Here is a 72,089-nt window from a genome sequence, read left to right as displayed (position 1 = left end):
TAATTTGCTTCATTTAAATGACCAGTAGTGCTGCACTCTGATTGGTGGAAATTAAATTTAGCTTCTGGACATCACAAAAAGCAGGAGATGTCCAGTTTTTTACCTCCTGACCCTTCAGTCTTGTATATTATCCACCGTCCTGCTCCTTAACTTTAACTTTTCTTAGTAAAACAAAAGCTATAACTGGACACCAGAATTCACAAAAATCCTATAAATCAAACTAGAGCCGCCACGTACAATCGGATATGGATCTCTATTCAAATCCAAACCAGTAAATACAAAGTGTTTTACCTCATGGGATTCAGACACATTCAGTATCAAGAATACAGAGACAGGAATGGGGATAAATAAGAAAATATACATCACATTGTCCTGCAGTCTTCTTGATTTCTATAAATGGAGACATTTATCTCTTTCCCTCCATGTCCCTCACTATCATGGTTTCATGGGCGCGATGAGGCCTCAGCAGACTGACCGATTTACCATAATTTATGACTGAAATTCACGCAAATTATAGTGCAACGTAACACCTGCTATTACACCACTTATTGTGCAAAAGTATAAAAAAAAATCCCCAAACGAAACGACCCATATAATAATGTTAACGTGTTATTGATACCGCATGGTGACAAGTAAACGGTGCAAATTATGGGTGAATGGGAAAAAAAAGCAGTTCCAAAAAAACTATTCTGCCGTTTATTTTTTACCGTGCGGCATGAATAACATGTTAACTTCATTATATGGTTGTTACGATTGTGTATTTTTGTAATACTTTTGCACAATAGGGGACTTCACAATGTGATCTATTGATCTCGTCCGTAATGCTTTGGCATACCTAATAGGCATATAGTCATGGCAGGCCTGGGGGCCATTGTTAGAGCTCCGGCTGCATGGAACCAAGGGAGTGACAGAGGGAGCCCCAGTCACTATTGAAAATGGCAGGAATCAGAACTCTCTCTATTTTACAGCCAACACACTGCAATATGGATTAATAATACGTCCAAGTGCAGGAAGGGGTTAAATAGACTTATAAGCTCTCCTGACATGTCTGTTTTGACACACTTCAATGGCAAGGGGAATCAAAATACCCAGTTTTCAATTATTCGTACTTTTCCAGGAAGAATTACAGAGGCACAGTACAGAATTCTAAGCAAAGATGCTCCAGAATTGTAATTTTATTGCTAATGCCAGTATTTACTAAAACAAACACAGAGCTCCGTAGATATGGATTTAAAGGGATTGTGTCGCTAGAAATTTATTTTTATTTTTTCAGTGAAACAGTTAGTATTTAAGTGATTAAACATTGTTTTAATTTTTTTAATTATAAATTAGATTCTAATTAATAACATTTCCATGTGCTGGTCACTAGAGGGAGCAATTCCCAAAATTGCAGCATTGCAATGTGGTAAAGCAACCTCATTACTTTATGCTGCAAATTTGGTGTAGACACACACGCTCTAGGGAGCTCACACAATCCCCCCTCCCTTATCCTGGTTAGGGCCAGGAGAAGGAGGTAGTTGAATCTTCTAATCCTCCTACACCGTGCATTCGCTCAGAAAATGGCGGCACACAGTGTAGGAGGATTAGATACAGTCGTAATCAGACAGTATAACACGAACATAATACACACATCACATACACAAACATAACTTACCTGCTCCTGCCGCCGCTGCTGCCTCCGATTCTACTCCTCGCGTCTTCGCTGCCTGGAACATATGTCCGGAAGCCGCAACCAGAAGTAGTTATCTTACTGTCCGGCTGCGGCTTCCGGTCCACATGAAAATGGCGCCGGATGTCGCTCTGCCGAAGACCTTCTTTTTGGACTGTGTGGGAGCGGCGCATGCGCCGTTCCCATACAGACGGCGTACACTATAGTGAATGGAACGGCTCCCGTTCGCATTCTCTATGGGGATGTATGTGCCGTATTCCATCTCTGTATGTGTCGTTAACCGACACATACAGAGATGAAAAAAAAAATGGCAGCCCCCATAGTGAGGTAAAAATGAGAAAGAATAAAAAAAATACAACACAAAAACACAAATAAATAAAATTTATTTTAATAACATACTAAAAGCAAATTTATATATATATATATATATATATATATATATATATAAAAATCTGCGACACCTTCCCTTTAAAAGACAACATGCTGGCTGTATGCAGCTGCCACTAGGGGGAGCTTAGGAGCTTCCTGCATACTGTGTTATTATGGAATTCTATGTATAACTGGATGCAAGCTCCCCCTAGTGGTGCCTCAAGGCAACCAGAATGGCATAATTTACTTTCCTTCACCGCTATTAAGATATAATTAGAAAATATTTCGAAAATAAATGGCCTTTAAGGGTTGACATTCACTTTAAGGGCACCCTACAACTTTTAATTGTTAGCATTTATTTTACAGAATAGTAAAAGGTTATATAAGTTTGTAACGGACACTGATTAAAAATTCAGACTGCCTCCTCCCTCGTTTCCCTGCATGCTCCTTCATCACAATGTTCAGAGTCTCTGTCAGGGGAAGGGAACAAGTCCTGGATCCTCTCCAAAAGTATCTCTGTACAGCAGTGCGAAGAAGGAAACCTAGCGATGCTGCTATTAAAGGGTAAACTCATGAAGTCAACACATTTTCAAATTAAAGTTGGATCGGGGATTATCTTATTGCCCGAAGTCCAACTACAGAGACCCCTTCATATTTGCTGTTATTACCAGGAAGCCTGTGCCTAAGGCGACAGGAAGGAGGGGGCGACATCTCTATTCAAAGGAACGGAGTTAAATCGGAAGTTATACATCACACTGTCCTGCAGTCCTCTTGATTTCTAAAAATGCAGACATTTATTTCTTTCCCTACAACACAGCTTTTTATGCTTTACTATTGGTGTTGCATCATAATACTAGCCTGTTGCACCAACTTTTTGGGAAAAAAAAACATTTAAGACACATTTATCATTGAAATACGCTAAAAACAGATGTATGCGACTTTCCCAGCAATGGGGGCTTGCTTATCGGGACAGGGGGTGTCTTGAGATGAGCCAAATTGCACCAAGATTGTGGCGCAACAAAGTGGTCTACAGTGTCAGCCAAGCGGTGGTATAAAGTTAGACAGAAGTGCGTGACATTTATCATCCAGCATGAGCCGCTATAATAAATTTGGTGCATCTAGTCTAATTGATAGCTGTCTGAATTTAATGGGGTTCTTCAGGGAACCCGAAAAAAACCAAGATGGTATTAGTAAATCTGCCCCTTTGTGTTTCAATTCTTCACCATTTTCATTGTTAGCTGTCAGTGAATGGGAACACTCTTGTTTACATTCAAAGGCTGCAAACTCGTACATACCTTGTCCTGCTCGCAGCTGAGAAGTGGATACAATTGAGTTCAGTGTAGACAATACTCTATGTGCTACATCAGTAGCACAAATCTCTCTGGTAGTTTGCTACAATGTATCGGTCTCGGGTCCAGGCTGTGTAGCTCACAGAGCATTGTCTAGACTGGATACAATTGTGTTAGTAAATGTGTCCAATTAAGATTTTAGCACACATATGGGTGAAGTGGTGAGGGAGATAATATAATTATTAAACAGGATAAAGTTCATGCCCCCCTCCCTGTCGAGTCTATTTTGGCGTTAAGAACTACAGGGATTTTTTTCGGTTTTGTGTCGCTGCATTCACAGAGTCGTCATTTATTGTTTATTTAGAGGAAGTGGCCGGGAGGCCGGAAAAAGCTAGAACAGGGTTTAGGGGGTCCCGTTCTAGAGATAGGTGCGGGTCCCGGAGGTGGGACCCGCATCTATCTGACATTTATGACATCTTTGATTGACTTTTCTTATTTTTTTGTAGGGGAATGAAAAAAAATAAAAAATATTCCTCCATTTTTCAGCCTGTAATACTGCGCTCTGTTGCTACGAGTGTGACGTCATTGTACAGTATGGAGCAGTGTAAGGAATGATGGGGATGCAGTGCTCACTAGAGCGCCACGGCCTCTTCAAACAGCGGCTAAGGGAAGGTGTTGAGAAGAAGACCCCCACCGATCAGATATTGATGGTCTAACCTGGAGATACGTATATGTTAACCGGATGCCATAATAGTCTATAGGTGACAGATACCACGATTAGGCATTTGTCACAGGCATCCATCATCCATGGGCTATTATGGCATCCGTTTTACGTCATGAAAAGTGATTAAAAAGCCAATGACGTATGTGTTGAATGAACGCTTGTAAAATATACCACAGAATGCGTTTTTGTTTTTTTTTTACTTATTTTCTTTTTGCTTGTACTACGGAATAGGATTGGAGTCAACCCTTGGAAGCTGAGCACCCTTTAGGAGTATAACTCCAGCTTTGTCACAGCGCCACCTTACACCTCGTTTTCTATATACCATAGAGTGACACACGTCACCCCGAGGCTCCATGTTAAACAATGTATACCACGCAGTATGCAACATTTTGTAGGATCCCATTGTATGGCATAGCATAGTCTGCTACACATTTCCATACCTAAAAAAAAGTATACCGACGTATACCAGCCCAAAAGGACACGCTCTTGGCCTCAATAAGCTAATGGAGACCTATGGACATGTTTAATGTGTACGACAAGAAGCCTTCCTAGCAGTACACGAAAAATATACATCACAAGCGTGACAAAAACAGGTCTTGACTGTTAGGGCAAATTTATGAAAACTGGCATCCTCTTATTCTTGAAAAGCAGGGCGACGTCCTCCATATCCTCCAACTGAATTTAATGGGAAAAAAACTCCAACAAAACTGAAGCGATTCCGCAGCATAAATTGACATGCTGCGGATTAAAATAACTGCCCCGCAGGTCAATATATGGACGGTTTTGCATCCGATTTTTTTCCGCATCATGTGGATGAGATTTGTTCAGTCTCGTGATCTTTGCAGCTACTGTAAATGCTGCGGACTTTCCACACAGAATTCCGTTGCGGAAATTCCTCAGCGTTTACGCTTCGTGGAAACCCAGCTTAACAGGCGATTTGAAAATTGGTTCCCGTCCACAGGTGCTGACCTCCATAACCTCAAGGTGGGCAACGCTGGTTTCAGACAGTTTTGAAAAAGACGCCATGTATTCCTAGAGATCTGTGTATATAGCATCCTTATAGCAGTCTATGGTCTCTCCCAGCGTAGGCCTATTTTCTGAGATGATCATCTGGATTTCCCAATCCAGTCAAAATTATCTTCTTATATGTCATAGATTATTATACATGTAAGAAGATGACATTGGTAAAGTCTTGATCTTGAGTTATCACTGAATAAAAGAACTCTATAGAAAGCTTAAACCTCTGACACAGCTGAGAGATTTCGCTCGTTGCAGACACTGAAGCGCCTAGGGAGAGTGTCAGGGACTGCAAGGGGTTAAGAAAGGATGGAACGGTTTAAATAATGCCCAGGACCGGGATTGGTGAACAAGGGGTGAGAGGGGCGTGGTTAAGAAGATATAAGGCAGGGGGTTGGGGCAGAAAGCCCTCTTACCTTCAAGCTGCAGTGGAAGAAACACCTTTGCTGCTGCTGTGAAGATTCGGAGCGTGATCCTTCAGGACGATGGCGGAAGATCTGTTGCGGAAGGTGGCACAGCGGGTAGCGTTGGAGGGGCCCGCCTGGCTGGAATCCCTGCTGGCGGAGGGAGAGATTCGAGGATCAGAGCGTGGCATGGAACAGCCGGGAGCGGCTACCCGAGGTAGGCCGCAGCGCGTTATACGCCCCCGATCGTTTGAGCCCTAGTCCCGTTGCTGTGCGGGGCGCAGTGACTGCTGCACCGTCGTGCGGTGGTCCCAGCATGTCCCCTAGGCCTATGTCGACTGGCGCTATGTCGACATAGTGCCGCCCTCCCCCCCGTCCACTCGTCGCGCGGGCGTCCCTCCCCATGGCGGTAAGAGGGCTGCTGTTAAACCGGCACAGGCACGGTACAACCAGCCTCGAGCTGCTGGTGCGGGCACGGAGGCAGCGGCCGATTTACGCGACAGTGGGGTGAGTATGGTGGGCCCAGGCTGTGGGGAGAACAGAGGCGGGACTTCCTGGCCGGCGCAGGTCGTCCAGGAAACAAGATGGCGGCGCCCATGGAAAGAAGATGGCGGCGGGTTCGGGGAAGCGAGCGGTGAGTACTCAGCCCAGCCCTGGGGCGGGGGCTTCTGCTGTGCCTGCTGCTTCTCCACCCCGGTCTCCCCCGGCCCCCTGTCAGCAGGGGTCAAGGCCGGGGGGGGAGTGTGCTAGGGAGGATAGGGTCGAGGGAGTGGTGGGCCCGGTTTGCCCTTCTCCTGCCTTGTCTCATTTTTCTCCTGCAGGTCCAGTGAGGGAGCGTTCCAGGCGAGGGAGGAAACGCCGGGCTGGAAGACATCGCCGTCACGGCCATCACAGACGTCGCAGGTCAGGTGGCGCAAAGAGGCATGGTCGGCGGTCTTCCTCGTCTTCCAGCGATGGATTCTCCTCCTCGTCAGCGACAACGACATCTACCTCATCAGGATCGTGGAGGAAGTCTTCGGGGAGATCGTCACGGCCGCAGAGACACAGTCGACGCCGGGAGGTGCGGCGCTTGTCGGGGGATCGTGAGCAGCTGTCCCAGGTTGTTCCTCCCGCCGGGCCGGTGGAGGAGGTTCAGGCCGTGGTTCCAGTGCCGCGGCAAGTGGCTGAAGGACCCTCTGGAGTCGGTGGGACCTCTGGGAGCGGTGAGTCGGCCTGCGGTGACGCATGGCTTAATAAATCTAATGCATCGGGTGCGGATCTGATTTCTGTTTTAAAAGCCGTGGTGGCTGGGTTAAATGTGAATGAGGGAACGTCGGTTCCCTCGGTGCCACCAGAGGGGCTAAGCTCCCGTCTGAGAGAGAAAATGCTTTAGCGAGTTTGACGTTTCGAGATTCATTGTTTTGTGGGGTCGCTCCTCTCGGGACTCATTTGTCAGCTGAGATCAAGGACAAGATTTGGAGGAATGAATTTGTGGATATTTGGTCCTTGGTCTCGGTGGAGCAGGTGACTGTCGATAAGGAGCGGGTCGTTGAGAGAGGTTCAGATAGGAAAGCTAAAGTCGCTAAAACGTTTGGCAACTGGGTACAGTGTTATGCTACACTGGCTCATGTTATTTGCCAGCGCTATCCCGGGAAAGGGGCTGAGTTGTTTGTTTATTTTGACACAATTTTCAGCGCCCACAGGCTGCACGGTTGTGCGGCCTGGTGGCGTTATGATGAAGAATTTCGGCGTCGTTTGGCTTTGTCGCCCGATATTAGTTGGGCGACGAAGGCAACGGACGTGTGGTTGCAGCTCATCTTAGCACAAGGGAGCAGGCAACAACGACCCTTTACCAGTGCGGCCGCAGCGCCAGGCCCCGTCTCTGGAGCTGCGGCCGCTAGGCCCACGGGGGCCTGTTGGCTCTACAAGGAGGGCCACTGTCGGTTTGTTGCCACGTGCAAATTCCGACATGAATGCTCCATCTGTGGGGGCGCTCATTCGGCGCTCCGGTGTTTCCGGAGAGGTAAGCAGCCGGTCAAGGCACCTCCTTCCGGCGCAGCGGAGAACGCCGGTGAACGTTCTCGAGATGGTCCCATGGTTAGAGCGGTACCACAGGAGGCGGGAAGCAGAGGTGCTCACTAGTGGGTTTTCGTTTGGTTTTGAGATTCCTTTTGAATATTCTGCGACATTGTCATTGGCTGACAATTTGAAGTCGATCAATGAGAATGTGGGCATTGCGCGTCTAAAATTGGCGAAAGAAGTGGAATTAGGGAGAATGGCAGGTCCATTCAGCGAGCCGCCGTATACGAATCTGCGAGTTTCCCCCCTTGGCTTAGTTCCAAAGAAGGAGCGGGGAAGGTTTAGGCTGATTCATCACCTTTCCTTTCCTCGCGGTGGTTCTGTTAACGACGGGATTTCCAGGGCGGAGGCGGCGGTTTCGTATACGTCTTTCGATGTTGCAGTGAGGCTGGTACAGGCGGATGGGCAGGGCGCGTTGTTAGCTAAGTCTGATATTGAAGCGGCCTTTCGTTTGCTGCCGGTTCATCCGGAGTGTTTTCACCTGCTGGGTTGTTGTTTAGATAATGGTTTTTATGTTGATATGTGCCTTCCCATGGGTTGTTCAATATCGTGCAGTTACTTTGAAATGTTTGCGTCATTTCTAGAATGGGTAGTTCGTTTGGAGTCTGGTTTTGATTCGGTCATTCATTATCTGGATGATTTTCTTTTTGTAGGCCCTGGGGGCTCTGGGTTGTGCAGCACGTTGCTGCGGGTGTTTCGACAGGTAATGTCGCGTTTTGGTGTATCTATTTCTGAAGACAAGACGGAAGGCCCGGTAACTGTTTTGTCATTTTTGGGTATCGAAATAGATACCGTGCAGATGATTTTTCGCTTGCCTGATGATAAATTGGCAAGTCTGGTGTCGCAAGTTGACCAGGTCATGGGGTCTAAAAAAGTGACGTTGAAACAGTTACAGTCGTTATTGGGACTGCTGGTGTTTGCTTGTCGGATAATTCCAATGGGTCGTGTTTTTTCTCGGCGTTTATCTTTAGCCACTAGGGGTATATTGAAACCGAATCATTTTATCCGGGTAACTTCCTGGATGAAGAAGGATTTGTTTGTCTGGCATTCATTTTTGAGTTCGTTTAATGGGAGGTCGGTGTGTCAGGACGCGGAGTTGTCTAATATAGACTTGGAATTGTTTACGGATGCAGCTGGAAGTGATGGTTTTGGAGCAATTTTGGGCCGAATTTGGTGTAGGTCCCCTTGGCCCTCGCATTGGGGTGAGCTAGGATTGTTACGTAATTTGACGTTATTAGAATTGTTTCCTATTATAGTTGCAGTAGAGTTGTGGGGTAGTGTGATGGTGAATAAGCGGATTGTATTTTGGACAGACAACATGGCGGTGGTGCATGCGGTGAATGGGTTGTCGTCTATTTCATTGCCGGTATTAGCTTTATTACGACGGTTGGTTTTGAAGTGTTTAAGGTTGAATGTGTGGTTTCGTGCAAAACATGTTCCGGGAGTCCGTAATGTGATGGCTGATGCTTTGTCTCGTTCACAGATGTCCTGGTTTCGGGAATTGCACCCGGCAGCTTTGGCAGAAGGGGAGTCCCCCCCCCCCTTCACTTATGGGCCCTGGTCGAGGACAACTTATGAGACTGTTGAGGGGTTCGGTGGTACCGGCGACTTGGAAGAGTCATTGCAGAGCGTGGGATCGGTGGTTGGAGATTGCGGGGGATAACTTCCCATCACAGGATGGGTGTCACCTTGATGTCACGTTAGCAAGTTTGGTACAATCACGTCAGGAGGGGGGCAGTGCGGCCACTGCAAGCAAGTTTTTAGCAGGTGTGGCCTTTATGTTAAAATTGTGGGGATGCAGAGATGTTACAAAATAATTTGTTGTTAGGCAGTCTTTGAAAGGGTGGAGAAAAGAGGCGTGTTCCAGGGACACGAGGCGTCCAGTATCCTTTTCGCTCCTGGGTCGGCTTCTAGCCGTTTTATGTTTTGTGTGTCGGGATGAATATGAGGTGTCTTTGTTTGGCGCGGCGTTTTCTTTGGCTTTCTTTGCCGCCTTACGGGTCAGTGAGCTGGTTCCGCCCAGCGTGGGCGCAAGCGGTGGGCTTCTCGGATCTGATGTAGTGGCGTTGGGAGATTCTCTCCGGGTCTGCGTTCGGAGGTCGAAGACAGACACGGCAGGGAGGGGAGCTTGGTTGTCGATTGGGCGGATTGGGGGGCAGGATTGCCCGGTGAGATGGGTTCAGGAATTCGTGTTGGTCCGAGTGCCCGGGGCTCAATTCTTGATACATCAGGATGGATCAGCAATGTCGCGTTTTCAATTTGAGGCGGTTTTTAAGGCCGGGTTGAAATACCTGGGTTTGCCACCGGGCGAGTTTGGTACACATTTGTTTAGGATTGGGGCGGCAACAGAGGCGGATGCCTTGGGCTTGGATTCAGCGGCTATCATGCGTCTGGGTAGATGGCGTTCTAATAGCTATAAGTCGTATGTGCGACCTGATTTGGTTTTAAAGTGTGATTAAGCTTGGAGGTTCCCTGGTTAGTTCTCCCACCCACCCCCCCCTCCCCCCCCTTTTTCCTTCCTCGTTTCTTTGGGTATCGTGTTATGCTAATCCTACCTGTATCTTCATTTGACCGGAATGTAGCTTGATTTTTCTTTGTTAGGGTCTCGGCGCCCCCAGGTGTGGATCTTGGGGCATTCTTATGTGCATTGGGCAGCGGTTCGAGCAGGACGGAGGCCGTTGGGTCCGAATTTGGGCCTCTCACAGGCCGACGTCCATTGGAGAGGTGTCCGGGGACTACGGTGGGTGCAGTTACTGCCAGAGGTAGTGGCAGTTACGAGGCACACGTACGGACCTGTTGTCCTGATCATCCATGCTGGGGGGAATGATATCGGCCAAGTTAAAATGGCCTAGTTATTATCGTTTATACGGACTGATTTGGCGTGCTTTCAGGACCTGTTCGCCCGTTGTGTTGTGGTTTGGTCCGAGATAGTGGCGCGCACGGTGTGGCGAGGAGCGAGGAACATGGCAGCATTGGAGAGAGTGCGCAGGCTGATTAATGTGCGGGTGTCGCGGTTCATTCGCTCTATAGGGGGAATTGGGTTGCGGCACCAATCTCTGGAAGGGGATAATGCGGATTTGCTGGCGCCGGATGGAGTGCATCTAAATGATATCGGGCTTGATATCTTTTTATTGGACCTGTTGGATGGTGCTGAGAGAGGCTTGGCGTTGCTTGGTGGGGGTGGTCGGGGGACTGAGTAGGTTTCTCAGTTCCCCCTTCTTGGCGGAAAGTACGGCAGAAGAAGACAAAGTTAGCACCCTACATGCCTGATGGAGACAGGGAGCATCGGCATTTCAGGAGAAGGAGAGAGAAAAATAAATATATATATGTCTTCATGCCGATGGTTGTAAATAATAATAAAGCTGTGGCCACTTCCACATTTCCATAAAGAAGGTGTTGGTGTGTTAATTTAAAGAAGGATGGTATAAGGTCCTGGGCAGGTAAGGTGGATAATGGGTCCTTGCAGTCCTGGAAACCAGACCAAAAATTCTTAGTACAGAAATCTCGGAGCAGTGTGAATGGGTTGGAGTTCTCTAAAGACCCTCTTTTTCTGGAAATCATTGCTGACCAGATCACAGACTTTACTGATGTCATTTTCTCTCATTTATATATGACCAGAAGATTATTTTGACAGGATTTACCTTTTAAAGAGGACCGGTCACCTCTCCTGACATGTCTGTTTTAGTGAATACTTGTATTCCCAATAAAACCCCAATTCTGGAGCGTCTTTTCTTAGAACTGCGATGTGCCGTTCCGCTGTTACTCCTAGAAGTTTATTAATAAATTGACAAGTGGGTGTTACCAGTCCGCTAGTCAAAGGGGCGTGTCTCTTCTCATGAGCTCATTGCATAGAGAATTTTACAGAACCTGTTGAGTTCAATAGTTGTACAAATCCAAATGCTTCACCTAATAGTGGCGGCAGACTGTGAAGTCCGAGTAAGAACTAAATGTGGCCATAGTAAAACTGTCTCAGCTGAGTACTGTAACGGTTTAGAGACTTTTAAGTGTTCACGGACCCGATATGGTTAGACCCGGAGTCTCTGTGGGTCCGTTTTACGCCGTGTGCCACCATACATGTACATGAGGCCCTAGTCTTCATAAAATGTAAAACTCTATGAGGTCTTATGAGTACAAATACAAAGGGTCAAGTGACAACCACATGTGAAGGTATTGAGATACCTTGAGATTACGATTCTTAGGGCCTATCCTCCAGCTATAAAGAACAACTACATGTCCACTATTAATTGCATTCAAAGTTTATTTTTCATAAACAATTGGTTATTACAATCATCTCCAACCATAGATGAATTTTGTTCTACCAAACATTGTGTGTGCATTAGTTGTTACATAGAAAATAGTGAGCTTCGTAGTTTCCATAGTTGGCCCATTCGATTTGTACTTGTGGGGGAACTTAAAGGCCATGGTGGATAAGAAAAAGATATAAAAAACATGCAAGTACTTCCATGGTGGACTGGAAAAATATAAGAAACGTGCAAGTACATCCACCTCATGGGCCAAGCTGTGGACAGAGATAGGATTGATTATCTGCCCATAGACGTGGTATGGATCCTCCGTATGGTCTCTATCTGGCTTGGTATTTGCTGGACTGAAAAAGTTTGGGAATCACTGACCTAATGGAACAGTGGGGTAGAGTTAATCATATTTAAATATACTTACATATTTTAAATAAGTTTAATATTACATATGAACTGTTAAAGGAATATCCCAGGAAATACTGAGGCATTGGGTAATACCAAGTCCAGAGCCAGAGGGGGACATGCATGACACAGGAATAGAAAGACCTTTCAATAGAAAATCCCTGTGCCATGCACCCGTAATAACACAAGTTTGTACATTTTGCCCGGAGTGGTCCTTTAAGGCTGATAGATAACTTCTCACCCAGAGGCTGTGTGGTACTAACAGGGAGGAGGGGGCTGTGTGGCACTACCTGGGAAGAGGGGGCAGTGTGGCACTACCTGGGAGGGGGCTGTGTGGCACTACCTGGGAAGAGGAGGCTGTGTGGCACTACCTTGGAGGGGGCTGTGTAGCACTATCTACAGAGGGCACTAAGTTTATGGGGGTACAAACTGGGGGCTTAACTTTTCTATGGGGAAAAAAACAGGGCCTAACATCTATATGGGGTTACAAAGTGATGATTTCTGCCATATTACTGCCCCTGTGAGTTCACCCGCAAAGGGGCCTACTAAGACTGTGTCGCCCAAGGGCCCACATAAAGCTGGAGCCAGCCTTGCACACACATAACATACATATTAAAACACACACATAATTACACACACATAATTACACGCACATAATTACACACACATAATAACACACACATAATAATACACACACACACACACACACACACACACACACACACACACACAATAACACACACATACAAATACACATAATAAAAAACATAAAAAGACACACACAAAAATACACACATGATAACACACACACACACTCACACACACACACACACACACACACACACACACACACACACACACACACACACACACACACGCAGACAATAGTCTTAATAACACACACATAATAACACAGGTATCTGCTCTTTAGTACATGTGGGTGGCCCTTAAAAGGGCCTTTGGGTCAATAAGAGAGGCTTTTAGATGCCTGGAGAGCGTTGGTTTATCTGGACGTACCAGCGGGGCTCGGCCTGGATCTTGGGCACGATGCCCCCCTGCGCTACGATGACATTTTTAAGCAGCTCGTCCAGCTCCACATCTCGATGCATTGCCAGCTGTAGGTGACGAGGTGTAATGCGGCAGCTATTACGACGTAGGGCTGCGATGCCGGCGCCAACCAGGATCTCTGCAGTCATATACTCCATTACAGCGGCCAGGAACACTGGAGCATCAGAACTGAAGCGTCTGCCATAATTCCGTTTCCTCAGAATGCGGTGTATACGGCCAACTGGAAACTTCAGGCCAGCCCTGGATGTTCTGCTCCTGGCTGTGGCTCTTCTCTTTCCTCTCAGACTTTCTCTTTCTGACATGTTCACAAGAAACAAAAGGACTACTGCATAAAACAATAATCCAGAATGAACAGAGCAGGCGGCGGCTGCTATTTATACCCAGTGCTGCTCTCTGGTGCAATTCCAAGTGATTACCTCACAGTCAGCCTGACTATTACCTCAGGGGTGGTTCTAATTGGCTCTTCTGGGTGGTGCTGCTTTCTGATTGGTGGAATTCCAAGTCAGATTTATAATATTACAGTTAGAAAGAGATGTTTAATTTGCTTCATTTAAATGACCAGTAGTGCTGCCCTCTGATTGGTGGAAATTCAATTTAGCTTGAGGACATCACAAACAGCAGGAGATGTCCAGTTTTTTACCTCCTGACCCTTCAGTCCTGTATGTTATCCACCATCCTGCTCCTTAACTTTAACTTTTCTTAGTAAAACAAAAGCTATAACTGGACACCAGAATTCACTCAAATCCTATAAATCAAACTAGAGCCGCCACGTACAATCGGATATGGATTTCTATTCAAATCCAAATCAGTAAATACAAAGTGTTTTACCTCATGGGGTTCAGACACATTCAGTATAAAGAACTCACAGACAGGAATGGGGATAAATAAGAAAATATACATCACATTGTCCTGCAGTCTTCTTGATTTCTATAAATGGAGACATTTATCTCTTTCCCTCCATGTCCCTCACTATCATGGTTTCAGGGGCGCGATGAGGCCTCAGCAGACTCACAGATTTACCATAATTTATGACTGAAATTCACGCAAATTATGCTGCAACGTAACACCTGCTATTACACCACTTATTGTGCAAAAGTATAAAAAAAATTCCTCAAACGAAACGACCCGAATAATAATGTTAACGTGTTATTCATACCGCATGGTGACAAGTAAATGGCGTACATTTTGGGGGAATGGGAAAAAAAAAGCAGTTCCAAAAAAACTATTCTGCCGTTTATTTTTTACCGTGCAGCATGAATAACATGTTAACTTCATTATATGGTTGTTACGATTGTGTATTTTTGTAATACTTTTGCACAATGGGGGACTTCACAATGTGATCTATTGATCGCTTCCATAATGCTTTGGCATACCTAATAGGCATATAGTAATGGCAGGCCTGGGGGCCATTGTTAGAGCCCCGGCTGCATGGAACCAAGGGAGTGACAGAGGGAGCCCCAGTCACTATTGAAAATGGCAGGAATCAGAACTCTCTCTATTTTACAGCCCACACACTGCAATATGGATTAATAATACGTCCAAGTGCAGGAAGGGGTTAAATAGAGTTATAAGCTCTCCTGACATGTCTGTTTTGACACGCTCCAATGGCAAGGGGAATCAAAATACCCAGTTTTCAATTATTCATACTTTTCCAGGAAGAATTACAGAGGTACGGCACAGTACAGAATTCTAAGCAAAGATGCTCCCGAATTGTTATTTTATTGCGAATGCCAGTATTTACTAAAACAAACATCTCCGGACACGTTTAGGTCTAAAATTCTGTGCAGATTAATTTTTTACTATATCTTTATGGCGGTCAGAGCTCCGTTTTCATGACACAGAGCTCCGTAGATATGGATTTAAAGGGAATGTGTCGCTAGAAATTAATTTTTATTTTTTCAGTGAAACAGTTAGTATTTAAGTGATTAAACATTGTTTTAATTTTTTTAATTATAAATTAGATTCTTATTTATAACATTTCAATGTGCTGGTCACTAGAGGGAGCAATTCCCAAAATTGCAGCATTGCAATGTGGTAAAGCAACCTCATTGCTTTATGCTGCAAATTTGGTGTAGACACACACGCTCTAGGGAGCTCACACAATCCCCCCTCCCTTATCCTGACTAGTGCCAGGAGAAGGAGGTGGTTGAATCTTCTAATCCTCCTACACTGTGCATTCGCTCAGAAAATGGCGGCACACAGTGTAGGAGGATTAGATACAGTGGTAATCAGACAGTATAACACGAAAATAATACACACATCACATACACAAACATAACGTACCTGCTCCTGCCGCCGCTGCTGCCTCCGATCCTACTCCTCGCGTCTTCGCTGCCTGGAACATAAGTCCGGAAGCCGCGACCAGAAGAAGTCATCTTACTGTCCGGCCACGGCTTCCGGTCCACATGAAAATGGCGCCGGATGTCGCTCTGCCGAAGACCTTCCTTCTGGACTGTGTGGGAGCGGTGCATGCGCCGTTCCCACACAGACGGCGTACACTACAGTGAATGGAACGGCTCCCGTTCGCATTCTCTATGGGGATGTATGTGCTGTGTTCCATCTCTGTATGGGTCGCTAATCGACACATACAGAGATGGAAAAAAAAAATGGCAGCCCTCCTAGTGAAGTAAAAGTAAGAAAAAAGTACAACACAAAAACACAAATAAATAAAATTTATTTTAATAACATACTAAAAGCTAATTTATATTAAAAAAAATAATCCGTGACACCTTCCCTTTAAAATACAACATGCTGGCTGTATGCAGCTGCCACTAGGGGGAGCTTAGAAGCTTCCTGCATACTTTGTTATTACTGAGTTCTATGTATAACAGGAAGCAAGCTCCCCCTAGTGGTGCCTCACAATGTTCAGAGTCTCTGTCTGGGGAAGGGAACAAGTCCTGGATCCTGTTCAAAAGTTTCTCTGTACAGCAGTGTGAAGAAGGAAAGCTAGCGATGCTGCTATTAAAGGGTAAACTCATGAAGTCAACAAATTTTCTAATTAAAGTTGGATCGGTGATCATCTTATTGCCCGAAGTCCAACTTCAGAGACCCCTTCATATCTGCTGTTATTACCAGGAAGCCTGTGCCTAAGGCGACAGGAAGGAGAGGGCGACATCTCTATTCAAAGGAACGGAGTTAAATCGGAAGTTATACATCACACTGTCCTGCAGTCCTCTTGATTTCTAAAAATGCAGACATTTATTTATTTCCCTACAACACAGCTTTTTATACTTTACTATTGGTGTTGCATCATAATACTAGCCTGTTGCGCCAACTTTTTGGGAAAAAGAACCATTTAAGACACATTTATCATTGAAATACGTTAAAAACAGATGTATGCGACTTGCCCAGCAATGGGGGCTTGCCTATCGGGACAGGGGGCGTCTTGAGATGAGCCAAATTGCACCAAAATTGTGGCGCAACAAAGTGGTCTACAGTGTCAGCCAAGCGGTGGTATAACGTTAGACAGAAGTGCGTGACATTTATCATCCAGCATGAGCCGCTATGATAAATTTGGTGCATCTAGTCTAATTGATAGCTGTCTGAATTTAATGGGGTTCTTCAGGGGACCCGAAAAAAAACCAAGATGGTATTAGTAAATCTGCCCCTTTGTGTTTCAATTCTTCACCATCTTCATTGTCAGTGAATGGGAACACTCTTGTTTACATTCAAAGGCTGCAAACTCATACATACCTTGTCCTGCTCTCAGCTGAGAAGTGGATACAATTGAGTTCAGTGTGGACAATACCCTATGAGCTAAATACATCAGTAGCACAAATCTCTCTGGTAGTTTGCTACAATGTATCGGTCTGGGGTCCAGGCTGTGTAGCTCACAGAGCATTGTCTAGACTGGATACAATTGTGTTAGTAAATGTGTCCAATTAAGATTTTAGCACACATATGGGTGAAGTGGTGAGGGAGATAATATAATTATTAAACAGGATAAAGTTCATGCTCCCCTCCCTGTCGAGTCTATTTTGGCGTTAAGAACTACAGGGATTTTTTTCGGTTTTATGTCGCTGCATTCACAGAGTCGTCATTTATTTTTTATTTGGAGGAAGTGGCCGTGAGGCCGGAAAAAGCTAGAACAGGGTTTAGGGGGTCCCGTTCTAGAGATAGGTGCGGGTCCCGGAGGTGGGACCCGCATCTATCTGACATTTATGACATCTTTGATTGACTTTTCTTATTTTTTTGTAGGGGAATGGAAAAAAGAAGAAGCTATTCCTCCATTTTTCAGGCTGTAATACTCCGCTCTGTTGCTACGAGTGTGACGTCATTGTACAGTATGGAGCAGTGTAAGGAATCATGGGGATGCAGTGCTCACTAGAGCGCCACGGCCTCTTCAAACAGCTGATAGACGAAGGTGTTGAGAATAAGACCCCCACCAATCAGATATTGATGGTCTAACCTGGAGATACGTATAGGTTAACCGTAAGGGTATGTGCACACGATGAGAGGCTTTTACGGCTGAAATGACAGACTGTTTTCAGGAGAAAACAGCTGCGTCGTTTCAGCCGTAAATGCTCCTCCTCGTAATATACGAGGCGTCTGTGACGCTCGTATATCTTGAGCTGCTCTTCATTGAGTTCAATGAAGAACAGCTCAAATTACGTTGCAAAGAAGTGTCCTGCACTTCTTTGCCGAGGCAGTCAATTTACGCGTCGTCGTTTGACAGCTGTCAAATGACGACGCGTAAATTACAGGTCGTCTGCACAATACGTCGGCAAACCCATTCAAATGAATGGGCAGATGCTTGCCGACGTATTGTAGCCCTATTTTCAGGCATAAAACGAGGCATAATACGCCTCGTTTACGCCTGAAAATAGGTAGTGTGAACCCAGCCTAACTGTACGTGATGAGGGTCAAGGGGAAGTATGGAGCGAGCTCACGGGCTGAGCTCGCTCCATACACAGCGGACGACGGCTGTTACACGCAGCCGACACCTCCCTGCAATGAGCGGAATCAAAGTTCACTTTGATACCGCCCGATTAACATCTTAAATGCCGCAATCAATCGCGACTGCAGCATTTAAAGTGCTAGAATCAGGGGGGCCCCCTCAAACTCGCGATCACGCCCCCCCCCCCCGCGGCACGATTGGCCGTTTACAACGGTTGCTATGGTAGCCTGGGGGCCGAACAAGGGCCGGCAGGGCTTCAAAGGAGACTGTCAGAATCACGATATACTGCAATACATTAGTATTTCAGTAGATCATGCAAGCAATCCAACAATCACTGCTTCAAGTCTCCTAGGGGGACTAATAAAAAAGTAAAAAACAGTTAAATAAAGATTTTTATGTTCCAAAAACAATAAAATATTAAAAGTTTAAAAAAAACCTTTTCACATGTTATAAAAAATAAAAGTTAACATAACTGGTATCGCCCCGTCCGTAAAAGTCTGAACTATCACAATATAGCATTGTTTAACCCGCTCGGTGAATGCTGTAAAAAATATATATATATAAAACACGCAAATTGCTGTTTTTTGGTCACCTTAGCGCTCCAAAAAAATGAAATAGAAAATGATCAAAAAGTCGCATATACCCCAAAATGGTATCGGTGAAAACTACAGCTCACGCCGCAAAACTTAAGCCCTCACATCGCTAAATTGATGGGAACATAAAAAAGTTATGGCTCTCCGAACATGGCGACACAAAAGTTTTTTTTAATTTAGCAAATGGTTTTATTTTTTTTAAAATGGTAAAACATAAAACAAAACATATAAATTTGGTATCGCCATAATCGTATCAACCTGTAGAATAAGGTGAATACGTCGTTTTTACCGCCTGATGGACGCCGTAAAAACAAAACCCCCCAAAACATGACGTAATCGTTTTTTTGCCCATTTCACCCCACAAATATTTATCTTTCAGCTTCCCAGTACATTATGCGGTACAATAAATGGTGCTATGAAAAACTACAACTTGTTCCGCAAAAAACAAGCCCTCATATGGCGATATAGACGGAAAAATAAGAAAATTATAGCTTTTGAAAGGTGGGGAGAAAGAAACAAAAGTGAAAATTTTTAGTGAATACTTGTATTCCCAATAAATTCCCAATTCTGGAGCGTCTCTTCTTAGAACTGTGATGTGCCGTTCCGCTGTTACTCCTAGAAGTTTATTAATAAATTGACAAGTGGGTGTTACCAGTCCGCTTGTCAAAGGGGCGTGTCTCTTCTCAGTCAGCATTGATTGGGCATTGTCAGTCTGTGTAGGGACACACCCCCAACTGGTAACATCCAGTTTTCAATCCATTCATAAATCGCTACGAAATATAACAGAGGAACGATACAATGCAGAGTTCTAAGAAAAGAGGCTCCAGAATCGTTATTTTATGAGGAATACAAGTATTTACTAAAACAGACATGTCAGGAGAGGTGACAGGTCCCCTTTAAATAGAACCGGTCACCTGCCCAAAAAACTCCAGGCACCTTACTGATTCTGCCGCTTTTTATTTTTTTTTCTTCTAGCCCCCACCATTGCCGAGATATCAGTGCCGTTAGTTTTGGTGCCCAATATGCAAATAAGGTCTTTGACTGTCACTTGATAAGTGGTAACCGCCCACTTGACAGTCAAAGGCCTCATTTGCATATCAGACACTGGAACTAACGGCCCCGATATCTCAAGAATGGTGGGGGCTAGAAGAAGAAAAAAAAAGCATCAGAATCTACGAGGCGTCTGCAATCGAACAGATTTCAACTGCAGTTTTTTGGGCAGGTGACAGGTCCACTTTAAATAGCAAGTTATAAGCAATGTTATATCTGGCGGTCACAACAACAAGAAGAAAAGAAACGAAGTAGAAATATAGTGCGTTTATTGAGAGTTGTGTTCTTCGTTCCAGATTAGTAACTGTGAATTACAACAAGACGGATGATTACGAGTAGTAGAGGGAGTGACGCTCTAGTTTAGTCATTGACACCAATAACAAGAACTGGGCTTATTGATTTAATAATTAAAAGCAATAAATAAAAAAGATGATGAGAATAGTTCATCTCCTCAGTATAAAACAATGCTTGAACAATTTGTCCATCATTTTCAATAGTCTTTGGTCTAAGATACCAAAACAGCCACGTCCGGTGAGGATATAGACAATGAGAACGGCAGGGATCCATCTGCGCTGACTGCCCGGTACACATGCTGTTCTTTATCATGTTGAAGCTGTTCCCTGAGCTGTATTTCCTTCTCTAGGGTGGCTTTGGTACTCAATAGCTCCTCAGTCAAACACCTGCAACATAATGGAGAAGACCGGATTCATTCATAACATAATTACATGTGAAATTCCTTTAATCCGGCATCCATTATTCCATAAAGTCTGATAATCCAGCACAGAACTGCATTAAATGTAGAATTTCACAAGATTAGAAGCAGAGGCAGTGGTGGACCTATTATAGAGGCTGACCGAGTGACCACTAGGGGGCCCGTGGTGAGAAAGGGGCCCAGCACTGAACTGCTTCTCCTGCTTCATAGCGTTTTCCTGCAGCTGCCACTAGGGGGAGCTCATTGCATAGAGATTTTTCAACAGTTGTACAAATCCAATAGCTTCACAAATAGTGGCGGCAGACAGCCAGACGTTTATCATGGCGGGCAGGGGATTACAGCGAGCGAAGATTTATTAATGTATTTAGAATGAGTACCTGAAGAGTTAAAAGTTGATCACATATATATAGCACTGATCTGTGTATACAGCTCATCTGCCAAGCTGCATACATCAATGTAGAAATGTTAAAAAACCCATAAATAAATCAGTTGTGTCTTCATAGAAAGTACAGAGATCTGTGAAACTTGGTTCATTAGAGTGAATATCCAGGAGGAATAACAGAGGGACGGCGCAATGCAGACTTCACAATTGTGTGTTTCATTTTTCTGTTCTGTCATAAGAGCAAAAAATGGAATTCAAGCTGGTGACAGATCAGTCACACGATGGACCCCGTGACTTACAATGGGATCTGTCGAGTTTTGTTGTGGTGTACGGCGCTTTGACGGGCTAAATAGTGCTGCGTGCTGTGGTATGCTACCCGTCAAATGACAGAATTTGTGATGGAGGCTCCGACGCAGATGTGAAGATAGTTTAATTATATAAGGCAGGCAAGAATTTACTAAAACAGACATGTCAAAAATCTAGTAATGGCGCCATTCAATGCAGAACTCACACTGAAATGGTGGAGTGCTTCTGCGTCCGATCTTGAAGAGCTTCATTCTCCTGCTGGAGCATCTTCACTTTCTTCTCCAGTGAAAGGATTCTCTCCATCTGCCATAAGAACAACACATAGGATTTAGGACTTATAACCAGGGATAGACTGGGGTCCGGGGGTCCACCAGAAGAAATAATGCTGACGGCGTACCCCCCCCCCCCCCTTCTATATAGAACATGTTCACGTCCACTTATCGCCACATCCTATACTGGGCTGGTATCATTACACAGAGGGTAATATCATTAATAGGAGGTTCTGTAAGAATTGTTCCTAGCAGCAGATGATTGGCCACAAACGGGGTTATCTTCTGCTGGACCTATGGGTCAGAACCTGGGCCTGTCAGGCGATCCTCTGGTGGGCCAGTCCAACCTTGTACCTCATTCAGACCGCAATTTAGTGTCCTTTTACGGTAGCCAGACCCGGACCCCCCCCCATGTTCAACTAAACCGAACTTCGATAACTATAAATCTCCACGGTGATCTAACTTTGGGTGACTTCAGCCACGTGTGCAGCAGCATTACGGTTTAAATGAAGTCTAAGGGTATGTGCACACACACTAATTACGTCCGTAATTGACGGACGTATTTCGGCCGCAAGTACCGGACCGAACACAGTGCAAGGAGCCGGGCTCCTAGCATCATAGTTATGTACGATGCTAGGAGTCCCTGCTTCGCTGCAGGACAACTGTCCCGTACTGTAAACATGATTACAGTACGGGACAGTTGTCCCGCAGCGAGGCAGGGACTCCTAGCGTCGTACATAACTATGATGCTAGGAGCCCGGCTCCCTGCACTGAGTTCGGTCCGGTACTTGCGGCCGAAATACGTCCGTCAATTACGGACGTAAATAGTGTGTGTGCAAATAATCCAAGTTGATACTCTTAGGGTAAGAGGAACCGTTGTATGCAAGACAATTCATCAATTAAAGGGGCCCAGTAATATTTCATTTATAGAACATTATGGACTTTGGAATTTACAGTCAATTTTAATTCAGTCCCCCCTCCAAGCAAAAATCTTGGGTCACACAACTGTATAAGGTGGGGGGGGGGGGTGCAGCACAATCTTTGGCAGCATTTCACAAACCGGGTCCCCTGCGGTTCCTTGGCAGTCGTTTTACATTAGGGACCGCAAATGGATTTCAGCCTCGGATGTTCAGTATGGGGGCAGGAAAAGCAGACAACAAATCTAGACCAGAATATAGAATTATAGAAATAAATAACCCTTTTTTATAAATACCCCCATTATTGGAAATGGTTCTTAGATAAGGAATGAGCCGAATATAAATCAGGTCATTCCCTACAAGTTCCCTTCAGTCCGTCAGTAGACACGGCTGTTTTAGGACAGTCTGTGCCTGCAGAATGCAGTCAGCAGCTCTACTAGCAGATGACTTCTTCCAATAATAAAAGTACACTATATAGACAAAAGTATTCGGACACCTAACCCTAACACCTACAGGAGCTTTTATGACAACAAATCTAAATCCACGGACATTAATATGAAGTTGCCCCCCCCCCCCCTTTGCAGCTTCCACTCTTCTGAGAAGTCTTTCTACAAGATATTTGGGTGTCTGTGGACATTTTTAGCCATTCATCCTGAAGAACATTTGTGAGGTCAGACACTGATGTTGGAGGAGGGGGCCGGGCTCAGAATCTCCCTTCTAGTTCATCCCAAAGGTATTTAATGGGGTTGAGGTCAGGGCTCTCTGTGCGGCCGGTCAAGTTCTTCCACATCATACTCCCCCCACCATGTCTTTATGGACCTTGTGCACTGGGCGCAGTCATGCTGGAACAGAAAAGAGCCGAACCCCAAACTGTTCCCACAAAGTTGGAAGCTACAATTGTCCAAAATGTCTTGGTCTGCTGAAGAATTAAGATTTCCCTTCACTGGAACTAAGGCGTCTAGGCCGACCCCTGAAAAACATCCAATATAATTACCCCTCCTCTACCAAACTTTACATTTGGCACAATGCAGTCAGGCAGGTAACGTTCTCCTGGCATTCACCAAACCCAGACTCCTCCATCAGACCGTCAGATAGAGAAGCGTGATTCCTCACTCCACAGAACACGTTTCCACTGCTCCAGAGTCCAGTGGCGGCGACTTTACACCACTCCATCTGACGCTTGGCATTGTACTTGGTGATGTAAGGCTTGTGTGCAGCTGCTCGGCCATGGAAATCCATGTCATGAAGTTCCCGGGGCACAGTTTTTGTGCGGGTGTTAATACCTTAGGAGGTTTGTACTCTGCAGTCATCGAGTCCGCAGACCGTCGGCGACTTTTATTCACTATGTGCCTCAGCACTGGGCGACCCCGTTCTGTAACTTTATGTGGTCTGCACTTTGTGACTGAGATGCCTTAGTTCCACTTTACAATAATATCGCTCACAGTTGATCATGGAATATCTAGGGAGGGAAGAAATTTCACGAACCACGCTGGAATTCAGTGAACACCTTAGAACAACCCAATCTTTCACACGTTTGTAAAGGCGACTGCATAGCGAGGTGCTGGATTTTATACACCAGTGACAATGGGACTGAATGAAACACCTGAATTCAATGATTAAGAGGTGCATCCCAATACTTTTGTCTATGTAGTGTATATTAGAAGACTGCGGTGTATGACATACCCTGGGAGACCGGTGTAGGTTTTCCTGTTACTTTAACAAACATATGGCTATACAAAGTAGTGTGATCACATTACATCCGGCAGCCAAGGTCAACATAGGATACAACTCACCGTGACTTGCTGGTTCAGTAGCTTCTTGTCTTTTTCCTTGATCAGGTTGTTCTTCATCTCAATCACAAAGTATAAGCTGTGCAGCTCTTGTTCCCAGAACTCACCAGGGCTCCCATATTCCTTAGTAAATACCATAAAGGTGATATCATTACAGAACAAAGGAGAAGCATTGGCCTCGATGATGACTGCGCTATTTATAATACATATATACATATTCCAATGTTATGGAATTTTAATGACAAGTTCATTCTTGTATTCCCGAATGCTACCCTGAAAATACCAAAAGCAGAGTATAGACTGTGCCAATGATCTGTACAATGTACGTGGTATCCTTAAAGTGAATCTCCACCTTTTAAATACTTGTCATTTTTGGACACACCATTCTCTGCTGACTAATTTCTTAATATATCTTTATAGTGGTCAGCGCTTCATAACTCTGATACAGAGTTCCAAACCTTCTGCACAGCCATTTAGTTCAATTATAAAATTCTGACTACTTGCAGCCACCACTAGAGGGAGCTTACTGCATATTATTTTATTATTAGGTTCAATGTATAAACAGTATGCAGTAAGCTTCCTCTAGTGGTGACTGCAGATACTCAGTGTTATCGTTTAAGCCTAAGCCGATTTGGAGCGCTGTATTAGACAAGAAAGCTCCAACTACTATACAGATATAGTAAAAAAAAAAAAAAACAGAACATTTTCAAACTATCTAGATGAGTTGAAGGGGTTTTCCCATCAGAGACATTTATGACATATCAACAGGATGTCATAAATGTCAGATAGATGCGGGTCCCATCTCTGGGACCCGCACCTATCTCTAGAACGGGGCCCTCTAAACCCCGTTCTACTGATCGGTGTTGTGGCTGAATCGACCATGAACTACGGAAACAGCGTAGGTCGCTGAACTACGCTGTTTCCATAAGTCCCATAGAATTGTATGGTAACTACAGAAACAGCGTAGCTCGCATGCTACATTGCTTCCGGAACTGCCATTTACTACTACGGCTGTTACGGAAACAGCGTATCTCAGTGAGCTACGCGGTTTCCATAAGCCAAAGTCGGAAATCACACTCTTCAGCTACAACACAGCAGTAGAACGGGGTTTAGGGGGCCCGTTCTAGAGATAGGTGCCGGTCACAGAGGTGGGACACGCATCTATCTGACATTTATGACATAAATGTATCTGATGGGAAAACCCCTTTAAAACCAAATGGTATTCAAGGGTGGACGTTCACTTTAGAGCAATTTATGTAAAATTGTATAAACACACACGAAACCATTCAACATACCAATTATGTCAACAAAACCGGTAAATAACCTAATATGCATTAAATCAAACTAAGCAGATACCAGTGTCCAATCACAAGACACTGAAACAAACAGGCATTAGATAAGGCAGAGCGCACAAAGAGAAAAACGTAAACTTTTCATTTTTAAACTTTTGAACTTCTTCTTATAAAGAGGACTCCGGCCCTTTAAGCCTCCGCGTGCATGACTAAAGGGAGGCCTGGAATGCAAAACACACCTAAGTGTGAACAGATTATCAAAGGAATAGGATTACTGCATTGTGCACTAAAATAACCGCAATGTGAATAATAAACTAAGGGAATAAACAGAACACAGATCTTATTTAATCAGCTGAACAATTCTGATTTGCCAAGTGTAGGGATTAAAAAGTTCACGTACACCGCAAATTTATTTAGAAATGATGTAGTCTGTTTTTAGTAAATACTTGTTTTCTCCATAAAATAACAATGCTGGAGCATCTTTTCTTAAAACGCTGTGTTGGTCTGTCCCTCTGTTATTCCTCCTGGAAACATATGAATAAATTGACCACTGGGTATTACTGGATGTTCTTGTCAATAGGTTGTGTCCCTACACAGTATGACACGGTCAGCAATGATTGGACAGTGGAGGGACATACCCAACTGAGTAGGGAAACGGTAACAACCGTTGCAACGGTATGGATACATTTCCAGGGGGTGATAAAAGAAGAACAGAACAACACAGAGTTTTAAGAAAAGATGTGCCAGAATTCTTATTTCATTCGGAATACAAGTATTTGGTGAAACGGCCATACTAGGAGAGCGGACAGGTCCTCTTAAACTTAATTGGATTCTATGAATGGTCATTTCATACACAAGTGCCTAATATACATCTACTTACGAAATTGTTCCCTATATGTGATGTAGCATTACAATAACGGAGCAGGGAAAGAAAATTCCTAGCAGTTCTCATTCATGACAAGTTGTACTAAAACCGGATTATGCTGCTCCATAAGCAGAATACAGGCTGCTGTAAGTGGTGTCCTATTCTGCTGATTTGGGGAAATTGTTTGTGAAATCTGTATATTTGGGCTCTTTTCCCTTTGCGGATATCTTTAAATGTAGGTGTTCTTTCTCTCTGCTTGCTGACTAAGCAAGCTCTTCCTGGTATGATGTAATAGCAGTGCTGTGTGCTCTGAATTGATAAGCTGTCTCCCCCTCATGCTGTTTCACTGAAACTCCGAAGCAGAGACTGCAGCTGCATCCCCCTCCTCCGTCTAGTCTTTGAGGCCTCATGCACATGACCGTAAGAGATTTTACTGTCCGCAAATACAATTCCGACGGCTACGTCAGCAATTGCGGAAGCGCCCATAGACTTCTATGGGCGAGTCTGTGCCGCAATTGTGGACAATAGGACGTTCTATATTTTGCAGATCTTTTTCACGGCCCGGACATACATCCAAAAATATACGGAAAGGTGTCTATGGCCTATAGAAATGAATGGGTCCGCAATTTCACCCGTAATTACGGATGAAAATTACGGTCGTGTGCACGGGGCCTTACACTAGACAGACTTTTTGAAGACTAAAGAGGTTTCTGAACATTTACAAGGAGGGAAAAGTTTTGTATATTCATATATACTACATTTACTAGATATCTGCTTCCACCACCGCTGCTGGCAGTACTAGACAAAAATCTGAAGACCTGTTGGTGCCAAAATATCCGGAGATTGTTTTTGTCTGAACTGGCGGAGGCCCTGTTCACACGGTGTATTTTTGCAGGCAGAAAAAAAATCTGCCTCAGAATTCCTACAGGAATTTGGAGTCAGATTTTTAACTGCCTGCACTTATTTTTTTTCAGTGTTTTTCACCTACAGCCATTGAAGCTAATGTAAGGACTGCGGGCAAACAACGCTGCCAAAAACGCTCAGAAACGAGCACCGCAGTTTTTTTCCTTACTTTCTCCAACTGATTCAATAGATCAGAGGCGGAAATAAAGGACATTCCGTTTTTTTTCCCCGCGAGCAGCCAAAATCTGCCCAGGAGAAAAAACGCCTTTGCCCCCCATTGAAATCAATGGGAGGACGAATTTGCCCTTTTTTTGGCGCTGATTCTGACGCAGTTTCCGCTGAGCCCAATAGTGGAAGCTGGTTATTATTAACCCCTTCCCGCTCCTTGACGTACTATTACGTCATGGCAGCTGTATAGTTCGCGCTCCATGCCGTAATAGTACGTCTCGGGAGTAACGGCCGTTTCGGCCGTCCTCCCGACACATACAGGAGCTGTGACGCTGCTGTCTCGTACAGCAGCTGTCACAGCTCCTACAGCGGGGACCGATCGCTGTGTCCCCGCTGATTAACCCCTTAAAAGCCGCGTTCTATAGAGATCGCGGCTTTTTAGGGGTTAAGCTGCCATCGCCGGCCTGCTACGCGATAGCGGCCGGCGATGGTGACTATGGCAACCGGACACCAAACAATGGCGTCCGGCTATGCCATAGACGGAAGCCTAGTGGGTCCTGACAACGTCAGGACCCACTATGCTTGCTGTCAGTGAGTAGCTGACAGTTCTAATACACTGCACTACGCATGTAGTGCAGTGTATTAGAATAGCGATCAGGGCCTCCTGCCCTCATGTCCCCTAGTGGGACAAAGTAATAAAGTGAAAAAAAAGTTAAAAAAAGATGTGTAAAAATTAGAAAATAAAAGATTTAAAAGTAATAAAAGTAAAAATCCCCCCTTTTCCCTTATCAGTCCTTTATTATTAATAAAAATATATAAACAAACAAATAAACTATACATAATTGGTATCGCCGCGTCCGTAACGGCCTGAACTACAAAATTATTTCATTATTTATCCCGCACGGTGAACGCCGTAAAATAAAATAAATAATAAACCGCACCACAATCACAATTCTTTGGTCACTTCACCTCCCAAAAAATGGAATAAAAAGAGATCAAAAAGTTGCATGTACCTAAAAATGGTACTGATCAAAACTACAGTTCGTTACGCAAAAAATAAGTCCTCGCACGGCTTTATTGATTGAAAAATAAAAACGTTATGGCTCTTAGAATAAGGTAACACAAAAAGTGAATGATTGTTTACAAAACGTATTTTATTGTGCAAACGCCATAAGACATAAAAAAAAACTATAAACATCTGGTATCGCCGTAATCGTATCGCCCCGCAGAATAAAGTGAATATGTCATTTATAGCGCACGGTGAACGCTGTAAAAAAAAACGAAAAAAAAACAATAGTAGAATTGCTGTTTATTAGTCACCACGCCACCTAAAAATAGAATAAAAACTGATCAAAAAGCCGCATGCACCCCAAGAAAACTACAATGGATTCCTCAAGGGGTCTAGTTTCCAAATTGGGGTCACTTTTGGGGGGTTCCCAATGTTTTGGCACCACAAGACCTCTTCAAACCGGACATGGTGCCTAATAAAAAAGAGGCCTCAAAATCCACTAGGTGCTCCTTTGCTTCGGAGGCCGATGCTTCAGTCCATTACCGCACTAGGGCCACATGTGGGATATTTCTCTAAACTGCAGAATCTGGGCAATACGTATTAAGTTGTGTTTCTCTGATAAATCCTTTTGTGTTATAAAAAAAATGGTATAAAGAGGATTTTCTGACAAAAAAAAAATGTAAATTTCACCTCTACTTTGCTCTAAATTTTTGTGAAACACCTAAAGGGTTCATAAACTTTCTACATGCTGTTGTGAATACTTTGAGGGGTCTAGTTTCTAAAATGGGGTATTTGATAGGGGTTTCTAATATATGGGCCCCTCAAAGCAACTTCAGAACTGAACTGGAACCTAAAAAAATAAATAAATGAGGCAATACTTCGCTTCTTACATTATACTGATAATGAGCCGTGCCCACCCCGCGATGACCCCAGTTTTGACCGTTTGTCTAAACGGAGACCCTTATTAGACCGTTCCAGTGCCCGGTTTTCCCAAGCATACACCCCCGAGAAGTGTATTTCTATTGATGAGTCCCTGGTACATTTTAAAGGGAGGGTTCAATTCCGCGAGTACCTGCCGGGTAAGAGGGCAAGGTATGGCGTGAAGATGTATAAGCTGTGAGAGTGCATCAGGGTATACCTACAGGTTTAGGATATATGAAGGAAAGGCCACCCCCAAACCAGACTGCATCCTGGACTACAATAGGTACATGGGAGTGATGGACTTGTAAGATCAAGCCCTGAAGCCCTACAGCGCCATGCGGTGTGGTATAAGAAGCTGGCCGGGAACATCATATAGATGGCTTTGTACAATGCGTACGTGCTACGTCGATGTGCAGGCCAGACGGGAACTTTCCTGGAATTTCAAGAGGTGATTATCAAGAACCTAATCTTTAGGGACCAAGAAGGGGGGGCACCCAGTACTTCTGGAAGCGAGCCCACACGCATCGTACCAGGGCAACACTTTCCAGGGGAAGTTCCCCAAACTGGCAAGAAGGGAAAAAGTCAAAAGAGGTGCAAAGTCTGCTATAAGAGGGCGATAAGGGATGACACAATATATCAATGTGACACGTGTCCCGAATAACCAGAGCTCTGTATGAGTGTTTTAAAATTTATCATACATCCCTTGGTTTATAATTTACCCCAATTTTACTTACCCTGATGCACTCCGCACAGCTTATCCCCCCTAGTCTTTCCCCTCTGGGCCCTGCTGTGTGTCCAGGCAGCTGATAACAGCCCCATGTAGGGTATTGCCATACCCGGGAGAACCCACATTACAGTTTATGGGGTGTAGGTCTCCGGTCAAAATGGCCACTACACCTCTAGATGAATGCCTTAAGGGTGTAGTTTTTAAAACGGGGTCACTTCTTGCGGGTTTCAACTGTACTGGTACCTCAGGGGCTTCTGCATACATGACTTCGCACTAGAAAATCCCGAGTAGGCCAAATGGTGGTCCTTTCCTTCTGAGCCCTCCCATGGGCCCAAACGGCAGTTTATCACAACAAATGGGGTATTGCGGCACTCAGAACAAATTGCGCAACAGAATGGGGTATTTTGTTTCTTGTGAAAATAAGAAATTTTCAGCCAAAACTACATATTATTTGACAAAAATAATTTTGTTTTCATTCCCAGCCCAATTCAAATAAGTTCTGTGAAGAAACTATGGGGTCTAAATGGTCACATTACCCATAAATGAATTCCTTGAGGGGTGTAGTTTCCAAAATGGGGTCACTTCTGGTGGGTTTCCATTGCTTTGATACCTCTGGGGCTCTGCAAATGCGACATGGCACCCGAAAACCAATCCAACAAAATCTGTACTCCAAAGAACACACAGCGCTCCTTCCCTTCTGAGGCCTCCCATGGGCCCAAACGGCAGTTTATTGCCACAAATGGGGTATTGATGCACTCAGGAGAAATTGGGCAACAAAATTGAGTATTTTGTTCCCTGTGAAAATAAGAAATTTTGGTAAAAAATTACATCTTATTGGAAAAAATGACATTTTTTTCATTTCAGAGCCCAATTCAAATACGTGCTGTGAAAAAAATGTGCGGTCAAAATGGTAACAACAACCCTAAATGAATTCCTTGAGGGGTGTAGTTTACAAAATGGGGTCACTATTGGGGGATTCCTACTGTTTTGACACCTCAACACCTCTTCAAACCTGGCATGCTGCCTAAAATATATTCTAATAAAAAAGAGGACTCAAAATGCACTAGGTGCTTCTTTGCTTCTAGGGCTTGTCTTTTAGTCCAAGAGCGCAGTAGGGCCACATGTGGGACATTTCTAAAAACGGCAGAATCTGGACAATACATATATAGTAGTGTTTCTCTGGTAAAACCTTCTTTGTTACAGAAAAAAAATTGAATAAAATTGAAATTCAGCAAGAAAAATGAAATTTGCAAATTTCACCTCCACTTTGCTTTAATTCCTGTGAAATGCCTGAAGGGTTAAAAAAACTTTCTAACTGCTGTTTTGAATACTTTGAGGGGTCTAGTTTTTAAAATGGGGTGTTTTATCAGGGTTTCTAATACATAGGCCCCACAAAGCCACTTCAGAACTCAAGAGGTACCTTAAAAAAAAGGCTTTTGAAATTTTCTTAAAAATATGAGAAATTGCTGTTTATGTTCTAAGCCTTGTAACGTCCAAGAAAAATAAAAGAATGTTCAAAAAACGATGTCAATCTAAAGTAGACATATGGGAAATGTGAACTAGTAACTATTTGGGGTGGTATAACCGTCTGTTTTACAAGCAGATGCATTTAAATTCTGAAAAATGCAATTTTTTCAAAATTTTCTCTAAATTTTGCAATTTTTCACCAATAAACACTGAATATATCGACCAAATTTTACCACGAACATGAAGCCCAATGTGTCACGAGAAAACAATCTCAGAATCGCTTGGGTAGGTTTAAGCATTCCGACGTTATTACCACATAAAGTGAAATATGTCAGATTTGAAAAATGGGCTCTGAGCCTTAAGGCCAAAACTAGGCTGCGTCCTTAAGGGGTTAAAGAGGCTCTGTCACCACATTATAAGTGGCCCATCTTCTACATAATGGGATCGGCGCTGTAATGTAGATTACAACAGTGTTTTTTATTTAGAAAAACGATAATTTTTGACGGAGTTATGACCTATATTAGCTTTATGCTAATGACTTTCTTAATGCCCAACTGGGCATGTTTTTACTTTTTGACCAAGTGGGCGTTGTGGAGAGAAGTGTATGACGCTGACCAATCAGTGACCAATCAGCGTCATACACTTCTCCCCATTCATTTAACCGGTTAAGGACTAGGCTGTTTTACAGCTAAATGACCAGAGCAAATTTCACAATTTTGCTATGCGCTTCTTTAGATGACTATAACTCAGCAGGTGAATAAAGTTCATCTTTGAATTTTACACTCTTTTTAAAGGACAGATAGGGCTTTGTTTTAGTGGCATTTGTCAGTATATATCATTTTTATTTTTTTCTCTAAAGTGGGCAAAATTGGAAAAAAATGCAAGAATTTAGCAATTGCGTCAGTTTATGCTAGCATTTTTCACACACGGTATGGACCACGGACAAAATTAATCTCCTTTCCCATTCTTCCACTTCTCCCGTGCATGGGGATACCAAATATGTGAGCCTTATTCACTGTGCGGGCATGTGCCAGGGCTTGGCATAAAAGGAGGCTTTTTGGCCTTTTCGGTCCAGGAATTCTGCACTTGATTTTATAGCCGCATACTGTTTTCTGGGGGGCCTAATGCTGCTGAAACATTAGAAACACCCCATAAACGACTTCATTCACACAAGTAGACCCCACAAGGTTTCCTTCAAGGGGTTTATCATATTTTTAGACAGTCCAGTTTTCTTCTGAAAGTTTCTTGAATAAGATGGAACAAAAAAAAATCAGCTATTTTTTAGCAAATGCGTCAGTTTATGCTAGTATTTTTCACACACGGTATAGACCACGGACAAAATTCATCTCCTTTCACGTTCTTCCACTTCTCCCGTGCATGGGGATACCAAATATGTGTGCCTTATTCACTGTGCGGGCATGTGCCAGGGCTTGGCATAAAAGGAGGCTTTTCGGTCCAGGAATTTTGCATTCGATTTTATAGCAGCATACGGTTTTCTGGGGGGTGTAATGCTGCCGAAACATTAGAATCACCCCATAAATGACTTCATTCACACAAGTAGACCCCACAGGGTTTCCTTCAAGGGGTTTATCATATTTTTAGACAGTCCAGTTTTCTTCTGAAAGTTTCTTGAATAAGATGGAACAAAATAAAATTACCTTTCTTTTTAACAAATGTGTCAGTTTATGCTAGCTTTTTCACACACAAAATGGACCACGGACAAAATTCATCTCCTTTCACGTTCTTCCACTTCTCCTGTGCATGGGGATACCAAATATGTGTGCTTTATTCACGGGCATGTGCCAGTGCTTGGCATAAAAGGAGGCTATTTGGCCTTTTCGGTCCAGGAATTCTGCACTTGATTTTATAGCCGCATACTGTTTTCTGGGGGGCCTAATGCTGCTGAAACATTAGAATCACCCCATAAATGACTTCATTCACACAAGTAGACCCCACAAGGTTTCCTTCAAGGGGTTTATCATATTTTTAGACAGTCCAGTTTTCTTCTGAATGTTTCTTGAATAAGATGGATCAAAATAAAATTAGCAATTTTTTAGCAAATGCGTCAGTTTATACCAGCATTTTTCACACACGACATAGACCACGGACAAAATTAATCTCCTTTCACATTCTTCCACTTCTCCTGAGCATGGGGATACCAAATATGTAGGCCTTATTATCACATAGAGAAGTAGGAGGGCGGACGATAGAAGAAGATTATTTCACAAATCGCTTTTTTTCAAAGCTGGTTTTACAAAACTCAGAGTTTCTATAACACGTCCAAAATATCTGCTCTTGAAGCAGAAATCCCAAAATATTCATCTAGGGGTATAATGGGAATTTATTTTTTGGGGTTTTCTAAAATAAGAAATTGCAGGTTTATGCAAATGGAGCTCTCCAGCAGATGAACTTTAGAGAATATGCAAACATGACATCCACCCCCCACCCACCCATTCCCTCCCTCACCCTTGGAGTAAAATCAGGGGAAAAATAAAAACGTAATGTAGGGCAAATATATTTTCAACGAATTAACTAAAATCTAATAATGCAGAACAGTGTGGTATTTTTTAAAACATGGCTCAATGCACAGGCCTGGTTGTGAGGGACATGAGGGACAGAAATATCGGGAATCTTTGCGGTGCCCGTCTTTTCTGCAGACGCGGCACTTTTTCTGGGGGTTGCTTCTGGTTGGTGTTGGGGGAATCCGACTGATGAAGTGTCTTTCAGTCAGTCGCGTGACATCCTCAGACTGGGGGCATTCTCGGGTGTCCTGAACATCAAAAATGAGGCCTTCAATAATTTTTTCCTGGAAATCCAGGTATGTGTCTCTGCCTCTGTTTTTTTTGTAGAGCACAAATGAGTTGTGGATGGCCACCTGTAACAAATAAATGGCCACCTTTTTGTACCAGGTTTTAGTTTTGCGTTTTACTAAATAGGGCTGTAAAACCTGGTCGCTTAAATCCACCCCCCCCCCCATGTACTTGTTATATTCGGACACGCTCACTGGTTTGTGCTTGTCCGATGTTGCCCCCCTTTCCCTCACTGCCACTGTTCCTGCGGTATGAATCGTGCTTAGCACATACACATCTTTGCGATCCCTGAACTTGAACGCCAGCAATTCTTCAGATGCATAAGCACAGGAGTCCCCCTTTACCATGCGCTTCCCCACTAATTGCTGTGGAAAACCAATTCTGTTTTTGCGCATGGTACCACATGCCCCAGTCCTTGCAGCATGCAAATGCCTAAACAGGGGCACACTGGAATAAAAATTATCACCGTACAGGTGGTACCCCTTGTGAAGCAGAGGCTGCATTATCTCCCACAAGATCTTACTGCTGGTGGAAAGATCAGGGGGGCATCCAGGAACATTTATTGTGCGGTCCCGCCCTTCATAAATCCTGAAGGCGGTGGTATATCCTGACCCGCTTTCACACAATTTGTAGAGCTTAACCCCATATCTTGCCCTTTTGGAAGGTAGATATTGGCGAAAGCTAAGTCTTCCATGAAAGTTGAGGAGGGATTCGTCCACACTTACATTCTGCTCAGGGGTGTAGAGTTGCAGAAATAAATTATTCAGGGAATTTATTAGCGGTCTTATTTTGAACAACCGATCGCGGTTTGCATCGGTACTTGGGGGGGCCTGTGCGTTGTCATTGAAGTGGAGGAACCTCATTATTGTCTCATAACGAGACCTGGGCATTACTGCAGAATATACTGGGGTGGCTTGGGCGGGTCTTGTTGACCAGTAAGACCTAATGGAGGGCTTTTTGACAATACCCATATTTAGGGTGAGCCCCAAAAAAATTTTTAATTCCAGCAAATTGGTGGGTGTCCAATCTCTGGCATGGGTGGATGAAGGTTTCTGCATTATATATTGAGTGGCATATAAATTTGTTTCGTGGACAATCTGATTTAGGATGTCGTCCGTTATAAATAAATGGAAGTAATCCATTTGGACAAAATTTGTATTGTCCACGGTTATGCCAGGAGTGGCAGTAAATCCGTGGATTCTAGGCCCAAAAGATGGGGCAGGTGCCCATACAAGAGCCTGGACTGAAGGGACCAGGCTGTCCCGTGCTACAGCGCTACTTGGCCCTGCGCTTTCAAGTTCTGCAGTTTCAACTGCATCAGGGACAACGTCCCCTGAAGATGAACCTGAAGTGACGCTGTCATCGTCACTACCTAAAACAGGTTCCATCTCGGACGCCATCTCTGATGCGGTCTCCGACTCAGACCACAGCATGGCGTATGCCTCCTCGGCGCTAAACAACTTCCTCGCCATAACGTAACTAACACTAACTAAACAAATTGTTTTTTTTTTATTTATTTTTTTATATAAAACACACAAACTAACTGCTATATATATCTACACTACCGCTAACAAAAAAATAAACCGCTATTGCTATATATATTATATATATGTGGATATATATATAATTATATACTCCCTACCTGCCTATTCTAATAGAATAAAAGATAGAAAGGTAGATAGATAGAAAAAAAGATAGATGGATAGATAGATTGTATAGATAGATAGAAATCTATCTATACAGAGAATGTTTTAGAGTGTAACTGTATTGTTTGTGTAACTGTAACTGTAATCTTCTGGCAGCAATTCTCCCGAGTCTCTTCTTCTCCTCAAACTGAAACAATGTTTGAGGAGAAGAAAAGAGGCAGGAGATTTACTGCCAGAAAAGTCAAAATAAAACAAATGTGGTCGCTGTGATAGGTTTTCACAGCGACCACATGTTCAGGGACCATCAGATTGGTCCCTGATACCCTGCCCAGTGCCCAGAGCTGTTGGTAACAGCGTGGACACAGGGCTGTGTGCACTCGATCGCGTGCACACTGTTTTCTATGCAGAAATGCATGTGATCGCTGTGATTGGTTGTCACAGCGATCACATGTTCAGGGGCCAAAAGATTGACCCCTGACATTCTGCCCAGTGCCCATGGCTGTTAGCAACAGCCAGGGCACAGAGCTGTGTGCACGCGATCGCGCGTGCACAGTCTCTGAAGTGCCGCCGTAAATAGTCTATACGGCGGACTTTAGAGACCCTGACCGCTGGCCGTATATTTACGGCCAGCGGTCGGGAACCTGTTAATCAGCACATAGTGATCTTACTCACACATTAACGTTACTGAAGTGTCTTGAGAGTGAATAGACATTGCCTCCAGCCAGCCAGGACGCAATACCTATTCACAATTCCGACACTTCGGTAACGTTGGTGTGGGACTTAATGACAGCAAGCGTAATCTCGCGAGATTATGCTTGCTGTGCTGTAAGTCCCACACAAACTTTACCGAAGTGTCGGGATTGTGAATAGGCATTGCGTCCTGGCTGGCTGGAGGCAATGTCTATTCACTCTCAAGACACTTCAGTAACGTTAATGTGTGAGTAAGTGACTGCACATCATGATCTCGCAAGATCACTATGTGCGGAGTACATGAATGGGGAGAAGTGTATGACGCTGATTGGTCAGCGTCATACACTTCTCGCCACAACGCCCACTTGATCAAAAAGTAAAAACACGCCCAGTTGGGCATTAAGAAACTCATTAGCATAAATCTAAAATAGGTCATAACTATGTTAAAATTGATCATTTTTCGAAATAAAAAAACACTGCTGTAATCTACATTACAGCGCCGATCACATTATGTAGGAGACAGGGCACTTATAATGTGGAGACAGAGCCTCTTTAAACAAAGTAACAAACTTTCATTGACTTTGTACCTTAATGTGCCTCTCGTAGTTTTGTTTCAAGGCCGACTCCTCACTTTGCTGAATTTTTTGTAAGAAAGAGTCCAACTGGCTTTTAAGGTCAGTGATGGTTTCCTATAAAAAGTAGATTTAATATTTTATTTACACATTATTATTAACCCCCTTTAACCCTTTCAGGTCTCAGCCATTTTTGTGATTTTAGCTGTCATTTTTTCCTCCCCACCTTCCAAAAGCCATAACTTTTTTTATTTTTCCGTCGATATAGCCGTATGAGGGCTTGTTTTTCACTGCGCCATTTATTGTACCATATAATGTATTGGAAACTGGAAAAAAATTATTTGTGTGGTAGAATAGGAAAAGCGATTCCTCAATCTTATAAGTGGTTTTGTTTTTATGGCTTTTACCCTACGGTAAAAATGGCAAGTTAACTTTATTGTACCAGTCAATACGATTACGGCGATACCAAATTTTTATGTTTTACTACTTTTACAAGAAGAAGCAAATTGTTGAAAATAAAAATGTGTGGGTTTTTCCCGTCATATTCTGAGAACCACTTTTTTTTTTTTTCCGTCGATGGAGCGGTATGAGGGCTTATTTTTTGCGGGGCGAGCTGTAGTTTCTATTGGTCCGATTTTGGGCTACATGAGACTTTTTGATCACTTTTTATTTAATTTTTTTGTGGGATATGAAGTGACCAAAAATCAGCGATTCTGGCGGTTTTATTTTTCCGTCAATGGAGATGTGTGATTGCTTGTTTTTTTGCAGGGTGACCTGTGGTTTTTGTTTGGGGTACATAAGACATTTTGATCACGGTTTACTTTTGTTAACCAGAAAACATCAGTTCTAGAATTGTTTTTCTTCTTTTACTGCATTCGCCGTGCAGGATAAATAACTAAATATTTGAATAGTTCGTTACAGTCACGGAGATACCAATTAATGTTTCTTTTCTGTATTATTTATATAAAAAATAATAATGGCTTAGATGCGGTTTATCAAAGACCACGAAACCAGCACTTCTCTTCCGGTCAAAGATAAATTGACCGGAAGGGAAGTGGTTAATTTTTCACAGCTTACTGTAAGTGAGGCCTTTTCTTGTTCAAAGTTTTTCTGCAGCTCTGTGGAAAAAACGAAAAGTATTATTATTTCCATTCAAACACTAGGAAAATATAAAACACAACACAAAACCTACACGACACAGAACACAACTATTAGAAGGTCATTATAATAAGCGAATAACTACTAATAACTAATTATATTTTCTTTCCATTAAAGGGTCACTATTATATCATGTTTTCTTGATCTCTCACTTGACGTTTGCAGGAAAGCCGGGAAACACGAGGCAACCGTACGACATCCAAAGTATTTCCCGCCCAGCTGTGACAGAGAAGCTTTGGGCGCTGTATGGTTACTGGACCTCCCAATATGCTGGATGCGTCACCCGCCATCACTTCCAACTTCGAGCAGGAGATGCGGTGACCCGTTACATTTTTATAAAATGTACCTAGTTATCTTTACTGCCAGAATCGGAGTACCTAAGGTCCGGTACACCAACTGTTGCAATATCATAGTGTTTAACTCCTTCTTGATATGCACAATGCAGGCAGCGGTGCTTTAACGCACTGTGCCGTAGATTTATGGGGCAGTGATGGCTTTAGTGATGTACAGCAGACACCCCGCTGCAACACCCGGGATCATTGCCATTTGACCCCTTAGATGCCATAGTCAATAGCAACCACAGCACCTTAGTGGTTTGACAGAGGGAGTGGGCTACCTAGGTCACTCCATCTGTATTCCCATGATGCTATTTGTAATGGAGTCCAAACGACTAAATGAATGCCGTGCTCTCTAGCTCCCCCTGCTGTCTGTTCTTATCACGATAGTGGAGGATTGAGAAGTATCAATACACATGACAGTACAAGTTGTCACCTTCCCATTATCCCTTTGTCACCTGAAACTACTTGGCAGCCATAAAAAGGAGGTAGTAGACCGTATCCAATCAGGTGAAAAAAACTTAAGGCTACATTTTTATTGGTACATCCAACATGGTATCCAATTAGATGTACCAATAAAAATATATGCTTTTTTTAGTTGATTGGATACGGTCTACTACTTCTATTTTGTATACTTTTGGATCTCTAAAGGTACGAACACACACAGCGTAAACACTGCGGATTTTCCCCAACGGATTCATTGCGGAAAATCGACAGCGTATTACAGTAGCAGCAGTGTGGGTGAGATTTCAAAAACGCACATAAATTCACCTGCATGTCAATTATGCTGCGGAATCGCCGCTCTTCTGTAGCGGGTTTTCCAATTGAATTCAATGGAGTGCTTAAACCGGCAGCAAAGTGGAGTGTGTTGCGACATTTGCGGCGGAATCACAGCGATTCCGCTGCAAAAAGCGCAAGAAAAAAAAAGTTATATTTACCCAGAGTTCCCTACTTCTTCTCCAGTCCGGCCTCCTGGGATGACAATGTGGTGCGATTTTTCAGATGGCATTCCCTGCGGTATTCAGGGCGGATACGCGGCGAAGCTTGACGCAGCGTATACCCCCAGAACACGCTGTGTGTTCCTACCCTTAGCGTGTGCTGCTGTTGCTCTATTTTCAGCTGTAACTACTTCGTGTCACAAGGAGGGTGAAATTGGTTGCTAGTCAAACAAATGGTCTTTTGGGCAATTTTCCACTTCTTGTGACACCCTATCGCTGCAGAGGACAATGGGACAACATGAAGGTGGACAGCCGCTGCACCCTGTACTGACTTCGGAGTATCCATACCGATCAGCTGTGGCATATGGCTTCACTTCTGCCTGGTATTTCGACTATAAGGCACATACACTTTGACATACTTTTATACCAAATGCATTTAAAAGTCTGAAAAACACAATATTTTATTTTACCTGCAATTTTCACATCCATTTCAGCTTTTATCTCTGACGCCCTTTCTGAAAGACGCTGCTCCGTTTCCGCATCGGCATCTTTCTTAGCCTGTAAAAACAAACATTTGTAAACTTTTACCAAGAAACATTGAAGTCATAAACTAGTAAAGTATAAAGCACTTGTACTTTTTATCTGCTTCAGAGGCATCTGCAGGAAAACTTTATCATATATGTTAAAACTTTCCTCATAACCCATTGGGTGCCAAAGCTTCTATGAAAATTCACATGGCCAACATATAAATCTGTGCCCCAATAAGGTCTATGCCTTATAATATAATCCCCATTAAACGTCTGAAGCCTGCAACACACAGCCATGGGTGGAGATCCCCGGCTGTAGACCCAACATACAGAACTAGTGTCATCTTTTCCATTCAGTGCCATTTCCATTTAATTTAAAAAAAAATTATTCTCTTAATAAAAGGCTATTCCCAGAATTGACAATTATCTATCCACAGTACAGGTCATAGCTGTGTGACTGCTGGGGGTCCCCACCAGTCGCGAGAACGGGGGTCCCACACCTTCTGCTTCACTGATCGACTGCAGTGAGGAGGACTTTGAAAAGAGCGGCGGTCGAGCATGTCGTTCCATTCGAAGTTTGTGGGACTGACGGGTGTTTCTGTCAGTCCCATAGACTTAAAATGTAGCGGCAGGCGCATGCTCGACCGTCACTCTATTCAAGGTGCTCCTCACTGCTATGGCTGCAGTGACGAGGAACGGGGGGTTCGGGACCCCCGTTCTCACGATTGGTGGTAATTGGATAGGTTAGAATTGTCAATTTTGGAACAACGCCTTTAATGGCTGCCAACATCCTGTACAAACCGTCATGGATTAGAATACCCGGCTTCTTTTTATCATTAGTTTTCTTGAATATGTTTGTAATGAATATTTACTCAATGTTTTTGAAATGTATACTTGAACCTCTGGAATGAACGCAAAGTTGCTCTAAGTGTTTGAGAAGCTGATTTTATATTATGCAAATGTTTATTGCACATCTTGTATGTTATTTTGAAAAATGGAAAATAAATATTATAAAAAAAAAAAGAGAGAATACCCTGCTTCTGTAAGAATCCCAAATAGAGGAATCATGTAAACATCTAGAGGAGTCTGTTGGTCATAAATTTATTTTCCTATTCCAGAAATACTTAAAGGGGTTGTCCTATCGAGAGAACCTTTCTTCATATACCCTACTAGGGCATTTTGACTATATAGAGGACTACATAGGACCTTTAGGAGGACCTCCCTCTATTAGTGAGAGCAGAGAACCACTAAGGCGGAGATCACACTGAGTTTTTTGCAGGAGGAATATCTGCCTCAAAATTCCGTTTGGAAGTTTGAGGCAGATTTTCCTCTCCCTGCACGCCGATTTTCGCAGCGTTTTTCGCCCGCGGCCATTGAGCACCGTGGATAAAAAGCGCAGCGAAATACGCTTCTTCTGCCTTCCATTTATGTCAATGGGAGGTCAGAAGCGTAAACGCCCGAAGATAAGGCATGTCCCTTTTTCACGCGAGCCGGTTTTTCCGCTCGCTGAAAAAAAAACGCCTCCGCCTCCCATTGAAATCAATGGGAGGCATTTTTGGCCATTTTTTGGCGCGTTTTCCGACGTGGTTTCCGCGTCCAAAAAATATGTGCGAACTAGCCCTAACAAAGAGGAGCTCTGGCGGACAAAGCCAAACTTGTATCACATGGACAGCCATTCATATGAATGGTCAGCAATCACCTGTAGTGAAATGTTTGGCTGCAGTTTCCGAAGTCGTGCACGCGGTGATCAGTTGATCTCCGGCCAAGCTTCATTCTAATGGGACAATATCTTTAATAACGTGAAACTAACCTGTTCCTTCAGATCACGTTCCTGCTCTTCCAGCTTGAGGTTGTTGGCCTTTTCCAGGGCAACCTTCTCCTCCTGGAATCTTTGAAGAAGGTTTTTGATTTCTTGCTCATTGTCCTTGATCTTTTGAGTCCCGTTGTCTACATATCAGGTCACCAAGAAAAAGGAGACCATGGTAGAATCCAACAGGATACTTATATATAGATATAGAACACTATCCAACCAGACAAAATCATTTTAAATACAAAAAAGTAGAATACATCTCATATTAATTATGCCGACAACGTAAAGAAACTCATCGATGACCATGTTCACATAACGGCAAACGTTACGTCGACTATCCATTGGTAAATCATGCCGGAACAGCAATAGTTTTGCTCAGGGTCTTTCTAGTATCCAGAGCTGCCCCAATCTCTATGTCCAGATGTTTCTAATAGCCACGTCGGTGCACGGACATGCAGGAAAGGGTTAAGTAACAGCTGTGGATTTCTTCTGCCATCTCCGGTAACCTGCACAACAAAGAATCAGAGAACTTTCTCACCATTTATGTCACTTATTTCTCGCTCGTTCTTCTTTGCCTTGTGACGTCTCTAAAAGGAGAAAGAGAGAGGATTGATTTACAAGACGCCATTGTGTAGACCTCGGTCCATTTTAATGTGGAAAATCTGTATGTCCGCACTACACCGCTTTATATATTGAATTTAGATTAAAATTAGAACATTTTTGGGCCTTAAAGGGCATCGAAGTATGTGAAGTAAGTGGCGAGTGGCTTGACCCTCCTTGGAAAGTAAGATCAGGGGATCTGGGGACCATTTAATAATTGCACATACACCCAATAAAACTTATATTTTTAGGGTCTGGGGTAATATATTTTTGGAAAACGTAAAACTGGTCAAACACTAGACTTTTTAGTTGGCCATAAAAGCCTATTTAGACAATTTTCTTCTAAATGTTGGTGCATTTTTAAGGGGGTTTTCCTAGCATCATAAATTATCACCATCCACAGGATAGGGGATGCTTTTCTGATCACTGGAGGCTCTACCAGTGGGACCCCTATTGATCTCGAGAACCCCACCCTTTCCTCTTCACTGTTCAACCATAGTGAGGACATTGAATGGTGCGGCGGTCGACCATGTGCGCTTGTTGGGTGCAGTAGTTGGCATAACTGGAATATCTTTCATGACTGATGATAGATGTGCACCATGAGGGATGCTCAAATCAATTGTGTCACAGAACAAGGCAGAGATCAACAGAACCAACCATGACTGACAAATCATTCAGAAAGTGGTCGTCTAAAATCTTGTGTATGGCCAGCTAATCATCTATGTGCAAAATGTTTGGGACCTTCTCTTTCTGGCCAAAACAAATGATCCATTTGTTATTTAACACTGTCTCCCAAGTCATTGATTCCCAACGATGCTACCATGGGGAAACCCCTGAAACACGTTTCACTCCTGGGGAAACCCTACTCTCTATTCCTACCTCCACGAAGCTTGGTGTAGGGGATGGTAAAGCATTTTATGTTTTGCCCAAGATTTGTTGAAGGATTTGTCTGTAACCCAACGTCAGCCTGGGGTCCCTTGGGCCCATCAGAAGGAAAGACTCTGAAGACCCACCAACCATCTCTACAGAATACGTGCACATCCACTTCTTGTTATCATTGTATGATAGGACATATCATCAATAAGGTCTAATAGGTTATTTGTGAATCCCCCATAAGAAATAGACCCTAGTGGCAAATTAATGGCTTCCTAGTCTGCTCCAAATGGGGTTGTCTTCTGCTGGACCTTTTAGGACCCATTATTGGGTAAGAGTCTGGGTCCACCAGATGATCCTCTGGTATTCTAGTGGACGAGTCCAACCCTGCCTGTACCCATGAAAAGCCTCTATGTACAGGCTGAAACTGCCTTCCTTGCTGTAAAAGTGACAGATATTTCTGCTTCTGTCCTCTGGGGAACCCCTGATCTGTTTCTTAGGATCCCCAGGGTTCCAGGAAATGGTTGGTAATCACTGGCCTAGCAAACCACTCTGGATGATCTGTGGGGTGCTGCAGAGAGCACAGGCAGAAGACATCCCCAGAGAAAGAGATGCCCTCAACTGGCTTAAGTAACAGGGCATTGTAAAGAAGTCATCGCACCCCTTACCCGGAACGAAAAAAAAGTCTGCATGTCTGAGACACGCCACCTCCTCCTCCTTCACTGCCCTCTAATGGACCGGTGCTGATTACGTCAGCGCTGGTTCATCGCTAGTGACACTTCAGAGGGCAGAGGAGGAGGGGGCGTGTCTCAGACATGCAGACTACACTCCCTGTGCAAGTCTGAGATAGCAGCGGCCATGTTGGATGGAAGACAATGGGCACCGAGAATGAGGCAATGGAGACAGGAGAACTAACGGGATGGACACTGGGTAATTTAAAAATTATTCGATCGCTAGTTTATTTTTTTGTGGGAACTGGAAGGTTGCTTTAAAATGTTTACTACCATTATTTGTATGTAGACATAGTTTATTTTCAGGATATGTGGTATGTCTCATGGCTCTGCTGGAGTCAGAAAATTAAGCCACAAACATTAATTTATTTATTTTTTACAAAATGTTACACTTTGATTCAAAATTGTATGGAGGCGATCATGAGTCAAAAGCTCCAAGTGGCATTTTACCAATAGGCCAGGTGTTTACTTTCAGAAAATATATGGATATGGGGGCATAATATTTTTTTATTCAGATTTTACGTGTGAATGTGAAAACGGTCTAAAAACCCGTCAGCGAATTTGTCGAAGGGAACCTGTCAGAAATTTTGAGGCTTTAAAACTACTGACAGGTTGATATAGGGGAGGTGAAGGGTGTTTCAAACATAAATCTTTTCTCGGTCATGCAAGTTGCATGATCAAGAAACTGATGTTTTATTTCCCTGGTGCGGCTGTGGCAAGTGCCATTCTCTGCTCTAAGTGACAGCTCTAGCGGCCAATCAGGAGACTGCTAGATCTGTCACTCAGAGGGGCGTGGCTTGCAATGTGCAGTGCAGGAGCTCTTACACATCAAGTCCCGCCTCAGTGGCACTTGGAATCGGCGTCAGGGGAATTAAACACACATTTATGCAACCTGCAAGGTAAGAGGTAAGTATAAAGTGCCCTTTCCCTTCCCTAAACCACTATGTCAGCCGTTTTGAGGCCTCGAAACGGCTGACATGTTCCCTTTAAATGTTTGACAAACGCACTTCCGTAAGGAATTGGACCAGACACATGAAATGATACTTTGTTGACACTTATTTATTTTTTTTACAATATCTGATCACATTTCTGTAGCAGACCAGTGTGATGACGTTTCCTCCCAGGGGAGAAACAGGATGCTGAAGTACCACATCCTGTGCACTGGGTTGAAAACAAGAATGAGATGAGGGGCTGTTGTAGAGGCTTCTAAACTTCTTTTTGGTGTTTCACGCTCAGCAGCACATATTCACATCTGTATTGTGGCTTCTGTTTATAACGGAAGCGATGATGCTCTGCCGGATCCGTCACATGACAGATACAACCGGTGCCGACGGACCCTATAGACACAGAGTGCACGGCTAGTCCTCTGACGGAATTTGCTATGAAGGCTGTGAACAAAGCCTCTGACACTATATGTTTAGGCTCTGTTCACATTAATGTGCAGCAATCAAACCTGAGTGTTGCAAATGATTGAATTTCCCAAATAAATAATGTGTTATATAAATATGTGAATGTAAAAATACTTTATTAGGCTTCTTTCACAACAGCGTCAGGGCTTCGTTCAGGCGTTCCGATAGAACTTTCCGTCAGAACGGAACCCTGACTGAAACAAACGGAGACCAGAGGCTTCCGTTTGCATCACCATTGATTCCATTCCGGTTTCCATTTGTCTCCGTTGTACAAGGGTTCCGTCGTATTGACGGGAGCAATACCGTAGACAGCCATTTTTTGGATTTCCGTCGTAATTTTTTCCTTCCCACATTCCAAAAGCCATATCTTTTTTATTTTTTCGTCAATAAAGCCATACGAGGGCTTGTTTTTTGGGGACGAGTTGTAGTTTTTCACGGCACCATTTATTGTACCATATAATGTATTAGGAAACTGGGAAACAATTCTTTGTGGGCTGGAATAGGAAAAAAAGTGTGATTTCGCAATCTTTTGAGAGGTTTCGTTTTTACTACTTTCATCGTAGGGTAAAAATGGCATGTTAACAGGTTCCCGACCGCTGGCCGTAAATATACGGCCAGCGGTCAGGGTCTCTAAAGTCCGGCGTATAGTATATATACGGCCGCACTTCAGAGACTGTGCACGCGCGATCGCGTGCACACAGCTCTATGCCCTGGCTGTTGCTAACAGCCATGGGCACTGGGCAGAATGTCAGGGGTCAATCTTTTGGCCCCTGAACATGTGATCGCTGTGACAACCAATCACAGCGATCACATGCATTTCTGCATAGAAAACAGTGTGCACGCGATCGCGTGCACACAGCCCTGTGCCCTCGCTGTTACCAACAGCTCTGGGCACTGGGCAGAGTATCAGGGACCAATCTGATGGTCCCTGATCATGTGGTCGCTGTGAAAACCTATCACAGCGACCACATTTGTTTTATTTTGACTTTTCTGGCAGTAAATCTCCTGCCTCTTTTCTTCTCCTCAAACATTGTTTCAGTTTGAGGAGAAGAAGAGACTCGAGAGAATTGCTGCCAGAAGATTACAGTGAAAAAAAATACAGTTACACTAAAACATTCTCTGTATAGATAGATTTCTATCTATCTATACAATCTATCTATCCATCTATCTTTTTTTCTATCTATCTATCTACCTTTCTTTCTTTTATTCTATTAGAATAGGCAGGTAGGGAGTATATAATTATATATATATCCACATATATATAATATATATAGCAATAGCGGTTTATTTTTTTGTTAGCGGTAGTGTAGATATATATAGCAGTTAGTTTGTGTGTTTTATAAAAAAAAAAAAAAAAAAAAAAATTTGTTTAGTTAGTGTTAGTGTTAGTTACGTTATGGCGAGGAAGTTGTTTAGCGCCGAGGAGGCATACGCCATGCTGTGGTCTGAGTCGGAGACCGCATCAGAGATGGCGTCCGAGATGGAACCTGTTTTAGGTAGTGACGATGACAGCGTCACTTCAGGTTCATCTTCAGGGGACGTTGTCCCTGATGCAGTCGAAACTGCAGAACATGAAAGCGCAGGGCCAAGTAGCGCTGTAGCACGGGACAGCCTGGTCCCTCCAGTCCAGGCTCTTGTATGGGCACCTGCCCCATCTTTTGGGCCTAGAATCCACGGATTTACGGCCACTCCTGGCATAACCGTGGACAATACAAATTTTGTCCAAATGGATTACTTCCATTTATTTATAACGGACGACATCCTAAATCAGATTGTCCACGAAACAAATTTATATGCCACGAAATATATAAGGCAGAAACCTTCATCCACCCATGCCAGAGATTGGACGCCCACCAATTTGCAGGAATTAAAAATTTTTTTGGGGCTCACCCTAAATATGGGTATTGTCAAAAAGCCCTCCATTAGGTCTTACTGGTCAACAAGACCCGCCCAAGCCACCCCAGGATATTCTGCAGTAATGCCCAGGTCTCGTTATGAGACAATAATGAGGTTCCTCCACTTCAATGACAACGCACAGGCCCCCCCAAGTACCGATGCAAACCGGGATCGGTTGTTCAAAATAAGACCGCTAATAAATTCCCTGAATAATTTATTTCTGCAACTCTACACCCCTGAGCAGAATGTAAGTGTGGACGAATCCCTCCTCAACTTTCATGGCAGACTTAGCTTTCGCCAATATCTACCTTCCAAAAGGGCAAGATATGGCGTTAAGCTCTACAAATTGTGTGAAAGCGGGTCAGGATATACCACCGCCTTCAGGATTTATGAAGGGCGGGACCGCACAATAAATGTTCCTGGATGCCCCCCTGATCTTTCCACCAGCAGTAAGATCGTGTGGGAGATAATGCAGCCTCTGCTTCACCAGGGGTACCACCTGTACTGCGATAATTTTTATTCGAGTGTGCCCCTGTTTAGGCATTTGCATGCTGCAAGGACTGGGGCATGTGGTACCATGCGCAAAAACCGAATTGGTTTTCCACAGCAATTAGTGGGGAAGCGCATGGTAAAGGGGGACTCCTGTGCTTATGCATCTGAGGAATTGCTGGCGGTCAAGTTCAGGGATCGCAAAGATGTGTATGTGCTAAGCACGATTCATACCGCAGGAACAGTGGCAGTGAGGGAAAGAGGGGCAACATCGGACAAGCACAAACCAGTGAGCATGTCCGAATATAACAAGTACATGGGGGGGGGGGTGGATTTAAGCGACCAGGTTTTACAGCCCTATTTAGTAAAACGCAAAACTAAAACCTGGTACAAAAAAGTGGCCATTTATCTGTTACAGGTGGCCATCCACAACTCATTTGTGCTCTACAAAAAAAACAGAGGCAGAGACACATACCTGGATTTCCAGGAGAAAATTATTGAAGGCCTCATTTTTGATGTTCAGGACACCCGAGAATGCCCCCAGTCTGAGGATGTCACGCGACTGACTGAAAGACACTTCATCAGTCGGATTCCCCCAACACCAACCAGAAGCAACCCCCAGAAAAAGTGCCGCGTCTGCAGAAAAGACGGGCACCGCAAAGATTCCCGATATTTCTGTCCCTCATGTCCCTCGCAACCAGGCCTGTGCATTGAGCCATGTTTTAAAAAATACCACACTGTTCTGAATTATTAGATTTTAGTTAATTTGTTGAAAATATATTTGCCCTACATTACGTTTTTATTTTTCCCCTGATTTTACTCCAAGGGTGAGGGAGGGAATGGGTGGGGGGTGGATGTCATGTTTGCATATTCTCTAAAGTTCATCTGCTGGAGAGCTCCATTTGCATTAACCTGTAATTTCTTATTTTAGAAAACCCCAAAAAATAAATTCCCATTATACCCCTAGATGAATATTTTGGGATTTCTGCTTCAAGAGCAGATATTTTGGACGTGTTATAGAAACTCTGAGTTTTGTAAAACCAGCTTTGAAAAAAAGCGATTTGTGAAATAATCTTCTTCTATCGTCCGCCCTCCTACATCTCTATGTGATAAATAAGGCCACATATTTGGTATCCCCGTGCACGGGAGAAGTGGCAGAATGTGAACGGAGATTAATTTTGGCCGTGGTCTAAGCCGTGTGTGAAAAATGCTGGTATAAACTGACGCATTTGCTAAAAAATTGCTAATTTTATTTTGATCCATCTTATTCAAGAAACTTTCAGAAGAAAACTGGACTGTCTAAAAATATGATAAACCCCTTGAAGGAAACCTTGTGGGGTCTACTTGTGTGAATGAAGTCGTTTATGGGGTGTTTCTAATGTTTCAGCAGCATTAGGCCCCCCAGAAAACAGTATGCGGCTATAAAATCAAATGCAAAATTCCTGGACCGAAAAGGCCAAAAAGCCTCCTTTTATGCCAAGCCCTGGCACATGCCCGTGAATAAAGCACACATATTTGGTATCCCCATGCACGGGAGAAGTGGAAGAATGTGAAATGCGATGAATTTTGTCCGTGGTCCATTTAGTGTGTGAAAAAGCTAGCATAAACTGACGCATTTGTTAAAAAAAAAAGGTAATTTTATTTTGTTCCATCTTATTCAAGAAACTTTCAGAAGAAAACTGGACTGTCTAAAAATATGATAAACCCCTTGAAGGAAACCTTGTGGGGTCTACTTGTGTGAATGAAGTCATTTATGGGGTGATTCTAATGTTTCAGCAGCATTAGGCCCCCCAGAAAACAGTATGCGGCTATAAAATCAAGTGCAGAATTCCTGGACCGAAAAGGCCAAAAAGCCTCCTTTTATGCCAAGCCCTGGCACATGCCCGCACAGTGAATAAGGCACACATATTTGGTATCCCCATGCACGGGAGAAGTGGAAGAACGTGAAAGGAGATGAATTTTGTCCGTGGTCTATGTCGTGTGTGAAAAATACTAGCCTAAACTGACGCATTTGCTAAAAAAGTGCTGATTTTATTTTGTTCCATCTTATTCAAGAAACTTTCAGAAGAAAACTGGACTTGCTAAAAATATGATAAACCCCTTGAAGGAAACCTTGTGGGGTCTACTTGTGTGAATGAAGTCATTTATGGGGTGTTTCTAATGTTTCAGCAGCATTAGGCCCCCCAGAAAACAGTATACGGCTATAAAATCAAATGCAAAATTCCTGGACCGAAAAGGCCAAAAAGCCTCCTTTTATGCCAAGCCCTGGCACATGCCCGCACAGTGAATAAGGCTCACATATTTGGTATCCCCATGCACGGGAGAAGTGGAAGAATGTGAAAGGAGATTAATTTTGGCCGTGGTTCATACCGTGTGTGAAAAATGCTAGCATAAACTGGCGCAATTGCTAAATTCTTGCATTTTTTTCCAATTTTGCCCACTTTAGAGAAAAAAAAAAAAATTATATATACTGACAAATGCCACTAAAACAAAGCCCTATCTGTCCTTTAAAAAGAGTGTAAAATTCAAAGATGAACTTTATTCACCTGCTGAGTTATAGTCATCTAAAGAAGCGCATAACAAAATTGTGAAATTTGCTCTGGTCATTTAGCTGTAAAACAGCCTAGTCCTTAACCGGTTAAATACGATTACGATGATAGCAAATTTATATCTTTTTTTTATGTTTTACTACTTTTACAAGGAAGAAACTAACTGTTAAAAATAAAATTTGTGTTTTGTCGCCACATTCGATTGAGCGCTATGGGGGCTTATTATTTGCGGGGAGAGCTACTGTTTCTATTGGTATCATTTGACTTTTTGATCACTTTTTTTTCATTTTTTGTGGGATATGAAGTGACCAAAAAAAAAACAAAAACAGTAATTCTGGGCTTTTATATTTTTTCTTTACGGCGTTCACGTGCGTGTTGAATAATGCTATATTGTAATAGTTCCGGATTTTACAGACGCAGCGATACGAACTTTGTATATATATTTTATTTGTTACATTACTTAAAGAGGCTCTGTCACCAGATTTTGCAACCCCTATCTGCTATTGCAGTAGATCGGCGCTGCAATGTAGATTACAGTAACGTTTTTATTTTTAAAAAACGAGCATTTTTGGCCAAGTAATGACCATTTTTGTAGTTATGCAAATGAGGCGTGCAAAATTCCAAGTGGGCGTGTTGAAAAGTAAAAGTACAACTGGGCGTGTATTATGTGCGTACATCGGGGCGTTTTTACTTCTTTTACTAGCTGGGCGTTCTGACGAGAAGTATCATCCACTTCTCTTCAGAACGCCCAGCTTCTGGCAGTGCAGACACAGAGCGTGTTCTCGAGAGATCACGCTGTGACGTCACTCACTTCCTGCCCCAGGTCCTGCATCGTGTCAGACGAGCGAGGACACATCGGCACCAGAGGCTACAGTTAATTCTGCAGCAGCATCAGCGTTTGCAGGTAAGTAGCTACATCGACTTACCTGCAAACGCTGATGCTGCTGCAGAATCAACTGTAGCCTCTGGTGCCGATGTGTCCTCGCTCGTCTGACACGATGCAGGACCTGTGAGTGACGTCACAGATCTGCACTGCCAGAAGCTGGGCGTTCTGAAGAGAAGTGGATGTTACTTCTTGTCAGAACGCCCAGCTAGTAAAAGTAGTAAACACGCCCCGATGTACGCACATAATACACGCCCACTTGGACTTTTACTTTAAACACGCCCACTTGGACTTTTGCAAGCCTCATTTGCATAAATACAAAAATGGTCATAACTTGGCCAAAAATGCTCGTTTTTAAAAAATAAAAACGTTACTGTAATCTACATTGCAGCGCCTATCTGCTGCAATAGCAGATAGGGGTTGCAAAATCTGGTGACAGAGCCTCTTTAAGAAAAAAAACCTTTTCCCATTTTTCCTCTTAACTTTTAATTGTTTTTTTTTTTACACTACTAAAAACGTAAACTTATTTTTTTCTACACATTTTATTAGTCCCCCTAGGGGACTCGAACCATCAATCGTTAGATCGCTGGTACAATACTGCTGGTACAATATATTGTCATTTTTATAGGCTCCTGTTAAGCCCTGCCTCTGGCAGGGCTTAACAGGAGATGAAGAAGAGCAGTCCTGGGAACCTTCATTAGGCCCCTGGGCTGCCATGGCAACCATCGGCACCACCTTATCGGGTCGTGGGGGAAGCTATGAGCGGACGGAGGTCGCCCCCCTCTTTCTAACGTCTTCGATGCTGCGATCAATCAATTAGTGGCCGTTAGTGTCGGCTGTCAGCTGTAATGCACAGCTGACACACCCGCTGTGTACGAAGCGAGCTCAGTGGGTGAGCCCGCTCCAAACATCACCCCCGCACCACGACATGCTATTACGTCGTGCTGTGGGTAGGGGTTAAGGACATCTGATAGATTGCCGCAGTTTTAAAGAGAACCTGTCACTATGTCATATAAGTTGAACTAGTCTCCTGACCTGAATAGCGCTGTCTCCGTGATTCCAGCGCTGTTTTTCTTTTTCTTTTTTCTGCCTCCCTATATGCTAATTTGCTGTAGTTAGTAAACGGGGCGTGAACTACCCTGAAGCTGCCTCATGCTGATTGGTCAGCATCAGAGGAAGGAAAGATAGCTCCACCCCGTCAAGTAACTACAGCAAATTAGCATATACGGAGCCAACACAACAGTGGGCCATATCCCTGGAATGGAGGGGGTATATGAAAAAAGAAAAGCAGCGCTGGAATCAGTGACAGGTCCTCTTTAAGTGCACTGGGAATGTTGCACATCAGACGACCCAAGCAAATTGTATGATTACAAGACTACAGTGAGTGATAGGGACCACAGTAAAAGAGTCCGTCAACAATTTGTACCCTACGAAGTCTTTCATTAAACATTGCAAAAAACATACACGCCTGAAAGTGTCACAGACGCTACCCAGCTATAATTTCTAAGACACATGAGGTTAAGATTCACACCCTGTTCTATCCATCCGGAAGAGTTTGGGAAGGCTGGGGTAGCGGTGTTTGCAAACTTTACATGTGGGGCCAGATTTCCCATTAGGCACGTGCCCATGGGTGGTCCTGCGTGAAGGACACAGGCCAGGGTGTCCACCTGGCCTAAGAGAGCACACATAGTCTGACAGATAATGGGGAAAATGGAGGGCCATGAGGGACAATGCCCTGATTACTATTGGGTACACGGTGCAGTAAACCAGGTCATAGATATCTATGTGGATGAATATCCGGAAGTTCAGGACTCTGATGATGTCATTATTTTACAAGCCCAGTACATTCCAATACAAACAGCTAATACCCGGTATCTGTGCAGGCAGCTCCTCAAACGGGAGTTATCCATGGAAATCGTATAGTTAAAGTTCTGCAACTGTGCTTCATTTCCTCATCAGTCTCAAGATCTCTGCTTGAGGTCAGTGAATATAAATATTCTTGGTTCAGCTACCTTTGGCACTCTAGGTGTTGTGTAACTACAATTTCCAGCATGCCCTGACAGCCTTTGACTTTAATAATAAATAAAGTTTTAGCCAGTGTAAACTTAGACTAGGCAGTCCGAAAATGCGCCAAATTGATAAAAGTAGTGCACATTGTATAATAAATTTGGCGCACCTTGCTAGACATTTATCTCTTCTGTATACTTCTTATTAGTTGGTTTAGTTTCCGCCAGTTTTTTGTTGGTGCATTTTTTACACAGTGTTGAATCTTACGCCATGCCGTTTTCTGCTTCACCACACCCACCTTTCTTGCTAAGCCACACCCCCTTGTCGAGCATGTCTAAAACAGTTAATAAATGTGGCGTACAGCATGTACGTCAGAATTCTGGCGCATTTTGAATAGAAAATCTTCCCCAATATACCCATAGTCCATGCAGTCCTTTGTGACTTCTACAGCCTGGACTCTGCAGCAATGAGAATTTATTACACAAACCCCTTACAGTGAACATAGTAGCACTTGAGGAACATGCCGTATTGGGCCCTGTTCACACGTATCCGATTTGACAGGGGTTCTGCGCCAAAATCTGCATCAAGTCTGACAATCCACATTCAATAGATTTTAATAGGGTTTCTGGAAACCTCGTTCACATGCTGCAAAAAATGTTTGAGCCGAATCTTGCCCACAACAGAAAAAAATAATCTGCGCAGAATCTGCATGGAAAAGCTGGAGGATTTCTACACGTGGATTAGCTGGATTGAATGGGGCTAATCCGCGTACAGATCCGCGCCATATCCAACTGCACATCTGTGGCAGAAATTCGAGATAAGCTTGGGAGTAAATACAGAGTCGTGTGAACATAGTTGGATAAATCAAATTCCCTTAAAGGGGAACTCGGTGGAGACCTGATTTTCATTAGCGCGTCCTATTAACGTCTTAATTTGCGCTCCTACATTTGGCAAGAATTGGTTGTTAGGGGGACTGGTACAAGAGACAAGGTCTTCCAGCCGGGGGTCTTTATTAACAATTTTTGGCCAATTGCAAAGTTTTTTATAAAAAATATTGTACGACCTCTATCTGGTAAACCCTATGGAGGTACTAAGGAATTTGAGAAGAGAACGTGAAATGATACACGTGACTAGTAAATATTATGCATCCAGGATACATGATAACCATCCGCGAGAATACTTTCTCCATGTGTGAACCCATCACAAGAATGAAAATTGTAAGGGCGTCTCTCACGGGTGACATACTTCCACCCTCACTCCTGCACAGCGCTGTCACGTTTCATAAAGGAGATATTTCTAATGTGGGTTTCAGATGGAAAACAGGAACGAGGAATGGAAACAAAAAAAACAGACTGATGACAGAGAATATACAAGGAATGTGAGAACATCAGTGAGTCAGGCCTCTGTGCGGGGTACGTTATCTGCCGGTGGCTTGGTATTTCGATAGCTGCCATCATAATTCACTAATCACAAGTTGCAGATCTCTTTATTTATACTGCCCCTTTCATCTAGCCTAAAAAAATACGGACAGAAAATGTCCCAACAGACACAGAGATTTTCCATTGGTGCAGCAAAGATTTATAGGAATGACTCCCTTAACTGAGAGTCCTGGAAACTTTTATTAAAGGAGGACCTGTCACCGCTCCCGTTTAGTAAATATTTACATTCCTCATAATAATGCCCCAAAATAATTCTGTAGCATCTTTTTTTTTTTTTTTTTAGAACTCTATAATGTGTGTTCCTCTGTTATTCCTCCTGGAAATCTATGAATAAATTGTCAAATGGGTGTTACCATTCCCCTTGTCAATAGGGTATCTCTATGTAGTCTGACATGGTCAGCAGCACTCACTGGACGGTGTCAGAGTGTATAGAGAGACAATCCATTGAGGGGAATGGTAAAGCCCCGTTGTGACATTGCCTTGTATGAATAAATTTACAAAGAGCTTTCCCCCTTTAATGGGACATCTCCCTACACACAAACTATTTAAAGGGGTCCTCCAGTTAGATGTGAATAAAGTTTGAAAAGTTTCTAATATACTAATTGTTCCAATTCCTCATTATTTTTAAGATCTCTGTTTGGTGTCAGTGAATGGGAGCATCCTGACCTAGTCCTGTACATGCAGTCTAGACAATCCTCTGTGAGCAAAACACATCAGCTGCACTTCTGCCCAGAAAGTTTGCTACAAGGGTTGTCACGATACCAGAATTTGGATTTTGGTACCGATATTTTGTGTAGTATTGCGATACTCAATACCAAAACGATACTTTGCCGACAGTAATAAAAAAAAAAAAAAGTTCTTCCATTTTCTGATGTGAGGCGCGTGGTGTGATGAATTTTGAACTTCCATGTGCCTCACATTAATAGTAATTAACCCCGTCATGTTCCTCACAGTCATAATGGACAACATTGAGTTGATGTGTGAGGTACATGATGGGGTTAATTACTATTAATGTGAGGCACATGGAGGTTCAAAAATACCTCATAAGTGAAAGCAGTTTTAATTTTATAACAGCGTAAACATCATAGATTACGCTACAAATTTGTTATTACGGTCGCGACGATACCGAATATGTGTATATTTTATGTATCGAGACCTATTTTAAGGTTTATTGTAAAAATTTGTTTTTTTATTTAACATTACTTTATTTTTTTAACCTTTAACCCCTTAGTGACCACCAATACGCCTTTTTACGTCGGTCACTAATGGGCTTTAGGCTAGGCTGACGCCTTTTCACGTCAGCCTAGTCTAAGTCCTGCACGGGTCTCCCGTGCAGACAGGAGCCGGGGCTCTGCTGTCTGATGACAGCTGAGCTCCTGCTCCAACGCCCGCGATCGAAGTTTACTTCGATCGCGCCCGTTTAACCCGTTAAATGCCGCCGTCAATAGCGACCGCGCCATTTAACTTTGTTTACAGAGGGAGTGCGCTCCCTCTGTCACCCATCGGCGGCCCGCGAATGAAATCGCGGGTCTCCGATGGGGTGTCATGGCAGCCGGGGGCTTGATAAAAGCCCCCAGGTCTGCCCTGGACATATTCCTGTTAGGACGCGCCGGAGGCACGTTCTAACAGATTGCCTGTCAGATTTACACTGACAGGCAATAATGCTCTGGTATACGAAGCATACCAGAGCATTATAGCAGCGATCTGAAGATCGCACAGTAAAGTCCCCTAGTGGGACTAATAAAATAAGTCATCAAAGTGAAATAAAGATTATTAATAAAAAGTACAGTAAAAAAATAAATCAAACCATTTTTTTCCATAAAAAGTGGTTTTATTTAGTAAAAGTGTAAAAAAAAAAAAGTACACACATGTGGTATCGCCGCGACCGTAATGACTCCATTAATAAAGTTAATATGTAATTTAAACAGCAAAGTGAACACCGTAAACAAAAAACGCAAAAAAACATGGCGAAATTGCAATTTTTTTCCATTGCCCCCCAAAAAAGTCATAATAAAAATGAATCCATAAGTCCCATGCACCCCAAAACAGTACCATTCAAAACTACGTCTTGTCCCGCAGAAAACAAGCCCAAAAAATCACTACATTGATGGAAAAATAAAAAAATTACGGCTCTTGGAAAGCAACGATGCAAAAACAAATAATTTTATTTTTAAAAGTGTTTTTATTGTGCAAAAGTCGTAAAACATAAAAAAAACTCTACATATGTGGTATCGCCGTAATCGTACCGACCCATAGAATAAAGGTAACATGTTATTTACGTCACATATTGAACGGCGTCAATTTAAAAACGCATAGAACAATGGCGGAATTTCAGTTTTTTTTTTATAATCCCCCCAAAAAGGTTAATAAAAGTTAATATAAAAATTATATGTACCCAAAAATGGTGCCATTAAAAAGCACAACTAATCCCGCAAAAAACAAGTCCTCATACAGCTATGTAGACGAAAAAATAAAAAAGTTATAGCTCTTTGAATGAGACTATAGAAAAACGAATAAAATAGCTTGGTCATTAGGGCCTAAAATGGGCTGGTCACTAAGGGGTTAATGTACTGGCATATATCTATATACTGATAGTACACAGGCAGTTGTTAGGACATACTTAGGTATGTCCTAACAACAGGAAATATGGTCAGAAAGCCCTGGGGTCCTTCAATGGACCCTGGGCTGTCTGCCCATATATGGTATGTCCCTCATCACGTCACAGGGATTCCGTGGGACTCGATCCAAGGGGCATCCCCCCTTCTCATTTTCCCCTTGAATGCTGTGGTCAGCTTTGATCGCAGCATTCAGGGGAATAGTGGAAGAGATGAGAGGTTTCACATCGTTCACATCTGCGCCAGGGTCCTGTTCCGTCTGAGTTTCCCGTAAGAACGGGACCCTGACTGACACAAACGGAAACCATAGTTTTTCGTTTCCATCACCATTGATTTCAAAGGTGACTGATCCGGTGCCAATGGTTTCCGTTTGCAAGGGTTTCGTCGTCGCTAATACAGTCATTGCCCCGCTCTGGAAAAGTGTGCGTGCGCGGTTCGCATGAGGCGATGCGGCCGGCGCTGCACTAATGAGCGGCGGCGCAGGCACTGAAGACAGAACATGGGAGTATTTTGCAGTTTGCCCGCCATGTTCTATCTTCAGTGCCGGAAATCATTAGTGCAGCGCTGGACGCATAAGATCATGCTGACCGCGCACGCACACTTGTCAGAACTCAGGAGCGGGCAATGACTGTATTACACAGCCGCAGCCCCGCTCACTACATTCATGTGTTAGAACACCTAGCTGTGCGGAAGAACAGCTTAGCATCGAAATACATGAATTAACGGTATTGAACCGTTTGAGGGTGCACGGTATCGAAACAGTATCGAAGTTTCGATGCATCGTGCAACCCTATTTGCTACAATGTATTAATGTATCAGTCTGGAGTTTTCACGCTGCAGACTTTTTCTGTTGCGGATTTCAAAGAAAACCGGAGGACGAAATTTAGACGCAAATTTTGCTGCAGATTTCACCCTGTGCATTGCAAAGGGTGAAATATGTGGTGAGAATCCGCTACCAATCAGCGACAGAATTTACATGTTGTGGATAAGAAAATCCGCAACATATCCTCAATTCTGCGCTGATTTTTTTTTGCCAAAACCCCATCCACAAGTAACTGTAAATAGCTGAGGATATGAGAGCGGAATCTGCACCGAAAACCCGCAGCAATTCTTGAGTGTGTGAATTTACCCTAGGGGCCTGTTCACATTTGCATAAGTGTTTCCATAGCTGTGTTCCATTAAAGGAGCAAAAAAAAACCAAAAAAAAAAAAAACACTTGGTGCCGTTTCCGTTGCATGACGGAAACAATTGGCGCCTGATTGATAGAACCCATTGCCTTTAATGGGTTCTGTCGGGTTTCCGTCATGGTGTTGCTTATTTTACCGGAAACAATTGTGCGCTATTGTTTCCAGTATTTTGGCCCGGATCTGTGATGTAGGCCCCTAACAGGGTCTCCAACACAGATGTGAACAGGCCCGAAGCTCATGCAGTTGTAGCGAATACTCAGCTTCTCGATGTACACAAGGATATTTCCATTTACTGACCGTAGTGGTGAGACTTTGTCCTGCCCTGCTATTGCCAAATATAAATGTAGTCTTAAAGGGGTTTTCCAGGCTATTACATTGGTTTTCCGGGCTATTACCTATCCATCTATGGGCATCCCACCTCCCGGACCCTCACAATCCCTTCTCTGCAGCACATGTGTCCATGCCAATGTGTCTGGTACTGCAGCTCCGCCGCGCTCACTTGAATGGACTGAGCACCAGCACCAGGGACGGCCGCATTTTGTATTGACATCACTGGGTCAGATACTGCAGTAAAGTGACGCAGTAAAGTAATTGCTGGGGTCCTGGGTGTAGGACCCTCACCGACCATGTTCTGAGACCCCTGACACTCCAAAACAGCAGGTATGACTTTATCAGGACCAAGTATACACCGAAGAGAAAGATTTCATGAGGTTTCTGAACGTTGTTATTCTGCCGCTGGATGGAAAACGCCTAAAAGATCAGAGAGAAGGAATAAATAACATGAATCCAGCGCCAACACTTCACATTCTCCTTGCTCAGTGTCTCATGACAGTGACCCTGCCGGCAGCCATTTTTTCTCCAGGAGATGCACAGACAATCACTGTCAAACATTCACGGACAGAAATAACCTACTTGAGATAGCAGATATTTAACCCTCGGCTCTAACACTGCAATCGTGGGAAATGTTTGCTAGCAAGGTGAAGTAACCCATAGCAACAGGTACAGTAACCCATAGCAACAAGTACAGTAACCCACAGCAACTAGTACAGTAACCCACAGCGACAAGTACCGTAACCCATAGCAGCAAGTACCGTAACCCACAGCAACAGGTACCGTAACCCACAGCGACAGGTACCGTAACACACAGCGACAGGTACCGTAACCCACAGCGACAGGTACCGTAACCCACAGCGACAGGTACCGTAACCCACAGCAACAGGTACCGTAACCCACAGCAACAGGTACCGTAACCCACAGCAACAGGTACCGTAACCCACAGCAACAGGTACCGTAACCCACAGCAACAGGTACCGTAACCCACAGCAACAGGTACCGTAGTGAAGTACATCAGATTGCGGTCGTTAAATGCCAAAAACTGAGGACACACTCACACCTAATATACCAAGGGGCAGGAGACATTCAGGAGTGGTGGGGCAGGGGGCTATATTACTACAGCATCACAAAAACCACACTACATACACGCAGAGGGACCGGAAACACTTCTAGGTTATGACCTAAATGCCTAATAGGTTGGGGGAGGGGTCGGTGTTGCTCGTCATGTCTTTGGGATCGGCGAAACCCCCGCTGCAAAGAGGAGCCGAGGTGGTGGTGAGCAAGTGGTTCTCGCACTGGAAAACCTGGCCCATCCGAGTTGTACATGATTGGGCATTTATTTAACGACTGAAAAGGATCTTTTGCGTTGTATTAATTATTATATTATTCATCATATTGCCATTTTATTTATATAGCGCCACCGTATTCCGCAGCGCTGTACAGTATTCGTCATCACTCACTGTCCCCAATGGGGCTCATAATCTATATTCCCTGTCTGAAACAAACATGCACAGCACTCACATGATCGCTTCTGCAGCTTTGTTTTAGTGATTGGTGGGGGTCTCAGTGCTTGGACCCCCACCGGTCAAGACGTCTAACATGTCACTATGACATGTCATAAGTTTTTTTTAAAGTTTAGTTACCCTTTAATGCCAAAGACCCCACACCACTCTCCGTCCGTCCCTGCATTATACTGAATAGGGTAAGTTTGGTATTTAGTACTAGCACATATTCAACCGAGTATACGTCACCTACTGAATCTAGGACAGTAAATGCAGAGTGTCACCACAATAAGTGCTTCACAATTCCAGCTGTCTGCCAATACAATGAATATTGCTTACATAGCGCCAACATATTCCACAGCACTGTACACAGACGGGATCACTCACATCAGTCCTTAGGGTATGTTCACACGGAGTGGTTTTCGGGCCGTAAACATCCCGAAAAACGGCTTAAAAATCGGAAGCAGAACGCCTCAAAACATCTGCCCATTGATTTCAATGGGAAAAACTGCGTTTTTTACGCGGCCGTTTTGAAAAAGAAAAAAAAGTGCATGTCACATCTTCAGCCGTTTTTCATAGACTATAGAAAAACAGCTCCAAAAACGGCCGTTAAACGCCACGAAAAACGCGAGTGGCTTAAAAAAACGGCTGAAAATCAGGAGCTGTTTCCCCTTGAAAACATCTCCGTATTTTGAGACGTTTTTTTAATTGTGTGTGCACGTACCCCGATTCTTACTGGGGCTCACTACCTAATTTCACTCCATCAGACACACACATACTCTAGGGGCAATTTCATTTAAGGCAAATTACCCTACCAATAGGTTTCTGGATTGTGGGGTAACACCGGCTAACCTCTAAGGGTATGTTCACGCACTGTTTTCAGACGTAATTCGGGCGTTTTACACCTCGAATTACGCCTGAAAAAACGGCTCCGTTACGCCTACAAACATCTGGCAATTGCTTGCAATGGGTTTTATGATGTTCTGTTCCCACGAGGTGTAATTTTACGCGTCGCTGTCATAAGCGGCGCGTAAAAAGACGCCCGCGTCGAAGAAGTGCGTGTCACTTCTTGGGACGTTTTTGGAGCCGTTTTTCATTGACTCCATTGAAAAACATCTCCACGCGAAAAACGCGAATTGTTAAAAAACGTCTGAAAATCAGGAGCTGTTTTCAGGCGAAAACAGCTCCGTAATTTCAGATGTATTTTGCTACTGCGTGTGAACATACCCTAAGAAACTCACACAAAGACGGGGAAAACATACAAATTAAATGCTTAAAATGTAGACCTGGTCGGCTGATCCTGAGGAAACCGGAAGCTCGACCTGACTCTCCCGAGTCTGATATAGACGTTAGAAGTTGGATTCTAACACGCCCGAACCCTTTGTTCTCAGGGGAGATAAGCAGCGCCAGAGGTGTCTGGCAGCGACTTACTCCGCTCTCCCCATTTAGAATACATGTATGCTCGGCTGAGCCGAAGGTGCCAGTATATGGAGGGATAGGGAAGAGCAGCTGTCGGCCAAACGATCGTTCAGTCAACATCTATCTCATCTGTATTGGCAACCTTAGGCTTTGTTCACACCATGTTAATGGTACGATATTGACAGGGCCCAGGTTTATAAACCACCTCTCTCTCTCACTATTCGCCGCAGTAGGAAAACCTATTCCCTCCAACTACTTGCCCTTACTGCTACAAATACTGGGAACCCTCCTGAGCCCGGCTTCATGCTACAAACAGATCCCTAGAAGGAATGTACAATCTACTGCACAGGGAAACAGACCCGCGGCTCATGCCAACCACATTTGTAATGTCAAACAATGTTTACGAGATTTGTGAGGTGGTAATAAAAAGGAGCTTGTAGCCTCGATATACATCAGCACTGTGGTCAGGATGGCACAGATTACGAGCCGCAAATAGCAGGGCATGTTATATGTGTGAGGACACCAGGGACTGTTCTTCTAAATTAGGGACCATATAATATATTCAGTAGTGGAATATAATCTGCCACGGCCTCTACTAGATCTATCTGGTAATAACGGAAAGTGTGTGGGCGTAGTAGTAGCAGCCGATAAGTTAGTAGTGTGTGTGTGTGTGTGTGTGTGTGTGTGTATATATATATACACACATACATACACACACACACACACACACACAGGTCAGCAATGACTGATTTTCTTAAAACAGCCAATGCACATTCCAGCCTATCATCACAGCTCTGACCCCAGATGCTTGGACTAAAAGGGCCAGGTTACAATGACCCAGCTGTTAGGAAGGGCACGCCAGCAATAGCGGGTTGGCATCGAATCTCTAAAGCCCCTCAGACAACCTCACCTCCGTATGCCAGGTCCGGTCATCAACCAGCGACCACGACTGATTTATTACTAGAAAGTCGCTATTGGAGAAACATAAATGCAGATCTTGTACTGAACTTTTAAGACTTGCACGGCACCTGCAGACCATTCAACTTTAGGAAATACAAAGTGGGTGCAACTGGCTAATCAACCGCCCCATGCACTTGAGACAATGACAATACATATGTCGGCGCCCACATAACAGTCTGCCTGCATCAAATGTCTTCATAAGAGTGTGTACGTGCCACAGAAGCCCCCATAACAGTGTGCCAACTACAGATGCCCACGTACTCTGCCTGCTACTGATGTCAACTTTTGTAAATCCAAAGTAGGTGCAACCCCCTCACCAAACGCCCCAGGTAATTACCATAATGACAAAAAAAATTATACCCCCATAACAGTGTACTTGTCACATAAGCTCACATAGTGTGTCAGCCACAAACGTGTCCTCCTAAACTTCACCAGCTGCTACTTGCTTGTGGTGCTGGCTGGCATAGCAGCTACACTAGGACATGGGGGGGGGTGACACCTTGGCACCGCCAGCATCTCCTCAACGCTGGAAGAAGGGAGCTTGTTCGAATGTTTGAAGATTGGCTCAATGCTAAGAAGCTTACCAGAGAATTTGGGGGTTAAAGAGCAAAGAAATCGGCCGCTTTGAAGGAAGGGATCTAGTGGGCGCTACCTGAAATGGTAACACACCGCATCTTACCAAGCGATCTACCATTTAGGCAGAGTCTATTGGGCAGGGAAGAACCTACATATGAGCACTTCATCATGGGCGCAAATGCATCTTGGGGCATCTTATAGATAATGACAGAGATCAATGGTCCCCAAGTGAAGTGCTAATAAAGCTCTGCCAGCGTGGTACATAAATAGGGGCGCAATGACATGGGGGGGGGTGCTTCTGTTTTTGCCAAAAAGCATATAGATCAAATATAGACAAAAACAAAAAAAAGTTTTTTTTAAGGTGGCACCATTCTATGCAATATGACAGCCGCTGTGTAAGGCATACTGAGCGCTTCTTTAAAATTCCACAATCGCGGTTACAACCGCAATGACATCCGATAAATTTTACAATGTAAATTCTTTAGATCTATTGGGAGCGATCCTTTGTCACCGCTGATGCGCCGCTTATCAGAACCATGGCACATTATTGGTCATATCTCTTTAAGGGCATCTAGGGCCAGCCTGTGTTCAAGCCAAGGGTCACTGAGCCTGACCTCTGTCACTAATGACGTCACTCATCACACTTCTCCATCACCCCAACACTGCCCTCTGTGCCGGAGAGGCAGGGGTTAATTGTGCTCTGGGCGTTAACCCCTTCACTGCCAGGGAGCAAAAGTTACGTTTTCTGCCCACAACTTCCTGTAATTGCCTCCCAGGGATCAGCAGCGGACGGTACCTTCTTCCTGGCTCCGTGGAAGCAGCAGGACTTGCTGGCCCGGCAGCCCATGACTGCACCCGGGTTTTGCAGCCAGCAGTGTGCGGGTCACATCGTGCCCCGTTGTTTCTCCTTCCTGCGGCTGCTCCTTCTCCTCCGCGCTCACTGCTGCGGCTCCTCACAAACTTCAGGCAATACAAAACTATTGTAGCCGTAATTACCAGAAGAGCTGCGCACCAGAGACTGGAGGGAGGGCCCCAGGTGACAGCTGCTGTGTGTGTGGACTTGGTGTGAGGGAGACATTATGTCACACAATTTAAAGCAATACATTTTTATGCACCAATTTTTCATATTCAAAATTTTTTGCTCCCAAATGTCTCCCACACCCATTGTGGCTCTACTAAATCAAACCAAAGTCCACCATAGAACCCTACTTTAGTCTAAGTTTGGTTCAGTAGGACAATGGAAATAGGGTTGTCACCTTTTTCACCCAAAAATATCAGTTAAGTTCGTGTCGTTGTTGCTATTTGAAAGCAACTTTGCTCAAATGGCGCCAGATTGTGCTATGGTCAAAAATTGGGTGCAGTTTTCGGGAAGCGACGTCACAGTAAGGCCCCATGCACACAAACGTGCTTTTGCGGCTGCAATTCCCCGAAAATCCACGGGTAAATTGGTTTCCACGGTCCGTGCATGGCCCAGGAGCCTGGACCGCAGAAAGAACGGACATGTCTTATTACGGCCGTGTTCTGTGGTCCAGGCTCATAGCAAATAATGGACACGGCCACGTGCACGGCCTGCGATTTGCAGGCGGCTCTAGGGTGACATTCTGCTGCCGGCCGACCCAAAAATCAAGGCCGTGCACATGGCTACGGTCGTGTGCACGAGGCTTAATTTGCACTTAGGTATGGGAGCCTTAGGCTGGGTTCACACGACCATGTTACGTCCGTAATGTACGGAACGTATTTCGGCCGGAAGACCCGGACCGAACACAGTGCAGGGAGCCGGGCTCCTAGCATCATAGTGATGTACGACGCTAGGAGTCCCTGCCTCGCTGCAGGACAGCTGTCCCGTACTGTAATCATGATTTCAGTACAGGACAGTAGTTCCACGGAGAGGCAGGGACTCCTAGCGTCGTACATAACTATGATGCTAGGAGCCCGGCTCCCTGCACTGTGTTCGGTCCGGGTCTTCCGGCCGAAATACGTTCCGTACATTACGGACGTAACATGGTCGTGTGAACCCAGCCTAATACAGACAAAGACTCCCTATAACTCAGTCAGTATCTTCCTCCGACCTCCACTCTTGGCTCTCAGGGCACGGCAGACTGGCACTGTGCCCACGTCCGGCTGCTGAATGCGAGGGTCTCTGCCTCTTCTGTTTTACTCACTGTAATCTCCTGCCGGCGCCATTCTCAGACTTGACCGTGTCTTTCCGCTGCGGATGTTCCTAGGGCTGGGGGTCTGGAAAAGGAGGACTATCCAATCCAAAAAGGATGTAACCTGTCTTCTTACGCAAAAATACCAACACCTGCTATGCCGGTAAAAATATTTAACTTTTACCAGCCACTCAGTGTACACACCGGCTTGGTGGTAACCTTTTGTGTGGGTGCTGTTATTGCAGCGTTTGCCAGCCACAGGTGTCCTCTCATCAGCCCCAGATGGCCCTATCAGTGCCAATTACATTGCCCGTATATCCCACATCCCAGCCTGTACATACTGTACCTCTTGTGCTGGTACAGCGATTCTCCCTGACGGGACATTAAAGAGGCTCTGTCACCAGATTTTGCAACCCCTATCTGCTATTGCAGTAGATCGGCGCTGCAATGTAGATTACAGTAACGTTTTTATTTTTTAAAAAACAAGCATTTTTGGCCAAGTTATGACCATTTTTGTATTTATGCAAATGAGGCTTTCTAAAGTCCAACTGGGCGTGTATTATGTGTGTTACATCTGGGCGTGTTTACTTCTTTTACTAGCTGGGCGTTGTGTATAGAAGTATCATCCACTTCTCTTCACAACGCCCAGCTTCTGGCAGTGCAGACACACAGCGTGTTCTCGAGAGATCACGCTGTGACGTCACTCACTTCCTGCCCCAGGTCCTGCATCGTGTCGGACGAGCGAGGACACATCGGCACCAGAGGCTACAGTTGATTCTGCAGCAGCATCGGCAGGTAAGTCGATGTAGCTACTTACCTGCAAACGCTGATGCTGCTGCAGAATCAACTGTAGCCTCTGGGGCCGATGTGTCCTCGCTCGTCCGACACGATGCAGGACCTGGGGCAGGAAGTGAGTGACGTCACAGCGAGATCTCGCGAGGACACGCTGTGTGTCTGCACTGCCAGAAGCTGGGCGTTCTGAAGAGAAGTGGATGATACTTCTATACACAACGCCCAGCTAGTAAAAGTAGTAAAAACGCCCCGATGTACGCACATAATACACGCCCAGTTGGACTTTTACTGTAAACACGCCCAGTTGGACTTTTGCAAGGATCATTTGCATAAATACAAAAATGGTCATAACTTGGCCAAAAATGCTCGTTTTAAAAAAAAATAAAAACGTTACTGTAATCTACATTGCAGCGCCGATCTGCTGCAATAGCAGATAGGGGTTGCAAAATCTGGTGACAGAGCCTCTTTAAGCGCCATAGGTCAAACACAGTAACTGAGAGGGTCGGATTATAGGGAAGCCACGCAGGGCCTCCACCACTTTGAGAAACTAGAGTGTTCCACCATCCTTGCCCCACTACTAAGGCCACCATCATGGCAGTGCAAGTGGTATTACTGTCCAAAAAGGGCCTCACCCATCAGCCTGTCTCCCAGGGGATCTGCACAATTCCACTTATATTAAATCCGTATTTTATAAACAAAAGTTTACAACGCGGTCCAAGATGGAGGGTAAAAGCTAGAGAACGGAACCCAAGTGTCTGTATAGGGGCCAGATACTTCTGATGTCAGCGATGCGCCCCTACAGGTATTTTCTAGTTACACCCCTGGCGGTCAGTATTTATGTGGATAATGTATATAAAGACCCCACTCGGTTTGTCAAAGAAGTAGCTGGCATGGCTTGAGCCCAGGGTGTGTGGAAAGGAGAGGGTTCGCCACTGGCACCAGCAACAAGACTTAGGGTATGTTCACACAGGGCGGATACGCTGCGTAAAAGTACACAGCGTATCCACTCTGGCGGCTGCAGGGAAAAAACCCACATACTTAGGCCTCATGCCCACTTCAGTTTTTTCCTTCAGGGTGCTATCCGTTGTTTTAACTACTAGCACCCTGACACATTCATTTCAATGGGGCCATGCACACTTTCGTTGTTTTAACAGAACCGTGCGGCCGTTCTGTCAAAAATAGGGCAGGTCCTACTCCTGACCGTTTTTGACGGAACAGTCTCGGCCTTTTCATTGAATTTGGTCCGTGGAACAACGGACTGCACACGGAAGCCATCCGTGTGCGGCCTGTGTTTGACGGAACCGTTATTAGCGGCCGTACAACGGCTGACTGAAGTGTGCATGAGGCCTTACCCTCTGATGTCCTGCAGCCTGTGATTGGCTGCAGCGGTCACGTGGGATGAAACGTCATCCTAGGAGGCCGGCCTTGACGAAGAAGCACAAAACTCTGAGTAAGTATAAGATTTCTTTTTTTCCGGATTTGTGTTTTTTGTGGCGGAATCGCAACTTTTCCACCGCAAAATTGCAACATCTGCCATTTGTTGCGGGTTTTTCCTCCCCATTGAATTCAATAGAGAAAACCTGCAAGAAAAAATCAGCGATTACGCAAATACAATTGATATGCTGTGGAAATTCACACTATGTGCGAACTTACCCTAAATGGTAAAGTTTTAACAACAACAGGGATTTATTTTACTTTTCTCTCCACTGGGGTACGTGGGGGGAGGGGTTTGTGATTCACATTATCTATGAAATATATTTTGCATAAGATTTGGATGCACTGTAAAATTAAAAATATAATCATTAAAAAATAATAATAATATAATAACAACGGGGATACATACTTTGAAGCAGGGCAGGCTGATGATTGGGCCGCTAATCTGCAAATTTCTGTATACACATATCAGCATATAGGGAAAGTCATGTATTACTAGAAGGCTGAGATCACACGGGGCGGATACGCTGCGTAAAAGCACGAACATATCCGCCCTGTGCGCCGCAGGGAGTTCCAGGCGATAAACCACACCAAACTGGTGCAATTTTTCACCCAGAATGTCGCTGCGGAAAACTACAGCACTTAATCTGCCTGCTAGCAGGAGACCGCTGCAGCCAATCACAGGTCACGTCATACCAGGAGGCCGGCCCTTTGACATCATCCGCTCGGCCTTCTGGGATGATGTTTCATCCCATGTGACCGCCGCTACAGCCTGTGATTGGCGTCATCCCAGGTGGCCGCACTGGAGGGAGGAACACAGACTGCTAGGTAAGTATGAGATTTTTGTTTTTTTCGGAGCTGCGTTTTTTGCAGCGGGAACGAACCTGCCACAAAAAACGCAACAACTGATATTTGTTGCGGGATTTACCTCCCCATTGGATTCACTGGGGAAAGCCTGAATCAAATAAGCAGCGTTTATATAAAATTCCACACCGCAGGTTAATTTCTAAGTGTTATTTCCGCTCAGTATTTACGCAGCGTGTGGATGAGATTTGTTTTATCTCATCCATTTTGCTGCTACTGTATTTGCTGTGGATTATCCACAACTAATTTAGTTGCGGAAAAACCGCAGTATTTACGCAACGTGTGAACTGACCCTAAGGGCATGACCACACGTGGCGGATTTCCTCCGCAACTGTCCGCATCAATGCCGCACAGAATCTGCGTTGCAGATTCTGCTGCGGATCTGCACAAAATGTGCAGTAAATTGATGCGGACTAGCTGCTGCGGACTGCGGTAAAAGTGCTTCCCTTCTCTCTATCAGTGCAGGATAGAGAGAAGGGACAGCACTTTCCCTAGTGAAAGTAAACGAATTTCATACTTACCGGCCGTTGTCTTGGTGACGCGTCCCTCTTTCAGCATCCAGCCCGACCTCCCTGGATGACGCGCCAGTCCATGTGACCGCTGCAGCCTGTGCTTGGCCTGTGATTGGCTGCAGCCGTCACTTAGACTGAAACGTCATCCTGGGAGGCCGGACTGGAGACAGAAGCAGGGAGTTCTCGGTAAGTATGAACTTATATTTTTTTACAGGTTGCTGTATATTGTGATCGGTAGTCACTGTCCAGGGTGCAGAAACAGTTACTGCCGATCGCTTAACTCTTTCAGCACCCTGGACAGTGACTATTTACAGACGTCTCCTAGCAACGCTCCCGTCATTACGGGAGCCCCATTGACTTCCTCAGTCTGGCTGTAGACCTAGAAATACATAGGTCCAGCCAGAATGAAGAAATGTCATGGCAAAAAAGCAAGACGCATCCGCAGCACACATAACATGTGCATGACAGCTGCGGACTTCATTGCGGAACTTAGAATCTCCATTGAAGTCAATGGAGAAATTCCGCCATGAGTCCGCCACTGCTCCGCAACAGACAGAGCATGCTGCGGACACCAAATTCCGCTCCGCAGACTAAGCTCCGCAGCGGAATGTTACGCATCGTCTAAACGAACACTTCTAAATAGAAGTGGAAGTCAATGCAGAAATGGCTCCGCTGCGGATTAACGCTGTGGAGTGTCCGCAGCGGAATTTAAGTGAAATTCCGCCACGTGTGAACCCAGCCTAAATGTTAATAAATTGATATGCAGTGTGGAATTTAAATCCACAGCATGTCAATTTATGCTGAGTTTCTGCTGCGGGTTTTCAAAATGCAGCCAATCACAGGCTGCAGCATCACATGGCCTGCAACGTCATCTTAGGAGGACTACGCGCAGAAAAGAGGGAGGGGGTAAGTATGACCTTTTCGAACGGAAATACAGTTTGAAAAAACCACACCACAATGTGCTGTGGGTTCCAGGTCGGATACACTGCAGTTTTTACACAGCGTATCCAACGCTTGGGAACCCGACCTTACACTGTTTATTAAGGCTGGGTCCACACAACCTATTTTCAGGCGTAAACGAGGCGTTTTACGCCTGGAATTACGCTTGAAAACACGGCTCAAGTACGTCGGCAAACATCTGCCCATTCATTTCAATGGGTTTGCCGACGTACTGTGCCGACGACCTGTAATTTTACGCGTCGCTGTCAAAAGACGGTGCATAAAATAACAGCCTCGTCAAAGAAGTTACAGACACTTCTTGGGACGTCATTTGAGCTGTTTTTCATTGACTTCAATGAAGAACAGCTCCAAATTACGGCCGTAATTGACGCCTCGCAAAACGAGAGTACGAGCAATTACGTCTGAAATGCAGGAGCTGTTTTCTCCTGAAAACAGCTCCATAATTTCAGCCGTAAATGTCGATATCGTGTGAACATACCCTTAGGGGTATTCCCATCTAAGACATTTATGGCATATCCACTGGATGCAGGTCTCAATTCTGGGAGCCGCACCTATCTCTAGAACGGAGAATCAATGCAGAGTTGAAGAATCATTGGCGCCTCTCTCCATTGATTTCTATGGAAGTTAGGGCTTATTCACACAAAAACGTATATTTATTTCAATGGGGCCGTCCACACGGCCGTTGTTTAAATGGACCCTGTGAAGAGTCCTTTGAAATATAGAACATGTCCTATTTTCTTCCGTTTTTATGGATTCCTCCATAGACTCAAGTCTATGGGGATCCGTGAAAACAGGATCCACATGGGTGAAACTCAGATGTGATAAACGGCCGTTTTCACGTCCGAGTTTACACTTGTTCGTGTGAATTTTGCCTTAAACAGTGGAGCCTGCTGGTTTTCATTCAACAGGTAGAATAGAGCAATAGACCACACTATGATGCCTGTCACAGGCAATCAAAGCCAGAAGGAACAAAAACCATAATGCCAAAACTAGTTATCATTTTAAAGGCTTATTCAGACAACAGGGAAAGTCGGGCACGTTTTTTTTACGGCCGTCACACGGCTGCATTAAAATTAATGCATGTCTACGGGGCTATTCACACCTCCGTTCTTTTAATGGACCATGTGAACGGCCTGGGGAAAAACAGGACGTCCTATTTTTGCTGGATTTCCCGGACTGCTAAATAGACTCAAGTCTATGAGGGATCTGTGAAAACAGGTCCCGCACGTGTGCAAATCGGCTGTGAAAAACTGACGTTTTTTATGGTCGATTTGACACCCGGTCTAAGAATTAAGCCCAAGAATATTTTCCTTTAAAGTGTCCAAGCATAATTCCATTCTCCCGTCTGATCTGACATCGGGCGTGGAGAGACGCAAAGATCAAAGAAGGGGTTGTCCCACAATTAAATATGTTGGCCATTTACATGTTGTTAAAAAAAATATTTAGTGAAGGCGGACACTCATGCTTAGCCACTCGAATTTGCTCACTGCAGAGCAGCTAATAGAAATGGCTTCCTGCCCTGCTTGTCAGGGAAGGAGCAGAGCCTCTGCAGTATAGCTGAGGAGACTCCTTCTTCTCAGCTGGTTAGGATTGTAAAGCTCTGCATCCTGACAGCAGATAGGAACTCTGCACAGCCTTTATTGTTTGATTTCATTATATTTTCAGTGCTTTCTAAAGAGTGCAAACTGTGGATATCATACAATATATATCTTCACTATTCTGGATCCCATGTTACCTATCTTCAGGCCTTACACCACCTCATGGCTGTCTGGTGCAAGCCAATAACAAATTGGTGTGTCAATTGCCAGTTGTTTAGCCACACCCCTTTGACTTTTGATGTACATATACGCCAGTCATGAAGTGGCATAAGTAAAAGTTGTCAAATATGCTTAGCAAAAA

The 72,089-nt window shown here is 44.1% G+C and overlaps 2 protein-coding genes across 3 annotated transcripts; both read right to left on the bottom strand.

Annotated features, from left to right (window-relative positions):
- Positions 1-13,168: 13,168 nt before the first annotated feature.
- On the bottom strand, positions 13,169-13,558 carry LOC142750298 (histone H2A-like). The gene has a single exon (XM_075859291.1). The coding sequence runs from the start codon at positions 13,556-13,558 to the stop codon at positions 13,169-13,171; it is 390 nt and encodes a 129-aa protein (XP_075715406.1).
- Positions 13,559-20,048: 6,490 nt separating this feature from the next.
- Positions 20,049-64,450, bottom strand: CCDC69 (coiled-coil domain containing 69). Of its 2 annotated transcripts, XM_075859890.1 has the most exons (9): positions 64,275-64,450; positions 42,549-42,597; positions 42,011-42,147; positions 40,144-40,231; positions 38,320-38,360; positions 37,258-37,359; positions 24,176-24,295; positions 21,402-21,499; positions 20,049-20,476 (listed from the first exon to the last, which is right to left on the bottom strand). In XM_075859890.1, the coding sequence occupies exons 1-9, from the start codon at positions 64,323-64,325 to the stop codon at positions 20,302-20,304; spliced, it is 861 nt and encodes a 286-aa protein (XP_075716005.1). In that variant the 5' UTR covers positions 64,326-64,450; the 3' UTR covers positions 20,049-20,301. The 2 variants fall into 2 exon arrangements, with proteins under 2 accessions (XP_075716005.1, XP_075716006.1); XM_075859891.1 differs by lacking the exon at positions 37,258-37,359.
- Positions 64,451-72,089: the final 7,639 nt, after the last annotated feature.

This window comes from Rhinoderma darwinii, chromosome 3 (genome assembly GCF_050947455.1).
Source record: "Rhinoderma darwinii isolate aRhiDar2 chromosome 3, aRhiDar2.hap1, whole genome shotgun sequence".
Taxonomy (NCBI): domain Eukaryota; kingdom Metazoa; phylum Chordata; class Amphibia; order Anura; family Rhinodermatidae; genus Rhinoderma; species Rhinoderma darwinii.
The sequence above is the reverse complement of the archived record's forward strand: the minus strand, read 5'-3'. Positions and strand labels throughout refer to the sequence as shown.

Bases quoted from the DNA above. Each gene is read 5' to 3' on its own strand.
- LOC142750298 (XM_075859291.1), bottom strand. From the start codon at position 13,558: ATGTCAGAAAGAGAAAGTCTGAGAGGAAAGAGAAGAGCCACAGCCAGG.
- CCDC69 (XM_075859890.1), bottom strand. From the start codon at position 64,325: ATGGGCTGCCGGGCCAGCAAGTCCTGCTGCTTCCACGGAGCCAGGAAG. The intron at 37,360-38,319 runs GTAAGCTGTGAA...TACTTTTTATAG, and splicing joins AAGAAAAGGCCTCACTTACA to GAAACCATCACTGACCTTAA. The intron at 24,296-37,257 runs GTACAAAGTCAA...GTATTTACTAAG, and splicing joins ACTACGAGAGGCACATTAAG to GAATATGGGAGCCCTGGTGA.